The 72,089-nt window shown below is 39.2% G+C and overlaps 5 protein-coding genes across 5 annotated transcripts in view; all 5 read right to left on the bottom strand.

Annotated features, from left to right (window-relative positions):
- Positions 1-355, bottom strand: part of exoc3 (exocyst complex component 3) — a 6,922-nt gene extending 6,567 nt beyond the window's left edge. The window contains exon 1 of the mRNA XM_057334605.1: positions 220-355. The gene's annotated coding sequence lies outside the window, so the exon portion shown is untranslated. The remainder of the gene's footprint in view (positions 1-219) is intronic.
- Positions 356-598: 243 nt separating this feature from the next.
- ahrrb (aryl-hydrocarbon receptor repressor b) lies at positions 599-15,379 on the bottom strand (the record flags this gene model as incomplete). Its single annotated transcript, XM_057334696.1, has 7 exons — positions 599-1,936; positions 3,090-3,274; positions 4,094-4,227; positions 4,370-4,493; positions 7,235-7,324; positions 7,528-7,625; positions 15,193-15,379. Coding segments are annotated over 7 exons (1,740 nt in total), but the record flags the coding sequence as incomplete, so codon positions are not given.
- Positions 15,263-23,674, bottom strand: mcm6l (MCM6 minichromosome maintenance deficient 6, like). Its single transcript, XM_057334601.1, has 19 exons — positions 23,461-23,674; positions 23,160-23,306; positions 22,948-23,058; positions 22,583-22,832; positions 22,309-22,474; positions 22,026-22,171; positions 21,792-21,942; positions 21,287-21,428; positions 21,068-21,209; positions 20,839-20,946; positions 20,276-20,431; positions 20,059-20,187; positions 18,162-18,323; positions 17,962-18,070; positions 17,643-17,846; positions 17,077-17,216; positions 16,907-16,999; positions 15,644-15,742; positions 15,263-15,374 (listed from the first exon to the last, which is right to left on the bottom strand). The coding sequence occupies exons 1-18, from the start codon at positions 23,553-23,555 to the stop codon at positions 15,692-15,694; spliced, it is 2,502 nt and encodes an 833-aa protein (XP_057190584.1). The 5' UTR covers positions 23,556-23,674; the 3' UTR covers positions 15,263-15,374; positions 15,644-15,691.
- Positions 23,675-27,453: 3,779 nt separating this feature from the next.
- On the bottom strand, positions 27,454-35,770 carry cul1a (cullin 1a). Its single transcript, XM_057334604.1, has 22 exons — positions 35,561-35,770; positions 34,021-34,324; positions 33,737-33,914; positions 32,938-33,105; positions 32,812-32,862; positions 32,632-32,722; positions 32,381-32,544; positions 31,801-31,963; positions 31,592-31,722; positions 31,207-31,314; positions 31,008-31,114; positions 30,861-30,909; positions 30,643-30,774; positions 30,432-30,549; positions 30,277-30,353; positions 29,609-29,740; positions 29,065-29,157; positions 28,920-28,967; positions 28,654-28,736; positions 28,451-28,556; positions 28,226-28,339; positions 27,454-28,124 (listed from the first exon to the last, which is right to left on the bottom strand). Exons 2-22 carry the CDS (start codon positions 34,158-34,160, stop codon positions 28,044-28,046), a joined length of 2,334 nt encoding a protein of 777 aa, XP_057190587.1. The 5' UTR covers positions 34,161-34,324; positions 35,561-35,770; the 3' UTR covers positions 27,454-28,043.
- A 2,872-nt stretch (positions 35,771-38,642) lies between these two features.
- Positions 38,643-71,867, bottom strand: cntnap2b (contactin associated protein 2b). The gene is made up of 25 exons (XM_057334600.1): positions 71,477-71,867; positions 63,181-63,291; positions 62,532-62,725; positions 61,479-61,626; positions 57,872-58,075; positions 57,584-57,768; positions 56,167-56,310; positions 54,241-54,499; positions 54,007-54,156; positions 53,012-53,174; positions 51,396-51,502; positions 50,578-50,697; positions 50,297-50,415; positions 50,110-50,194; positions 49,738-49,894; positions 48,249-48,376; positions 47,702-47,872; positions 47,392-47,610; positions 47,028-47,264; positions 45,900-46,133; positions 45,598-45,731; positions 45,405-45,498; positions 42,612-42,842; positions 41,029-41,103; positions 38,643-40,104 (listed from the first exon to the last, which is right to left on the bottom strand). Exons 1-25 carry the CDS (start codon positions 71,553-71,555, stop codon positions 39,905-39,907), a joined length of 3,948 nt encoding a protein of 1,315 aa, XP_057190583.1. The 5' UTR covers positions 71,556-71,867; the 3' UTR covers positions 38,643-39,904.
- Between the last annotated feature and the right edge of the window lie 222 nt (positions 71,868-72,089).

Below are 72,089 nucleotides of genomic sequence, written 5' to 3'. Positions count from 1 at the left end.
ACATGCAGAACCAAGCCAACACAAACAGCTGATCAATCATAACACTTAAATTGCCTCGATCTAGCTGAACAATTCATGGACATATTGGAAACACATTGCGCTTAATATCTGTTTGTCTGCTGTAAGGCCCAAGTGACAGATGCTAGCCTGCTAGCGTTGGAAATTTGCTCTTTCAGCGAGTAAATCCTTAGAAGCTGGAAAATAAGTGAAGTTACTTACCCGGACGCAGTGTTTATTTAAAGAATTGTGCGCTCATAAAGTATTACAATAGCTGTTCTTCATTGATGTTTTCTTCTCAGACGAGCTAATTCTGTTGACTTACTGACATACCAGCTGCGTCTTCCTGGTACCGCCCACGCTCGATCAGATGACGATACCGCTTCTGCTCCGAGAACATCAACTGCGCGCCCTGCTTTGCGCATTGCGTAGGTTTTACGCATAGAAATTACCATTTTAAAAATGTCTTGTGTCTTGAAATCTTTGTGCTATACCATTAATAATTTATATTCGGTCAATATTGATAAATATAGACTCGCATTAAGCTATTTTAAGAATATTGTTATTTAGAAAACGCACAGAAACAGTGACTGAGGTCAACGGCTATTTTCTTTAATAAAAGATCAACTGAATCATTCAAACTAAAAATATATAAATGAAAAATACAACAGTAAATAGATTTTTTTTTAGAAAAATTAATGACCAAGCGATAAGAGTACAAATAAATTCTTGTTGGTGCAAAAAAAAACAAGACAACACCTGATCAAATCCAAAATCGTACACATTTTAACTGGATAAAGTTGCTTTGTTTCTCTGTATAACTTTTTTTTATTTTTGTGCCCTATCGGTCATCCCTGTGAAAAGTCATTTCAAAATAACCAAAAGTGTATACACAAGTCCCACATAGAAATGAACTCACAAGTCTGCAATGACATCATTAGTGCCCAAAATGGAAAATTATCCTTCGTCTCAAAGGAGCAGAACCCCTGAGCATTTGCATTCAATTTAACAGCCTTTTTACTGCATGTATACATATGGGTTTGCTTTGTGTAGTACAGCGTTCACTGCGCAGTTTGGGGTGATGTGTCTTTGCACGTGCCCTGGACTAAAATCACGACAATTGTCGGACCAAGGCGGAGAGTCGAGAGGTTCCCGTTTGATCGCGTGACTCCTGAACTCATAATTCATCCGGGCATCCTGCTGCATGTGGCTTTTATGATCCGCAAACACATATCCATCCTGACTGACACTCAAAGCGTCACAGTAGTTCAGACTTTTGTTCAGGACACACTTAAGAGGTTTGCCGACTCCTGCGCAGACATGCTTGTGTTGCCCGTTGAAGTGAGGGCTAATGACAGCTCTGCCTCTCTGACATGAGCTGTAGCCGTCATAACATTCAGCTTCGGTTTTTACCTGTGGATACTCGGAGAACGTCATACTTTGGCGCCAGTGTGTGCCGTATGCATTACACCCGTTTTCGGAGTCCGAATCTTGTTCGGTTTTAATTGCGGTTTCAGGGAGCATCATGTTGTTATAACATTCATTCTGCATATTATTTCTTCTCTCACCCTTCACATCAACACAATAACTCTCCACCCCATTGTGACCACTGAGCCTGTGTGCGTCTACACTGTAACCAGTCTGTAATTTTCCAGCATGGGCGTTTTTGTAGAAGGGGTGGTAGATTCTGCCGGGCCCTGTGCGCGAGGCGACGGGACAGTGGGTGTTCCAGGGAACGTCCAGAACCTGATGTCTAGAGCCGCCCAGAGCGGAAACACAGAAGTTGAGAGGCTGCTCTTGGGTTTTGCAGCCTTCTCCTCTGTATCTCCTATTGGCCAGGACTGACCTGGAACTGTCATGACAGAAAGTGCTTGACCAGTTAAAACGCAGCATCTCTTCGCTGTCAGATGAGCCACCGGACACACAGAGCCTCTTATCACTGCAAAGTCAAAGATTACAAGGATTAAAATGACAATATCCACAGTTTCCGTAGACCCTGAAATATAATTTAGGGTTAGGCTGGTTTGTGTACCCAGTACACAGCATTTAATTTCTTAAAGTCACAGTGCAACTAAAAATGATCGTATTAATTTTCTTACACAGCGGTGCATTATTTTTGTCAAATTCATTTGCAGTTGTAATCTTTAATCAAAAACAAAGATCCACTCCCCCTCTAAACAACAACTCTTCTCTTCGTGACGTAATGCCTGAAAAAGAGGTAGGACTGTAGCCTACTGACTGTCCAATGGGTACCGGTGGTGTATCAGGCCAACTTACAACGATCCAATCAATTAGGCGAGGGCGACATGAAGTTCCGCCCTACTTTTTTATTTATTTCAGAAGCCGTTTCACTTGGATGTACGTCACGATGCGGAAAAGAAGACACTCGCAACTGGTGACTTTAAACAGCATGTGAATATACAGTAAAAGGGATAGTCCACCTAAACGAAAGATTTATTCTGTCATGTAGTTCGAAACCTGTGGTAGTCAATGACGTCCCCGAAATGTCAGTTGCTAACATTCTTCCAAATTTCTTTGTGTTCATCAGTAGAACAAATTACACAGCAAATAAAGAACAAAAAGTTGAAATTTACACAATAGAGCTTGTTAATCGACATCACGCAGCGTTGAATGTTGCGCCATCTTGGGAGGATGGCTGCTAGTGCGTTCAATGCAGCGTTTTGTTTTTCTTGTTTGATCAGGAAATATAACTATGGTAGGTCAGACTTGCCGTGTTAAAAAACTGCAATAGCATTACGAGTCGTTCAGGAAAATCCCCTGGTTCTTTCACTTCCAATTTCTCCATATGTCAAACAAAAGAGTAACAGTACATATCAAAACAATAATAGCAGTGGAGTATGATCCTCCCAAGATGGTGGCGCCACTGCAACATAGGGCGTGACGTCAGCTTCACATTCTCTACTTACACAAAATGTATACAGGTTTGGAACAACTTCAGGGTGAGTAAATGATGACAGAATTTTTGGGTGGAGTATCCCTTTAAGAGCTCACAAAAAATAGCTGACAGACAAAAGGAGAGCGAGAGAGAGCGAGAGCGAGCGAGCGAGCGAGCGAGAGAGAGAGAGAGAGACCTGCTGGTAGAAGTTCTGTGTTTGCTTTTCATCATCATACTCTTGACTCCGAGATCAGTGACTGAGGGCAGGACTATAGGAACAGCCACACAGAACAGGGCTAGCTGGGGTGGCATCAGAGCTCCAGCGTCCGTCTTTCTCTTCTGACCCTGAAGGAACTTCAGTCTGCCGTGAAACTGCATGCTCTACAGGAGAAAAGAGTAAAACAGTCCTAAGCCAGATCAATGACACACAATCACAATGACATATTGCCCTAAGATGCTGAGGTTGTCATAATTTGTGCATGAAAGGGTATTTAAAGGGGTCCTATGACACGGCTAAAATGAATATTATGGTTTGTTTTAGATGTAATGCAATGTGTATACACGACTTAAGGTTCAAAAACGCTGTATTTTCCACATACGGTGCATGTTTGTATCTCCTCTTTGCCCCGCCTCACTGAAACACACAGATTTTTTACAAAGCTCATGGCTCTGAAAAGCGAGGTGTGCTATGATTGGCCAGTTCACCAGTGCGTAGTGATTGGTCGAATACTGCAAGCGTGTGACGGAAATGTAACGCCTCTTACCATATTTGGAACATCAGGTTCCTCTTCAATTGTACTGACAGGTACGCCCACCTTACTTGCGTATACATTTGGGCGGTCTCAGTCAAATCAGACCACCAAATGATGTAGATTTGTGGGGGTGTGGCTACACGAGGCGTTTCAGGCAGGTCTGGGTGAGCATTCGCTTTTAGATAGATTTTTGCAATTTTACGTGTCTAATACATGCATGGGCAACTTATAACACGGACACAGAAAAACAAGTGTTCACGCCATATGACCCCTTTAAAAGGTTATTTCAAGACCTGGGGAGGGTAACTGGCAATGGTCAACTACTACAGCTTTTTGTTAAGGTTGATTTGGTTCACCAAACCGTGATTATGCAGTTGTGTACATTAAATCAAAAAGATCAGATAATGACTTGGGTCTAATGCGTTGTTCGCATGATGTCACAACTGACCTGGAAGCCGGAGGTGCTGTCCAAAAGGCAGCGTACTCTTGCTACAAAGCACCGTGTGAGGAAGGGCGACAGGTCCGGAAGAACCCCATCAATCTCCTGAGGGCTGAACAGATGACCAATCGCAACATTCTCATCTGCAACATCACATGAGATGAAGACAAATGTTGTTATAGATCTTAGAGCACATTAAGGACAGAAACATCCAGGCAAGTAAACGGAATGTAATCAGGAACAGTGAATACTGTGTCACACAGGGTTAATGGTAATTATACACACCTGCGTCTCGGGCGGTTTGAGGGTCTGCCCGGCTGGGGTTCATGGCCCAGTGGAGTTGTCTCCAAAACTCCTGCCGCTCCTCCACATGGATATAATCAAAGACGTTCTGGTGCATCACGTCCGTCTGCCAAAGAGAGTCACGCACAACAACACAAAAGCAGAAAGTGTTTACTTCAGAAGCGCCTCGGCTCTCGCACCAATGTGTGCTTTCTGTTTGCCCGCTATAATGACACGCGCACACAGATGAATGAGCTTTGCTTCAAAATATCTGAACGTTACTTGATTAGATACAAGAACACCATATAAAAGTAGCTATTTTAATATTTATATATATTTTACGATAAAAGAATATAATTACAAAATATAGACAAGTGTCGAAAAGTTTTTGGTTTTCAAATGTCTATAGGCAATGTGATGAACTTACACCTGTGTGAACATTTGGGGGGGGGAATCACACATGACTTGAAAATGTCAAGTTAGTTCTATCATTTGCTTGCAGATATTTTATTTTATTTTAATATCAATTGAAAAACAACAATTGTGGCTTCAAATCTTCAGGTCATTGGAGGGGAAGAATTATAAATAAATAAAATGATTACATTTTGATGAAAGATGACAGACATTTTTTCTTTGGAATGAGCTGTGCAGATAAATCGTTCACAATAAGACCGGTAATGTTTATTTAAGTACACACAATCAACTGCAATTGACTCGAAAGCTTTTCATCTCTTTTACATGGTATAATTCAGTTTTATATTAAACCACATTTAAAACGTTACTTCAAATTTTCCCTCTGGAGACTTCTTGTTAAAAAATGACGTATTAATCATCTTTCTTGTGTATTTGCTGGAGTTACGGTTAATAAAGCGCTGGGAATGGTACAGCGGCCGCCTCATGAGCAGCATGTTTGTGTTGCGTGACACCACGGCTGCTTGCATGCGGACAGATGTGACTCTGATGCTGATGAAAAACAAAAGTCTGAAATGCCATCTGACGCCACCAAACCCACTGTTCATAAACCAACCGAAAACATTCAACCTTCCTTTTATTTTCCAGCTTGGGACATGCGAAGCTTTCCACCAGCCTTTCATGTCTCATGCAGAAGCGTGAGTATTCCATCACATTCTCTGCACACGGGAGGAATTTACACTCAATCTCACGCAACCTGCCGGGAACGTCCGGGTCCGAATTCACCCACCAATTAAAATAAGAATAAAAATGTTCATTGCCATGAAAATATCACAAAGCATATTTTAAACCAGTTATGCACATTCACTGCATATTTTGTACTGTAATCTATGCACACATTAATTATAATCTACTGCAAATGCAAAATGCAAAAAGCATAAAACAAAACTCAAAACGATGATTTGGGACGTGTAAAGGAGCGACACAATTATTTGGATTTGTAATGAAAATAATATCGCTATTAATAATTCGTAAAGGGAATGTTAGTAAACCAAAGAAATGAAAATTCATTTAATTATAAACCTGCATGATTTTCTTTCCTCTACGAAACCCCAAAACTATTTTGAAGAATGTTTGTAACCAAACAATAATGACCACCATTAACTTGTATTAACTGCATGAACACAAAACCACTGACACGTTTCTCAAAATATCTTCTTTTGTGTCACTCAAAATAAAAAGCCAACCCTTTAAGGTCTAAAACCGGGTTCATTGTCTCGGTTTTCTGCTCATCTGATCATAGGGTAAAATGTGATCTGGAAATGTTTTCGTGAGATTCACCATTTAACACTTGCCAAGGAAACATTTAAAGACTATAAAACCCTTCTAAAGACTACGTGAATGAAATGAACTATATTTAGATTTTGAGGTTGCACTCACATAGTGGAAATGGCCATTTCTTGTATAACCACACGATTTGCGTTTAAATTTCTCTGACAGTCCTGCGATTTAATTGTGGAAAAAAGGACGAAAAAAGTGAAGATAAACAAATGGATAAACCCAATTGTTGAGTAAAGTGAACCCAATTTTTTTTTTATATTTCACCCAACAATGAAACAACCCAGCATAGGTTAATGTAAAACACTACGGTTGGGTTTGTCCATTTTTGACCCAACGGTGGGTTGAAATAACCCAACATTACAACTTTACCTATTTTTATCTTTCTCTTGTCTTTGTTGAGTTCTTTTTAATATTACTTCAAAGGTATAATTCACAATGAAGCTCTTTTTCCTAAACATTTGCTGAACATCAATTGGTCCAACACAATCTTATTGCAATTTGTAAATATTTTACACGGTGGCTGTATGACTTCAAATGATCTCATTCGTATGTTTTTGTATGATCCAGTGACGTTTGGTTTAGGGGTGGCACCTCTTCATTGCTTCGTTCTAATCGTACGTTTTTTGTGTGATTCACATCATAGGAATTTATACGAATAAACAAGCTTGTAGAATAGTCCTGTGAACTACATTTAGTCTGCAATTCACTGCACTATGAAATGACAAAGCTGTGGAATGAAATATTGACCCAAATGTGAGAACAAGTTAACAAGCACTTATGTGTTTTTAAAGGAGTAGTTGACCTTCAAACTGAGAATTCAGTCATTATTCATGCACCCTCTTGTCATTTCAAACCTGTATGACTTTCTTCCGCAGAACACAAAAGAAGATATTTTGAAAAATGTTGGTAACAGAACAGCACAGCCCCCCATTCACTTCTATTGTAACCAATGCAAGTGAATGGGGGGGGGCTGTTAACAACAGTCTTCAAAATATATTTTTTTGTTCTGCAGAAGAAAGAAAGTCTTACAGGTTTGAAATGACAAGAAAGCGTGTAAATGATGACAGAATTTTCATTTTGAAACTTGAACTGCTCCTTTAAGTGGAAAAAGGATACCTGATGAAATCCAAGGTAATCGGCGATACTGGACGACGCGTAGAAAATAATCCCATCTGTACTGACGACCAGAGCGAATCCAGTCAGAGACTACAGGAGACATGAGGATGAATGAATACAGCTTGATGTGACGCATGCAAATATAAAGATGGAATGTTTGTGATGGCAAATGAAGTTCAGTTATCAAAAAAAGAGCTATAAGTTATAAATAGTTTATATAAACTATTTAGATGGCTTTAACTTTAAAAAAAAGGACAAAGGAACTAATTACAATCAGTGCCCATTGCAGTCACCTGTAGAAGAAGATCACTGTCTATCACATAAGACAGAAGCTCCTTGCTGTGATCCTGGTTTGACGCATGACTGCTGTGATTGTCTTTCTCTTGAACCGCTGTAAGAAAAAAAAACATGAGAAAGAAAGACAGAAGGTAGTGAGGTAGAGGTTTATCGTGCATATACACCAAACCTCAGGAATAAAGCCCTTCGATACGTATTCCTTCATTAATGCTTCCTAAAGAGAAAACGTTTTTGAAGATACTATCATTTCAACCGTTTCTATTCCTCATCTGCTCTTAGTCAAGCAGATCCATTTCAAATGTGTTTTTCAGTTTCACGACTGGTCGAGAATGACCACAGACTAACTTCAGGAATGTGCTCGGGTCTTTCTTGTGGCCCATCTTTCCAAAGGCGGTGAGATAAAATCATACAAAACTATTCCATGCCAGCTTTTTGAGACATCTTAAGTGAAAGACTTAGTCAAACATCAGCACATGATCAAAGTGAACATAACCACAAACAGACACTGTGATGTTTACACTACACAAATACATCATACATCAACCAAATCTGCTTCAGACCCAGATTATGATTTGTTTTCTTGAGCAGCCGTTATGAATTTACACAACGTTCTTTTTATCATTTCATTATAATTTCATTTTGCAAACGACATGTTTAATGGAGCAACGTGGAGATTTTAGCGGCGTCTAGTGGTGAGATTGCGAATTGCAACCAACGGTTCACTCCATCCCTCCCTCCTTTTCGAACTCGACAGGACAAAAATGCGTCACGTTTTCGCTTCTTTGCCGAAGGAGATAACGCATTTACGAAACGTGCTCTTTAGAGCAGTTTGTCCATTTACGGCTACTGTAGAAACAACATGGTGAATTCCATGTAAGGGGACTCTTGGTGTGTGTAGATAGAAATAGCTCGTTCTGAGGTAATAAAAACATAACGCTTCATTATGTAAGGTCTTTAAACATCTCTGAAGACATAGTTATGTATATTATATTCCATTTCTGTCAATAGATCCTCCAAAAAATTACACAGACCCGATCAGTTCACAGGAAAATTAAAATTCTCAATTTAGTCAACATCAAAACATCCCTCATCGTTTTCCTCAGATATACATAAACAATACATTTAATATTAAAATGTCTTCTAAAATAAGTCTTAAATGCTGAAGCTATTAATTATTAACAATAATATTTGTTTTAGCCGTGTCATATGACTCCTTTAAAATAACCCAAATGGTTATTTTATAATATATAATTATATAAATATATATTATATAAATAGCAAAACAATAAGTGCGTGAATCTGTTTAAAAGTCGACTGTCATAAATCCATTTAGTACTTTCATACAAAATATGCCATTAAATAATGCACTATAATGTAAAAAAACGGACTCAAAAAGACAGAACGCATCTCATACGTTCTTTAATAGCAGTGACGGTACAAGTATAGGCTACACACTTGTAAAATTGACTGGTGACGACGACCTGCCATCCTGATTTATATTCGACTCTCCATCAAACCCACATTTTATTCACACAGAAAACAGACCTGACTCAAATTCAGACATTCTGTCTCATCTCTAAGGGCTCATTCTCCATTCATTCACTTCACGTCTACTGCCAAAAAAGCCAACTCTGCAGGTGGATGGGCTACTTTTCACAAAATATCTTCCCACACTGCAGAAAATGATTTTAATAAGCAGCCCATTTCACCGCTGGGTTGTTTTGATGAGGGGATGGAAATAAAAACCAGATTTGCTCTTGACAACTGAGGTTAAATTTACGAGCAGATGTGCGTGTATGCGCTAGCTACATAACACAGCGCAGAATGGATTCTGTGGCTCTTTTCTGCCAGTTTCTTTTAAGTTTTAACATCGACTCAAAACACAAAACCCTCATCGAATACACAACAGTCCGCAGTCACAGACGACAGATATCACATAATAGTTTCTAACAGCTACCTGTTTGAAAGCATGAGAATTTACAGGGAAAAGGTGGGAATTCAATAATGATCCAGTGAAATTAAAATGGCAGTTTTGCAATCTTATCTTTTATTATTTGGGTATAGACTGTTTCAAAGCAACAACATAAACAAACGTTACTGCGGGCGCGTTCGTGGACTGCCCTTAATTTCCAGTGCACATTCACAAACTGTAGATTATTTCTGATAACAAAAAATCAGAAAATCGAAAAGAAGCGTTACTTGGCTAAACTTGCCTCTCCAATATTTTTTATTTGGACTGCGATACCAAGCTCAACCGCTAGATGTCAATGTACCATACGGTTTGTTTAAATGCGACCAAACTGCAGTGTAAAATGAACATACAACAAAATTAAACAAATCGTTTATTTAACTAAATTTTTACACAACAAAATAAAATTAACATAAATTAAATATAATATAAATAGTTATATTATTAGACTATAGCCAGACCGATAAACAAACACAGGCCGGAAGTTAATTTTAGGTGAATATCTACATACAGGTTTTATGAGTGCAAAATCACTTTCAACGCCTGTCCTTCAAATACTAAAACACCTTTTATAATGTTTTCCTATGACATTCCTTATCAATGAGTACACAACTACAGGACCCATTCAACAAATTGTTTATTTAATCAAATTAAAATACACATTGTTATACAATAAAATTAAATAATTTAATATGAACGTGAATTAAATATCATATAAATAGTTATATTATTAGACACTAGCCAGACCGATAAACAAACACAGACAAACATAATCAATTTATTTCATAAGCCTTGGAGGTTTTATGAGTTCTATTGACATTTCTTATCAATGAGCACAACTTCTCAACTATACTTCACAAAAAAGCCTTTAATCTATGTGTGCTTTTCGGAAACATAATGGATTCTGTTAAAAGCACTTAACCATGAAAACTTTCAAGTGATTTTTTCCCAAAATACTATTCAGAGAACAGAGAATGTTGAATAAAGGCATTGTGTCATGACTCGCGAGAAAGAGGATGTATGACAGTAGACTCATTTGTGCATTTCTAGACATGTGACGGACTGATCATTTTCACTAGTGTCTCTGAGGTCAGGGTCTGGTGTTCTACAGTCACGCAAATCCACTTTAACTGCACGCTCTTAAAGGGCCAGCGCTCTATTTAAACGCTGCTAAAGGACTGTGCAACCTGTGTCATTCTGTGGTCATCTCTTAACTGTGTATAACTTTCAAATTGCCATTTCATTCCTTATTGACCGACAGTTGTTCTTTAAGCTGCGTTGCAAACGGAAAACACATAGTTAAAGGACAGAAAAGGTTATATGAATGAGAACAGAAAATAAAGGGTTTGCCAAAAAACATCAGAAGTTATTTTACAGTTGTCACGCAACAGAACGGAGTTTAACGACAGACTCCTTTATGACGTATCTGGGTCATTGACCAGTTCTTTGCATGACATCGCGTGTGACGAACCGTCTTTAGTTTGCCAACAAATACGGACCCCATAAATGTTCTTACTGTGGGGGTTTGACGTTAACAATAAATATTTCAGCTGCTCAGAAACAGATTTTTGCTGTTGCTCCTAGCCTTCGTGTCAACAAAAACGCGTTAAATGGCTGGGTGACAATACGCAATGCAGTTTTCTAAATGGATCATGTGTGCACAACGTAAATAAAGATCAAAGATGGATTTGTCCAGGGGATAAATATGAGCAGGAATTCTCAAACAAGTGAGGGAGGAAAATTCTCGGCCTCATGCTAAAACAGATGTGAGGAAACACACACACACACACACACACGCGCGCGCACGCACGCACACACACACACACACACACACACACACACACACACACACACACACAATGCTGGGATCATCCATCAGTTTTCAGCACACATGATGAAAATAAACAGAAGAATGTTTCCAGCACAGAAGACATGATGGAATTTCCCCGATCCGCACGCAAGCAGCCGAGGGTCTGCGGAGAGAAAACTAAACGTGATACTGGAAGCTCAAGGGCGACAGACTTTAAACCAGAGCCAACATGATTTCCTAATGGAGACCAATCCTTTCTTCAGCCGTCAGCGCTGTGTTCTGATACTGACCAATATATCAATTCAACTCATTATTATGGATAAAAAAGGATATGAAAAACGTCGGTTGTTTCTCACATAGAAACCTTCTAATAGTAAACTATCTGAGCTATCCTATAAAAAATACTATATTTTTACTATATAAAGTTTTTGCACTTGTTATTACTAAAACCTGACTAGAGATGCACTGATTCTGAAGTTTAAATTAATATTTGTTAACTTTCTGAATGTTATTAATTCCTATAATGACTATTAAAGGGACCCTCCGCCGAATAATGAAAATTGTGTCATGAATTACTCGCACTCAACTAGGGCTGTCACGATTATTAAATAATCGTCTCGTCGCGATTGTTTGGCCTCGCGATGGTTTCAGATCATCGCAATTATTGCACATCTCTATAGAAGACACTAGGGGGAGCTGTAGTGCATCTGCATATTACATATTTTATTGTATATATTGTTACTAAAGCATGGTGATACTTGTAAAATGTACCACTACAACACAATCACTTAAAAAAAACTAAAGCATATACCATAAAAATAACCTGCAGTACAATTTAATATTATTTCAGTGTGAAAACCAGTCTACCGAAATCTCATTAACATAGAAGTAAACTTTTATTGTAGTCTTGCAAGTGAGAAAAAAACAGACTTGATGTTTTTCTATGACTGATAGTATTTTAATGGTGGCTTCAATTCACTCCTGATCAATTTACAAGTATTTGGCGGTTGTATTATTGACAGGTAAAAGCCTAAACCTTAAATATATGATGACCCAATTTTTTCCGATGTATTTCCAAGAAAAAGAACATAGTCTTTATATTCAGAACAATATGGTCGTTTCAAAGCTGAATAAAAAATGTATGAGAATTAAAAGTCAAAGCTCTAAAACAGACAATTAATCATCATAATCGCAATGATTTATCAGACAATTAATCGTCAGCCAAATTTCATAATCGTGACAGCCCTACCCTGAAGTCATTCGTCAACCCTTAGGACCGTTTATCTTCAGAACTTAAGTTTATAAGTTTGGTTGCGTTGCAGTGTCCAGGGGAGTCAGAAAGATCCCGGACCTCTTCAAAACCATCTTAATCTTAAACGGTCCTAGGGTTGATGAACGACTTGAGGGTGAATAATTCATGACACATTTTTCGGTGGAGGGTCCCTTTTATACTGAACATCAAACTGGTGATGTTTCTTAACATTTTCTATATACAATTTATTGCATTTTCCTGTCCTCTTTTGATTGACAGGATATTTTGGCCTGATCATCGGCTTATTTTTAACTATCTGCCGATATTGTGAAAGTTACTTTTAGCGACCGACACCGATTATTGGCCAGTATATTGGTGCATCTTTCATTTTTACCATTGTTAAAGGAATGGTTCACCCAAACAAAATGTCCCCATTGACTTTCCATAGTAGGAAGAAAAATTACTATGGTTAAGTCAATGGGGACCATTTTTGGGTGAACTGTTCCTTTAAGTAGCTGTAGCTTATAAAAAAGTTGAAATTGTATTTTATTATAACTGTGGAATTGGATGGATGACTGTTTTTAAAATCGACCACGATAGTTTACCCTAAAATAAAAACGGACACTATAGATAAATAAACTAATGCAGATAATCGCCTAAAATCAGCCTGCCCGATATATTTTATTACAAGAAAGTGTAGGTGAAAAATGAAACATTACGTTTGGCAAATGCGGCCATCCAAAGTGAATTGTGAATGATATAAACAGAAGCGTCAAGTTTGCTCAGCATCTCTCTTTTACGGTTTTCTCATAGAATGCAGACCGGGGTGTTTGCCAAGCTGCTGTCACGCAAACTTTCCCCAGGAGTCAGTGGGGCATCCATTACCCATAACCCCCTTCTCTCCTCATCTGCCTCTGGATCTCAATTACTCCCTCATGTGTGCTTGCAAAAAACTACTCAACAAAATGTTGTCATGGAGTAAATACAGCTTGAATTTTTACAATCTATAAAAATTGCGCAAATCAGCTTGAGTGTTTCTTTCCTTTCTGTGCATTTCATGCGACTGAGAAAAACAAGAGACACAAATGTGAATGCAACAATGACGGACAAACATAACTGATAAAAACAGTAAAGCGCTTCAGTGCCACAACACAAAACACCAATTCTTCAAATTCTTCAAATGTTGCTCCCTCAACAACTTTACCTCAGATATTGGCAGCAATCTTTCAACTTTAAATTTAAAAAAGATTTTTCTACTCATGTTGCTCTTTCGTTTCTCAGTTAAATATTACATAATCAAATATTGTGTTTCGTAAAATTTGCTTCAGATCTTTCTCCAAATAAATTCTTAGCATAGATAAAAACAGAAACAAATGAGACAGTTGTTAATGTACATTATTACACGGCTCGTTGGAATGCTTGATTCTGATTGGCCAGTCGTGACATTTGCAGGTTCGTTATTCCCAGATAACAACCTCTCAAAACTAATAACAGACTCTAACCTGGATGCAGCAAATCATTTTAACAGGTTTTCTTGACAAATTAAATATAAATATCTTTTAATAACATATATGACATTATATTTAGAAATGATTAAACCAAATTGTTCATGACATTTGAACGTCGTTTCTTACCCTAAAACCGAAAGTAAACAGCTTTTCCTTGCGGAAGGTCTGCATTCGGCAAAAATGAGCTAATATTTCAAATTCAAATTTTATGTCCAGTTTTTTTCTCATGTGGCAAGTAGCCGTGTAATAAGCGGGATAATGTACAAGCAGCCGGCTGTTATCGCGAAATAAGCCCCTTCAGTGAGATACAAGACCCTTCTGGTCACACTGTCGGGGCTTATTTCTGCGATAACAACCGGCTGCTGTACATGATTATCCTTACGTAAAGAGTAATAAAGCACAACATCATCACTTGGTTATGATGAGTTCATAATATGCATATTTCGGTATTGTAGCAAATGTAAGCACAAAGTCTGTAACATCTTGTTACATTGTGCTGGACTAAGTTTTACGTCTTCAGTGAAGGTCACAGAAAATGATGGAAACAAACACAAGTGGCCTTGAAGACAAATGTTACAATAAAACATACAGTACACACCAATCTCACGTTAACGGAAAGATTCCAAAGGGTGAAAACAAAAAAAAATGTCTGGGGTTAAATATCATGTACTGTATGTATTTAGAGTTATCTAAACCAAATACTGGTCATCAGAAAGAGTCGGTGAAATCTAACCAAAGACACCCATACAGACTATGACTCCTGTACAGTGTACTCAAACACAAAACGGCACAGAAATGCACATCATACTTATCAAGAACTAACATTCTGGGTACGCATAACAGTTTTAAATGGTCCACATTACTCAGATTTGACAAGAGATGCTCAACAGGCCTCCTGCCTGCCAAACACTGCCAAGCAACCCAGGCCAGAACTGATCCAGTATGACACTTACACCACTGTCCCAACAAACAGCATATGCTTATACACACAATGCTGACATATTCTAATAAAGCCCCACACGAAGATGCTTTCTGTGCATTCAAAATATTACTGACCAGCTGAAATGCATTTGGTTCTCTCAGTATATAGGAATATTTTGAGGAATCTACAGTGAGATCTACCTTGAAAGAAGCTCTTCACTCGCAGGTAACTCACACCGAGTCTCAGCACGGACAGTTTGTCCAGTTTGGAGATGACATCAGCACTGAAGGGAAGAAGGTTGGCCAGCCGGTCCAGTTCTGCGTTCAGACGGTCACGGTGTCTCTTAGACGGGTTCGATTTCTGCCCGGCTTTCTCTGGTTTGCTGCATGCACAAAGTATTTATTTCAACTCGCACATCAAAGCTAGCCTAATGTAGCCGTTAACTCGACATTATCTAACATTTATGCTTGGATGCCTTGATCTAAAGTGACTTGCAGAGCATTTGATTTGTTCACTTATAATAATAATAATAATAATAAAGAAATCCATGATGCTAGAAACGTTGGCTTTAAAATCCTTTTAAAAAGGCTTTAAATGGCCTTTTTCAAAAAGTTAATCCAATAAGGCACTTTAAAAATGTAAATACTCAGCTGTTTCTGAATAGGTTTTCTGCGTTTTCTTCCAGCATACATGCAGTCTCTAGGTGAGATCATCTTCCACCTGTCTCAAGATCTTAACACAGCTGTTTACCTGAGAAACGATATAGGGAACAAAACAAGGATGACACAAAATTGCATGAAGCAAAAAACGATACAGTCAAGAAGAAAACACTCACCAAAACCCACATAAGCTTCTGCAGACCTTCTTTAGCCCAAGACAACGTTTGATCCGATTATTTGGGTCAAAACATCCAGAATGGGCAGAGGAAAGAGTCAACTGTTCACACGCGCGCGCTGTTGCTTTATATGCGCATCTTCTCGTGCGCATCCAGCAAGTGGCGCGCAGAGACAAATCTACATCACTCCAAACACGCAAGGCGCATTCGTGCGCGCGCTTCTGCCGCCCAGAAAACACGAAATCTCGAGTCGGGCTTCTAAAAATGACATTAACTTCATTCACTCAACTTTAATCTTAGCCACAGCATACTTCTGACACCCGAGTGTAATGCCCAACATTTAAAACAGAAAATCATTTGTATTGATTGAGATGACAGAGAACATACAGACAAAACACATCAACTCAATCACAGCCTTAAATACAGATACGAAATACCAAATCTGAAATAATAATAAAGTACGCAAATGCAACGTACTTTGGTTTTAATTCAATTTTCAATTAGCCTATATAACAGGCCTACGTGGTTTTGTCAATAGGGATCACTTCAACGTCAGTTTTCCTTTTTACTCGATTTGATTTTAAATTGCGAACTAACAGCCATGTGTGAAAGCTTTGCAAAGATTGTGATCATTACTACAGTATTTTAAATGCGTTTTTAAAAGTTATGAAGACCTGACCGCTGAAATTGCCATCAAACAATGTATATTTGACTACAATTAAACAATGCAACAGTAAGATGAAAAGGTCTAGAAATGCTAAAGGGTCAATAAAACGACTACTCGTTCAATATCAATAAAACACTGCATATTTTGTGTTTGCATTTTGTATAGTTTTGTGTACTTTGCCAAGCGTATGATGAGACACCCGAACTGCGCCATCTAGTGTTCAACAAACATATGCACATAAATGTCAAATATAAACCATTTATTTTCATTTCTTCTTTTCAATATTCACTTCAAAACGGTCACGTATTTAGTTTGTCATAATTTAGGATTAATGCATGAAACAGTAGGTAAAAAAATCTCAATGTCGGTGAAGCCAGTACAACTAGTCTTCCAGTATATAATTGGGATTCACCACTAAAAATGGATCTTCCTCCACAACAGGTTCGTCTCCGTCCTGACTGATCTTCTTCAGCCCTGTTTTAGTCAGCTCGATGATGATATGGTCCTGCAATGGAAAAAGGGGCATTTTATAGCCGCAGCAATTCAGATCAAGCAAACAATAAATACTACATGACAACTGACATAATGAACAAGTCTGTGCAGAACCCTCTCGATGAGATTCTTCTTAGCGATGAGGTCAGATTCAGACTCGATTTCACTCTCAATTTCCTTCAGGTACCAGTTGATCAGTTCACTCTTCTTAAGCGATGCCTCCTCATCCACTAAAACAAAACTCAACAGATTTAATAAGAAAGTTAACCCAAATAAATTGGTTCTTCATCTACTCACTATCTTGTCACTCAAATCTGAATTTTGAAAGAAAAAAAAAAATCACAACGGCCAAGACAGAAGCTCTATCTGTATATAAATAGGGTGTGTACATAGGAAAATAATATTTGTTTAATTAAAAACAATAGATGGGTTAACACCTTACTTAAATTTTGCTGTATCACCAAGAAATGTCTGGAGCATTAAAAAAAAATGTTATTTTAGGACCATATATTTTGCACATTTTTCCAAATATTTAGACCTAAAAGGACCTAAACTGTCACGGGTTAATTGTCACAAATGTCAAATCTCAATACAACGATTTTATTTCACACTAAAACCAAAAGAAAAACAGCTGTGTGAACGTCGCCGGGACTCACATTGTTCCATCTTCTGCATGTGAAGCACCAGCAGGTTAGAGAGTCTCTTATAGTCAGAAAATGACATTCTCAGTGCTGGTTTGGCTGCAGCCGCTTTCTCCGGCTTTCCTGCTGCATCATGTGTGTCCATAGGTTCCTCTGGAGGACCGTTCTCATGAACTCCATTCGGCACCTCTGTCTCTTTCCCAAACAGCTCATTCTGATCTGTCAAGGCATAAGAGAACTTCATTTGATCTCTCCTGACCTCTGACGCATTTCAGTCTCGTTGAAATTAAATACAGTAAACACATGTTGGTCATTCTATGAGAATCAGACTCACCGTTTACATCATTTTCCTGCTCTTGGTCGAAATTGATGTCGGGAGAGTCCACCCGAATGATGGATTTATTCAGAAGTCTGAACGCCTCTTTCACGTGTTTGGGCTTAACCTTTGCAATCAAGAACACCTTATTACAACCATTAAATACTGTGCATACAGGAAATTGTTTACTATCAAGTTGTAGAAGCCAGACATCAGACCTCATCTGAGCAGTAAAGTCTGGCCATGGCCTCAGACAGGCGTAACATGCTCTCCAGCTGCCGGACTGTGATTCGCCAGGCTGACTTTGTAGTCCCGCCTCCATCTCTCTGTCTCAGACGTTTGTACTGATCTACCACGAACTCCTGAGCCTCTGGAGTTATCTAGAAACACAGAAAATCACATTAAACAATCTTGACTACAATGTGTTTTTCCACTATACTGTATGCTTTTGGATTTTTTGTTTGTTTATTTTTGTCCGGTATACATTATATTCTTAACCAAAAGAAAACACTTGTGACAGGTTCAAACAAATCACACAAAAAAAGAAAAAAGTTAAGACTACTTAAGTTTTCAACTTCTTGTAAGAACCTATATTAACATTTTTATTTTAACACCACATCAGCAACAAAGGCTATTTCCATTTTCAGCACTTCAACAACTTTAAACACAATTAAAACTGCATAAATAAAATTATTATATTCAATTATTTAACATTTTATCATAAAAATAAAACATCCGTTAAATAACATAATAAATACTTCGAGATGCAACTGTGTGAAATTCTCACATCATGAATAGAGTGAACAAAATGATCGTGATTATCAGTATTATCACGGTTTTGTTCAAATGTGCTGGAAATGTCCAAAAAGTACTGATACCAAGTTTTATATTGATGTGACTTGTTAAAAGCACCTTTTGTTGTCATAAATCAAATAAATGACATTAATATTAGTCCTAGCACAATGGGGCTGTAAAAGTTTCTCGTGTTCAGGTTGAAAACAACCTTAAGTAAATCAGACATTCATTTCAACACAACGCAAATCAGAAAATCATCATCATCTGTGTACTTTAGGACCCAGGAGACACCTGCAGTCATAAAAGCGATCGCCAAAGAAACAGACGGAGTTGGACGGAGCTTTAAAATCAGAAATGTCTAAAGAAATATGAAGTAATAGTGTTTCAGTATATATTTCCCACAATATGCACATTTTTGGACTAAAAGCCGTGATCACAAATAAACAGGAGCAGACAAGAATGAATATGTATGTCTCATATCAATAACATACTATTTTGCTTGTTTATTTTGTACAGTGACCTGGAGGGGACATGCTCGTTTCGCTTAGTTTTGTCTTGGCCACGAGATATCACATCGTGGGAACATGATAATATGTTGTGGCCACGAGATATTAATTCGTGGGAACGTCATAACATCATGAGGCCACGACATATTAACTTGAGGGAACGTGACATGCTGTGGCCACGAGATCACCTTGTTGAGGTAACGACATCCTTATGTTGTGGCCACGCGATGTGAAGTCGTTCCCTCAAGATCCTAAGGTGACTTAAATGCATTAACAGCCTGGTGTCTATTAGCGCCTGGAATTATCAGAAATAGATGGGACTATAATAATATTTATTTTTAATTAAGATATAGGCCGGAATTAATAAATTATTGTATTGATATATTGCCTGTTATATTGAATTGCGTGTGATGGTGCCTATATACAGTAATAATAATAATTATAATAATATACAAATATTAAATAAAAATATACGATTAGTGAATGGATGGAAAAAAAACTGTGTGGTGCGATAGAAAAAATGTGTTTTATTTATTGGCAGCATGTCCCCTCCCGGTCACCGTAATTTTGCACTCCTGACATAAATGAATGTTTCATAATGCGTCTGTTATGCTGTTGCTTGGTACAGTTGGTACAGTTGAATGATAACTAAAATATGACATCACATTGCTAACCGTTGGACGTTTTTATCACCAGAAGGCATGCAGTAATAAAATGACTGGGGAAAATTATTAAAAAAAGGATATCATATTAAAAATCTACAAATTTTAGACATTACTTTGCGACACACGGCAAAATAAAGACGCTGTCTTACCTTGGGCTGGAACTGGCGGGCGAACAGTATGTATCTCTGGACTTCATCCGTACTGTAAACTCTTTCGACTGACTCCACGTTCCTGGCGTGAAGATCTACAATCCTGCGGGCGATGGCGTAGTCGGTCACCTGGTGAGAAAGAAAAACACACCATTGTAGTACATTGGCAAAACATGTTCTACAATACTAGACTATGAAAATTGATTTCACGCGTGACCTCATTGCATTCATCCACCAGTATAAAGAAAAGGTCAAATCTGGACATGATGGGTGCCGACATGTTGACGTTTTGCTTCAGAGATTTGGCACGGTTGTATCTGCCATCGATGGGGTTGGCAGCAGCCAGGATGGATGTGCGGGCGTTCAGAGTGGCCTACAGCATAAAAACACAACATCTACATTTACTCATTTAGCAGACGCTTTTATCCAAAGCGACCTACAAATGAGGTAAACAATAGAAGACAACAAAAAGCATAAGTGCAATGAAAGTGGTCTCATATAGCCTACCACAGTACTGTATACAAAGCAAAGTTATTTTTTTTAAGGATAGAAAGAGTAGAAAAGAAATAGAAGTCAGTACTAATCGGTCAGGTGTTGACGGAAGAGATGTGTTTTCAGCCGATTCTTAAAAGATGGCCACAGAATCTGCTGATCTTATAGCAGTGGGCAGATCATTCCATAAATGAGGAGCCGATCCAGAGAAGGTACAACGTGTTGACTGTTGTACACTACTGATGAAATAGAAAATATTTTGATACGTTTTATCAGGAGGACACACACCTTTACACCAGCCTTTGTGATGGAGATGGTTTGCTGTTCCATGGCTTCATGTATGGCCACCTGATCTTTGAGGTCCATCTTATCAAACTCATCGATACAACAAACCCCCTATAAAAACACAATTTTACATCTGAAGAAAGTTGATGCTATTTTGTTATGGTTTTCTAAATAGTTTACGCAATTGTAGAAAGTGGTTGAAGGAATGAAAAACTCAAATGTGCAAACGTACGTTGTCAGCCAACATGAGAGCTCCTGCTTCAATGACAAACTCGTGCGATTCCTCGTCTTTGACCACAGCGGCGGTCAGACCCGCGGCACTGCTGGCTTTCCCGCTGGTGTAGACCGCCCTGGGTGCGAAATCCTCCACGTGTCTGAGCGAAACATATCAAACGTTTCAATTCAAACATCAAATTATTATTCAAGTTTCAATGTGTTAAGTCTCATTTACTTGAGAAACTGGCTCTTGGAGGTACTCGGGTCTCCAACGATGCAAACGTTGATGTCCCCTCGCAGAGACGTCCCCTCCATGGTGGTCTTGGCAACACCACCAAATAACATAAGCAGAATTCCACGTTTAATTTCATCGTTGCCTGAAAAACATGGGCGTTTGCTTAGGGTGTGGAGCGTTTAAAAGGACGGTTCACCCAAAAATGAAATTTCGTTCATCATTTACTCGCCCTCATGGCATTCCAAACCTGTATGACTTACTTTCTTCGGCAGAAGACGAAATTAGACATTTTGAAGAACGTTAGTAATCAAACACGAGTGGTCCCCATTGAACTGACAACATTTCTCAAAATATCTTCGTTTGTGTTCCACAGAAGATGGAGACTTTTTTTTGTTTTGTACGACATGAGGGTGAACAAACGAAAACATTTTTTGGGGGGTTGAACTATCCGCTTTAAGAAATAGAAATGTGGATGCTATGAGCAAAAGAAAGTAGTGGCGAGTACCATGGATGGTGGGGAACAGGCTGGTGCAGAGGTTGTGATAGAGGTTCTTGTCTTGGCTCATCTCAAACACTTTCTCCCATTCTTGCACGGTCATCTGATTCTTCACACTCTCTGCCGTCTGATCTTCTGGACGAAGCTCCTTCCCTCCAAACTAAACACAAAAGAAAAACAACACCACTTAAATATCTTCCTTTAAGATTATGTCACACTTTGTGACGTGATCAAGGCTCTCACCCGTGGGTTAGTTGGAGCGACGTAGTTAGCGAGGAAGGCTAATCTGTACGACAGTTCCCGGACCCCCAAAGCTTTGAGCCCCTGAATACCATCAGCATCAAATCCCTCTTTCCCCGTCACCCTGCTGCTGGTTTCTGCCCGCGTGCCTTTTAATTAAATGCAACACAGGTCAGATAACGGATATCTACTCACAATGAACACAGGGGTAGCATTTGTTGTACAGAAAATGTATTCTATTTGAATCTAAATATTGCATAAGATCTGCTGCTGGATAGGTGTGTACCTGCAAGGGCCAGAGCTGACACATCAGGTACAACAATCAGTGTGCCGGTGAAGTCACAACGATCTCCTGCTTGTGCCGTTTCCACAGCCTCAGCCCTCAGGATCACCTCCAGGCTGCGTGGGATGCAGCCTCTCGGCAGCTCCGCCTGCGTCTCTTGGATGCGCGCCTGCCATTACGCACGAGTAGTTTGGATACATCACACAACGCGGATAATTCACAGCGGTTTGCGCACAGATTTAGGCTAAGAAGTACTAGGTGTTCTTTGCTTTCTTACTTTCTGGAAGTCAACAAAGCGCGACTTGTTGGTGTCCAGCATGAACCTGCGTCGGTTGGCGCACACGGGGTTCTTGCAGATGGTCGGCTGCGTGTATTTAAACTGTTGCTCCACATCTTTGATGACAGACTGACAGTCCAGGCAGAGGAAAGTACCGCTGACCAGCTCCGGGTGTACGGGGTGAGTGCGCACCACCTGCCCGCTGATGCGTAACAGAGTGCCGATGCGCGCGGTAGAGAGCTCACGGATCCTGGACGGCACATAACGTGCATTTCATTAAGGTCATTTCAATGTAAAGACAAAACTGGTCGGACAAAAATAGTGATGTGAAATGAAGCTGTGGGAACGGAGAGGTGAACGCTTACTTTTGTCTAGATGGAAAGTCTGAAAAGGCCACATAAAACTCTTTGGATGGAGGAATGTTTCCCTGATCTCTGGCGAAGTGTCGAACTGCTCGACAGAGATACGGATAAACCCTTAAAAACACAAGCTCGGAGTTTATGGAGGACACCATATAGCCTCACTCATAAAAAACACACGACAGAAATTGCAAGTTAATGGACTTCTTTTTCCTCACCTGTAATATTCCTCTTGAATGGTGGTGGCCAGCTGCTGGTTGTAGTGCTCGATGTTACAGAAGCCGACAGTGAGAGTGTTTCTCTCCGGTCTGATCAACTCTTGCGCATCAGCCAGATATAAAACATCACCGTTTTTATCCTGAAACCTAAGCATTTGATCAGATATTATGCGTTACGAGGCGCTGCGCAGACCGATATACATCTGACGTTATACGCCTATCGGTCTGCGCAGCGCCCTGTTAAGTCGCACACGTCTACAATTAGTGAAATGGTGTACATATAGCACCCGCCTGCACTTACTCTTCCAAAAACTCTAGAAATAACTTCTGACATTTCTCGGAGAGCTCGTCGCGCGATTGTACGCCCGCGGGCGCAGCTTCAGACCCGGGATCCATCAGACAAAAAACACACCTGACACCCACCTCGGCAGGTAACGAGCCCGCCAATCACACAGGTCGACTTTATGAACACGTGATTTTTCCAATCGTGCGGTCACGTGTTAATGAGACGCAAACCTGGCATCGTTGCAATTATCCTTATGTATTTACAAAAATTATATGATATTTTTGATGTTTTATATTTTATATGCTTTGGAAAAGTAAACACATACTATATGGTATTTGCATCTTGAATCTAATCTCAGGATGTATATATGAAGAGTTTGGTTCCAAAATGAGATATTGTGTTAGTTAACTGTATTTATTGAGTTATTATGGCTTAAAGGGGTCGTATGGTGCGAACACGTGTTTTTCTGTGTCTTTGGTGCGTTATAAGTTGCTCATGCATGTATTAGACACGTAACATTGCACAAATGAAAGTGTGGGAACAAAAGATGCATTCTATCTAAAAGCGAATGCTCACCCAGACCTGCAGCCTGAAACACCTCGTGTAACCACACCCCCACAAATCTACGTCAGTTCATCGTATGAGTTGACTAAGACCGCCCAAATGTATACGCAAGTAAGGTGGGCGTACCTGTCAGTACAATTGAAGAGGAACCTGATGTTACAAATATGGTAAGAGGCGTTACATTTCCGTCTCACGCTTGCAGTATTCGACCAATCACTACGCACTGGTGAATCAGAATCAGAAGAGCTTTATTGCCAAGTGTGCTTGCACACACAAGGAATTTTCTTTGGTGTTGGAAGCTTCTAGTACAGACATTCAACACAATGACAATACAATATAATACGATTTACAGTCTAAAAGATTCTAAATTGTGCATATATAAAATAAAGACTATTTTACAGAAAATGGGGGATAATAACATATAAGAGACATTGTACAGGGTAGTATATAGTAGAATAAACATATTAACAGATTGTATGTACACTTGTGCAAATGGATAATTTAGTAAGTAGAGGTAGTGTTATATACATGTATACATAAGATGTAGATATAATAAGGCACTATAGTGCACACTATAGGAGTAGTGGAAGTGGAATATTGCTCTTAAGGAGCAGTTATCTGTTTAGGAGGGAGATTGCCTGGGGGAAGAAGCTGCTTCTGTGTCTGGAAGTCCTGGTGTTTGGTGCTCTAAAGCGCCGGCCAGAGGGCAGCAGATCAAAGAGTTTGTGTGCTGGGTGTGTGGAGTCAATGATGATTTTTCTTGCCCTGTTTTTCACTCTGGAATCGTACAGGTCCTGAAGTGTGGGCAGAGGAGCACCAATAATTTTCTCAGCACTACGAACTGTCCGTTGTAGTCTTCGTAGGTCTGATTTGGTGGCCGAGCCATACCAAACAGTAATTGAAGTGCACAGAACAGATTCGATGACCACTGAGTAGAACTGGGTCAGTAGCTCCTGTGGTAGGTTGAACTTCCTCAATTGACGGAGGAAGTATAACCTCTGCTGGGCCTTCTTTACAATGGAGTCTATGTGGGACTCCCACTTCAGGTCCTGAGAGATGGTGGAGCCCAGGAACCTGAATGACTCCACAGTATCCACAGTGCTGTCCAGGATGGTGAGGGGAGGAAGTGATGGAGGGTTCCTTCTGAAATCCACTATCATCTCCACTGTCTTGAATGCATTCAGCTCTAGGTTGTTTTGACTACACCAGGCAGCCAGCTGAGCAACCTCCTTTCTGTAGGCAGATTCATCACCGTCTTGAATAAGGCCAATGACTGTGGTGTCATCTGCAAACTTCAGGAGTTTGACAGAAGGGTCTGTAGAGGTGCATTCGTTTGTGTAGAGTGAATATAGCAGTGGAGAAAGAACACATCCTTGAGGAGCTCCGGTGCTGATGGTACATGTGCTGGATTTAAATTTTCCCAACCTCACTAGCTGCTGCCTGTTCGACAGGAAGTTAATAATCCACTGACAGGTAGAGGTTGGCACAGAGAGCTGGGTAAGCTTGGGCAGGAGGAGGTCTGGGATTATGGTGTTGAAGGCCGAGCTGAAGTCTACAAACAGGATCCTGACGTAAGTCCCTGGTCTGTCTAGGTGTTGTAGGATGTAATGCAGTCCCATGTTTACTGCATCGTCCACAGACCTGTTTGCTCGGTAAGCAAACTGGAGGGGATCAAGAAGTGGTCTGGTGATGTCCTTCAGGTGGGCCAGTACAAGTCTCTCAAATGACTTCATGACCACAGATGTTAAAGCAACAGGCCTGTAGTCATTAAGTCCAGATATTTTGGGTTTCTTCTGTACAGGGATGATGGTGGAGCGTTTGAAGCATGAAGGGACTTCACACTGCTCCAAAGATCTGTTAAAAATATTAGTGAAGATGGGCGACAGCTGCTCCGCACAGACTTTCAGGCAGGAGGGTGAGACATTGTCTGGGCCTGGTGCTTTTCTGATCTTTTGTTTGCGGAAAAGCTGGCAAACATCCTCTTCGCAGATCTTAAGTGCAGGTTGAATGTCAAGAGGAGGTGTTAATGGTATAGCAGAGATAGGGTCAGGGCGGGTGTGAAGGGTGAGACTCTGCATTTCAAAACGACAATAGAAGTCGTTCAGGTCGTCAGCCAGTCGTTGATTACCCATAGACTGAGGGGATGATGGCTTGTAGTTGGTAATGTCTTTCAGGCCTTTCCACACCGATGCAGGGTCGTTGGCTGAAAACTGGTTCTTCAGCTTTTCAGAGTAGCTTCTCTTAGCTGCTCTTATCTCCTTTGTCAGTGTGTTTTTGGCCTGATTATACAAGACTTTGTCCCCACTTCTGTAAGCATCTTCTTTGGCCTGACGAAGCTGTCTCAGTTTCATTGTAAACCATGGTTTGTCATTGTTGTATGTTAAGCGAGTCCTGGTGGGAATACACATGTCCTCACAGAAGCTGATGTAGGATGTCACTGTGTCAGTTAACTCATCCAGATCAGTGGCTGCAGCTTCAAAGACACTCCAATCCGTGCAGTCGAAACAGGCTTGTAAGGCCCGCTCTGTTTCGCTGCTCCAGAACTGGCCAATCATAGCACACCTCACTTTTCAGAGCCATGAGCTTTGTTAAACATCTGCGCGTTTCAGAGAGGCGGGGCAAAGAGGAGATACAAACATGCACGGTGTGTGGAAAATACAGCGTTTTTGAACCTTAAATCGTGTATACACATGCAAATAAAATCAAACCAACTGCAGTTTGATTGATATTAATTGGAATGCACAATAAAAAAACATGATTTTTGAACAATTTTAATCATCTTATTTTGGAACCAAACTCTTCATATATAGACCATATTGTACACCGTTTGGGCATCAAAACAGTGTTTTGTTCTTCGATATAGAAATGTATATTTTTCACAGTTGTATTTATTAAATTCAATCTTCTTCTGGAGAAAACAAAAAGAAGACATTTTTTAAGAATGTGGTTAACCAGACAATATTAAACCCCATTGACTTATACTGTATGAATATTTTTCAAAATATCTTTTTATTTGGAGGTGAACTGTCCCTTTAGGTAGGCAAGCTTGCAATTTTGAGTTTTGGGCCATACGAAGCAAAAACCAAGAAAAGGACAACAGAATATAAAAACCACCAACATTTCGTACAGTAAATGCCCGGTTTCACAAACGCAGCTTAGCTTTAGCCAGGACTATGCCTTAGTTAAATGAAGATATTTGTCTCTTTTATAAAAATGCCTTAGAAGAATACAGTACTGGTGTGCATCTCAAGACAAAACAATGGCACTGATATATTTTAAGATATTTTTGGGCAAGTTATATTGCGTTAAGACAGGTCACACATTCATTTTAGTCTGGACCTCGCCTTAAGCCTTGTCTGTGAAAGTGTTTCTAAAAATGAAAACCAGCTTTTATGGTCACCATGGTTTTGTGTGTCATAAACTTTACAGCACCAGAGATACGGAAACGTTTAATTCTTTTATTTAACATACAATTAAAAAAGTGAACCACACTATACAAATGGTTTTCTGATAGCAGGAAACAATTCCGAGTACACATCTACAAACAGGACCAACTCCTTTCCTCCTGGGATGTACACCTCAAATTGCACCTTTTTCCTATATTTTCAGCGTCATTTCCTAAAACATTATCCAGGCATCTCTCTAGAATTTCAATTCATCCTTGTTCATCTTTTATTCATTTAAATGCTGATAGGCAATAGCATGCTTAACGGGAAGGGTTTATTTCTGATTGGGCTTTTAAAACCTGTTATGTTTTATTTTGCGAGATTAAAGCTGTAGGTCTCCGTTTGTAATTATGTACATTTCAAAACACAGTCTTGTCCATCCAGGGCGGGACGCTCCAACGTAACAGTCACGTCCAGCTCTCACACACGCGCTTTTCTTCCGTTCAACCTCTTTAAACACCTTCCTTCTCATACTCCCATCAAAACAGGCCGAACATCAAGAGGAATGATACTTATTACCCAAGAAACAACTTAAAAAAGTGAGCGTGAGAGAGAGAGACAGAAGACTGTAGAGGAGCAAATAAACGTTTAGGCCAAGTAACTGTAGGTGTCCTTCTCTCCATCCACTCTCTCCAGATACTCTTTCTCTATGAGGATGTCGATGCATTTCTGCAAAAGACGAAACAGATGAGCAAACGGCATAAGGAGACTGTTCGTTCTGTGATGCTAAACCACAATCCCTATTGTAAACAAAGTCAGCAATAACCGACCTTAATGACCGGGACTCTGGGTTTGAACCGGGACGAGAGCTGATTCAGAACTTCTGCCAGAAGCTGCTGGTGCTTCAGAACCTTCCTCATCTTCATGATTCTCACAATGGCCGCCTGTAGGAGGACAGACGTGTATTTAGCAACGTGTATTTTAGCTAAACACTTGCTGTGATGGATCAGAATCGAGCATAAAAAAGCAAATATGCATCAGGTGGATGTGAATACCTGAATAAGGAGTTTTCGGTCCTCCTCAATATTTTTGTGGGTTGTTTCCTGTTCTTGCTTCTGCTCCGTCTTCATTGGCACATTAATGTTCACTCGCAGCTTTTTACTGGAAAGAAAGATCATCAGCCATCAATACTCGCAGCACAACACGAGAAAAGTGAGTTCGTGTTAGTTATCAAAGGAGATCCATTGAGAGGACCCACTTTTTATAGCCCAAGAAGAGTTTTATAAGGGTTTCGGGTTTGAACTCCGCTTCATCCACATTTGCGTTCTCATCTTCAAGAACCTGCACAATCACGAAATGTAAAAAAGTTATTATCATTACCTTTATTTTAATAACTTTAAATAGCCGAAAATCACTGCATTATCTTTTTGGAATGTAAGCTGAAGCAAAGCTTTAAGAAGAATTTAAGGACACTTGAGGCAACTAATTGGTGAGGTGAATCAAGAAAAGAAAAAATGAACTTACCAGCAACTTGGATTTCAATAATATTTGGAGAACTTGTACCAGTATATCCTGAAAGTAAAAGAAAAAAAAAGGATTTTCTACTCTGAACAGGTTTCTCACAGGTTTACAGTATTCGTATGATACACAAATGCAGTCATTTACGCACGATTTTGATCTGCGTGCTGTCTGTCAGCTGTTGCACTGTATAAACATCTTCTGTGTTAAACTGCAGTAGAATGGCCATCTGGAAGGTGGACGCCTGCAGACATGAATATTCATACATTTATGGTTATTTAAAGGAACAGTTCACCCAAAAAATGAAAATTCTGTCCTCATTTACTCACCCTCAGGTTGTTTCAAACCTGTGTAAATTCATTGTTCTGCTAAACACAAAGGAAGATATTTGGAATAATGTCAGTGACCAAACCGATCTCATCACCCATTTACTGCCATAGTAGGGAAAAGAAATACTATGGGAGTTGATGGGGGATGAGATCGGTTTGGTTACTGACATTCTTCCAAATATCTTCCTTTGTGTTTAGCAAAACAAAGACATGTACAGAAATTTGGAACAATCTGAGGGTGAGTAAATGATGATAGAATTTTCATTTTTGGGTGAGCTATCCCTTTACATTCAATTGATTTACTAAAGCCAATTCAATGGATTTTAAATCTAAAGGTGCATGTCTAGAATAATTGTTCTTATAAACCTGTAAGGTGTAGCGGTTTTTGAAGCAGTTGGTGACCAGTTCTCCTTTGGACAGGTGGTAAAGCCAGGTGAGCTTACGGCCGCTGTGTCTGCTGGCGTAGAAGGCTGTAAACCTTTGGTAGCTCCTCTCCAACTGTGTCAGGAAAAAAACAAAAACAGACAATGCAAGTGGATTTATAAAAATATTTTTTAATGAAGAAATCATTTTTATAACATCACACTTCTGTTCCAAACCTGAGTGGGCCGTCAACATTTCTCTTGTCTACAGATGACCAAGAAGGCAACAAAGTTTGGAACAGAAAGATACTTTCTTAAAGCAATAGTTCACCTTCATCAGAATCAAAATTCTGTCAATATTTACAGGCACTCTTCACATGTTTTACTTCTGCAGAACACAAAAAAGATGTTTTGAAAAATGTTGGTAACAGAAACCCGTTGGTCCTCATTGACTTGCATTGGTTTTGCGTCCATACAATAGAAGTCAATGGCGACCAACGGTTTTTGGTTACCAACATTTTAAAAAATCTTCTTTTGTGCTTTACAGGAGATGTAAAATCACAAGTTTAAAACGACAACATAGTGAGTAAATAATGACAGAATTTTCATTTTGAAGGTAAACTATTCCTTTAAGATGAAATGTGCTGAAGGATCAGATGTGGTTTGTATCACCTCTGACGGCAGAGCAAACGTGCAGGATTGCTGGAAAGGCCAAGAACCTGAGCTCAGCACCTGGATGCAGAAGTCCACTAGAAAACAGCAGAACGTTTCAAAATAACATCAGAACATCGAAGACGCATTGAGGCTGGAAGGAGTTGAACTCTTACGGTCTAAAGGCTCAGAGTTTGAGAGGTGCTTCTTGAATTGTTCGTTGAGGTCTTTGCTCACTCCGATGTCCTGGAACATGCGCTGCAGTTTTGACGTGTATTCAAAGCCGCACGCTTGCTGAAAACGACATGCCAACCATCAGTTGATCAGACAGTAACACTCAAAACTATGTTAAAAGGATCTGATCTTTACGGATCAAGGATGCCGCACCTTCAGTTTGGAGATCATGCTGGCCTCAGCGTCGTCACTAGCACTGTTCTGATGGACCAGACGTTTGGCCAGCATCTTTGCATAAAACTTCTGGAACACGTCTTTGTCCTCGATGTATTTGAACACCACCATCTATAAATGAGAGAAAGGGGGAAATCAATACAGATACGACAGAGCAGAAATGCAATTGTGCATTAATCCGATAACGTAAAGCGCACCACTTGATTGAGTGTGTCTTCAAGTTCTGCCTCCTCTGGGTTTTTGGAGCTGAAAACAGGACAGAGTTTGGTTTACATCCTGCAAAAGCGTTCAACACACGCAACACATACATGACCCAGAACACACGTTGCAATCGCTATAAAGACCTTTTCTTGAGCAACGAGTCGCAGTATCTGGCCAGTAGTTCAGGAGATTTGCTTGAGGACTGCACCATCTTGGTAACAGCATTGTTATTAATGAAGCGTCCGCAAGCCTAAAGAGAAATAAAGTATATCCTTGAACACTTCAAATACACCAAAATCTATTCACACATCTATTCCACGAACTCATCAATTACTTAAATACCTTGTCCAAAGCAGCCACGAAACCAGCATCATTGTTGAACGCTGACATGACCAGGGCATTGTACTTCTTGTGGACGTCCAAAATGGTCTGGACGTACATTTTGGGGTCCTACGAGAACACAAACACAGACGTTCTAAGCTGATCCAAAATCAAATGAAGCATGATCCTTATTCTAACCTCATCTGGCAGGAGCACAGATCATCTGACAATCTGATTGGCTGGCTTCATAAAATACTCTTATATCCTTGCATTACAAGTGGTTATTTCACTTTGATTTGAGTTCTGTGCGAATGCCAAACCTCTTAACTTTGCAATTTTTCATGTCAATCATTTAATCTCTTCCTGTCTGAAAAACCTGATCTTGACCATCTCCATACAGACTCACATTGAGAGCAGACTCCCCACACTTCTCTATAGCAGCCAGGCCCTGATTATAAATGTGCGTCTCCAAAAGTTTCTTTAGCTCTCCCAAGCCGTCTGTGATCCGCGACACGAGATTGTACATACGACCTAGATCTACACAGAGGCAAATTATGGTTAGTGAAACTGAAGGACAACGATAAATAAACGTGTAGTTTACGGTATGATTCACACCTTCGTTCTTGTCTGCGTCTAGAAGGTTCTGGAACTCTGTGTGGAAGATCTCCAGGTGTTTCTCGATGAGGACCTGCTCGCATTTCCTGGCCAGCTCGTCCTGTGTGCTCTCGTGGAGATACACCTGTACTCGTCTCTGCTCCTCCAGGAGACGAGACTCCGCCTGCAGAAAACACAACTCAACACGTCATCCTCATAGTAGGGCACTGAATATTGATTTATCAACCTTTTGATAATATTTGATATGAATCCAACATGTTTCAGAGTCTCATTACAAGGAAAGATCATTTTGATCTATTTCAGGATTTAAAAATGTAAGGTTTCAATGACCCCTTCTGCATATAAACGAACAAAAACTGAATAGGCCTGTCACTCAAAAAAAAAACGCTCAACTCTAGGAGGGAACGTCTTAAAGACAAAATAAAAAAGAAACAATTTATATATAAAAAAAGAATAAAACCGCCATACACAACAAAGCAGAGCACTTTTTGTTTTGCTATATTTAGTGTCGCAATATATCGCTACATCCTACAAAGAACATATGTAAACATTCTCTTTTGTATTTCTCTTCCACGCTCACCTTCTTCATGTATTCAGTAACGGGATTCTGTTGCAGGAACTCTGTGCTTTCCCTCGTGTAAAACCGTTCCGTGTCGACCAGGAACTGGCTCTCAAAGTACTCCTTGTAGACGGATAGAGTCGGGCCTTTAGCAAAGGCGTCGTCCTCGTTGAGACCCAACTCCACTGCAATCGACAGAGTATGACATCAAGAAACGCAGAACTTAACAAAAAACCTGGAAACGAACAAAATGATGGCATGATGTCACACACCATAGGACTGCACCACTCCACTGATGAGTCTGGTATTGATGGTTTCTCCGTTCCTCTCCTTCTCGATCAGCTTCAATACTGCATTTGTGACCTGCCGCCAGTAGAAGACAACGGCATGAAGCGTTTCTAAAAAAAGCCACCAACCAGATGCAACGTCATCTCACTGGGGTCAGATCTTACCTGCTTATTCAGCGGCCGAAACAAACATTCCCTCCACGTCACCAGGGCCAGCTGGAAAATGATGAATAGCGTTCATAATATGTAGAATGTCAAATAAAAAGTTAGCCTGGTAAAAGGAGCTCTTACGGAGTAGATTTCATAGATGCCCTTGCGACCCTCGTCACACTCTCTGCGGACCCAGTGACGGTTGAGGTAAGCACAAATCCCATTGAGAACCTTACTGGAGAACCTGTAATCCTCCCACTGCTGCGTGTAGAACTTCAGGACACTCTCGTCCATCAGATCCTCTCCATCCTGGAAATGACAACAATCTGCAGTTTAAAATCGGTATCATTAAAACAAATCGTTATGACGACCGTTTGTGAAAAAGTTCTTTTAATAACATCCATGATAAAACAAATTGACCTTTGCCTTTTTTCTTTGAGCACAAAGATATTTGGAAGAATGTTAGCAACAGAGATTTCTGGGGCACCATTTCCTGCCATAGTAGAAAAATGTATTGTATTTTTCTTGTGCTGTTGAACCCAAAATGAGATATTTTGAAGAATTGAAGAAAACAAACAGCTCTGGGGCACCGTTGACTACCATTTACATTTTTCCTAGTATGGTAGTCAGTGGTGCCCCAGAAATGTCAGTTGCTAACATTCTTCCAAATATCTTTCTTCGTGTTTTAACAGAACAAAGATATGTATACATGTCTGGATCAACTTTGGGGGGGGGGTAATTCATGACAGAACTAACACTTAATCTTCTCAGAATCATTATTGCATTACTATGTCTGCATGGGACCTTTCACGTGTAGGTGCTTTAAACAACCTATCATAACGACCATAAAACATAAAAAAAAGAAGTAAAACTGAAGAAAAGGAACATGGGTCTCGCAGTGCTTTTTTCCATCCTCAAAAAGTGTCTCTCTCAAACGTACCTTTAATAAATTTGTAAGATAATTCTTCAGAAATTCCTTTAATCTCTTATAGAGTTCCAGCCCCACAAACTGAGCACCTCCGGGTGTCGGGGTCTTCTTTGAAGGTTTGGCCGGGGGGGCGCCTGCACCGCGGGCCTGATTTGACTGATGCACACTAGTGCAATAATTATACACGTGACTTTAAAATAATACATTAAGGACACAACATAATACTGGACATGTTTTTTTTTTATTCAACATCTAAAAACTGTGCGTTTGTCCTTTATTTGTCAACGGAAGGATACGTGTAGAGCTCCATGTAGCGTGACTTGGCCATGCTCTGCCGGGTGTACACCTGCTGTATGCCTGCCCGCAGGTCATCCCAGATCTGGTCCAGCCCAATCTGCTTCAGACCGTGAGGGGTCTGAGTCCGGTTAGACGACATCCTCTCTTCCTCTCGGCCCTGCCGCTGTGAGTCTGATGCCCTTTCTTGACGTGCGATTGGTTCTCGTACCTGTCACTCAAGAGCTACTCCTCCATAGGGTCCGGCGGCGAGAGAGGACGATGAGGGTCGGACCCTCAGGGAACAGCAACAGTGAGGAAAGCGACCTGCGAAGAACACGAGAACGTTACAATAACGAGGACGTTATGAGCATATGACTTGATTTTACGTTTTAGCAACCGCATCCATAAATGAAAGCAATTTATGAACATTAGCTTCATGACAACCACGACTCCAGTGATATATCACAGGCAAGAAACACTAGCAGTTTTTCCTGGGCTAAACATTCCTTGTATAGAAACTACAGTTCATTATATCCTGGGGTTCCTTTCTTGTATCCATGGCAACAACTCAAGGAACAGAAAATACTCAGGGAGGAGCTTTGAGACCCAATGGCGCTGTAACCAAGCAAACTAACCGCTCTGCCATGAGATCATGATGATAAAACAGTGATAGACTTTAAGGACAGCAAAACATTTAGGTTTAAAACCATTGCTCTCAAAAACGTCAATTATTACAAAACAAGGCCAGGGCTGGAAAATGTACATATCACAGCTGTGAAAAATGAACACAAAACATAGATGTTCCTGGTGCAGACCACAGGTACTTAGTTAGGCTATTATTCGACAAATTAAATCAATTACAAACATCTCCAATGACAGACCACCGGAGCCCAAAACCTCATATCTGATCTCTTCAAACGCGCTTCACCCCTTCCGTTTCCCAGTCTCTGCTGACTTCTCATTTTGGCCTGGTGGTTTCTGACATGTTTCTCTTTACTTTTATAACTTCTCAGTTTCTCTCACAATCGTCTTTCCTGATCTACTCTCACCGGGCCAATGGCCTTATTTCCTGATCTTTGATGAACTCTCACAACTCCTGATCTGTTCTATTTGAACGCGTTGCGTAAAACGCAAGCTGAAAGACTAAACTAAAAACTTGGTTTTTTATAAAAAGGGCGATGTAGATTTGTCGCGTTGCTCCCGGCAAAATCACATCAGTGGAGTTAGTGAGGGTGAATGCGTTTTAAATGATCGACCTGCTCTTCTTGTTATTGATGCTTTCGACCCGACAGTCACTCTTCTTCCCAGCCGTAACATTAAAATGCGTTCAAATATGTGCGTTTGCGTGCCTTTACATGTAAACAGTCTGACCGACGAGGCCTCGTCAGCAAACGCTCAACAGACCCTACATAAAACACGCCCAGCTCAATGCAGCTCGAATAACACTTACAGACATTACAGTAATAATATGGATCCTAAAACATTTAAACCGCTACAGATGTGTGTTTGTGTTCGGGGCAAAGTTAACGTTACAGCTAACGGCTAATCTCGCGCTCTTACCATCATGCAGAAATAAAGACGAGCATCAATATAACTCTCTGCCACCACTCCGGCTCCTGATAAACAAGATTCCCCTTAAAAATGAAACACGTAACCTGTAACTTAAATTTTTAGTGGAAAAATAAAAATAGGTAGGCCGAAACAACGAAGAGAGAAAACTCCGTCAGCGAGTGCTCACGGAAACACGGTCCCCCCGGAAACAGAAGCAAACTCCGGCGGAAACAGCGTCCGTGAACGAATGTTCCGACTTCGCACTAAATATTAAATAAATATTAGACATTTAGTTTTGGATTTGGGAAACTTAATATTTAAAAGTTACAAATTTTGTGGAACGAATTAATCTGAAGTGTTCTTAAATCGAGAAATGTGTGAAATAATCGAATCTTGCAACAAGAATTTGTGCATTATGACAGTAATGGCGTTTATTAACGCAGTATAAATAAATAGATAGATAGATAGATGCACGCAAATAAAATAAATGAATAAAAAATAATACACATTACAAAATGGTATGTCAGTAGGTTCATAATCACACAATAGAACAATATTAATAAAAGTCAGATTTTGTTTCTGATAGTTTAAGTAATACATTTTACACATTAAACTTCAAAACAAATGGTTATTGACAGTGTTTAATTGGTAAACTTACATTGACTGACGGCACTGGTTTAAAGTTTGTTAAAGGGGTCAAATCATATAAACGAAATTTTCCTTTATTGTTTAATGAGCAGAAAAGCACCAAAAGTACCACCTTTCTTTCTGGTAGGGCTGGGCGATATGGCAAAAAAGTAAACTTGATAGTTTTTTTCTATATTGATCGATAACGATATTTATTTCGATATATATTTAATTAAAAACTGTATTTAAAATAATCTATTTTAAATACAGTTTATTAACAAAAGTTAACCTTTAACCAGTTAAAATTCAATTAAATTAATGCACTGCTGCAACACAGAGGATATTAGGCCATAAACAACATGTACCAGTTCATTCAGTCTCATTTTGGCTCAATTGACTCGTTAAGTAAAGGGAGTGTTCATTCAGTACATTCAACCAATGAAAGGGCTCCGTTACTGTGTACATTCGAACGCTATTGGCTCAGCACCTGCGCACATACATCACGCTGCAATAATGTCTTGCTGGAGTAGTGGGTTTTATTCAATGCATTCAGTGAACCTTAGTCTTTCAAAAAGACATCTCACATAAATTGTAGTACATTTCTTTAATCATGTAAGCATCTTACATACAAGGTTCAATATTTTAATGTGCACACAAACTCACTTCATTACATCTCTAATCTGTACAGGGCAGCGCCGGTTTGTTTCATAAGCACCAGCTCATGTAAGCAGATATGTTAACGATGGATATAAAAACGTTTGTGCTTGAGTTTCGAAGTAACTCGCTTGCAATTGCGCCTCAAGTTAGTTTTGTTTAAACGGCGATTGCGAAAAAAAATAAGACACTTGATGACAACTCGAGGTTAGTTTCACCTTTGTTTCCGCTTCCAGTCATGTTTTCCTCCTCATGTCGAGTTTTCTTTGCCAAGTGCAGTATGAAATGGACTTTGTACATTGACGCGCATGATAAAAGCTGCACGCTGACTGACTGTTGTTGCGTTTATTTCTGCGTTTTGTTAGACTGTAAGATTAATCCATATCGAGTCAAAATGCCAATAGCTTATCATCGTTTTTGAAATACATTCTATCGCGATTCGATATGATATCGTTTATCGGCACAGCCCTACTTTCTGGACATAGCTTTCATGATACCTCTTAGGAACCTTTTTGTTGGTAAGATTGTAAAGATATTTACATAAATAACAGTAGCAAACACAACCATTTAAAGTCGGCATGAAATTAAAACTGTCAATTCAAATGGATTTACACAGTGTTGCAGTATTCATTACAAATGATTTATCTGTGCACACCATTATTTTTTATTAATTCGTTTGCACTTGTAATCTTTAATGAAAAACGTTAACCTCCTCCCCCTCTTGAAACGACCTCTCTTCACTTCTGGTCACGAGGGCGGAACCGCAATGACTGACAGATTGCAAACTGGATTACAAATCTGACTCAGTTTTGTTGGAAACACCCAATTTTTAACGATCCAATCAGTACCCGCCCTACATTTTTTTCTCATTTCAGAAGTCGTTTCACTCGGATATACGTCACGATACGGAAGAAAAAACAATCGCTACTTCCGATTCATGCCAACATTAAAGGATCAGATAATGAAAAATTAAAAAATGTATTCCTGTAAATAAGGAAGAAACATGTATGGCGTGACCATTTGAAGATGAACTGCAAATTAAATATATTGTGAATGTTGTATTGTAGAGTCATAAATAATAATAGTATTATACTACACATCTGTCACTCATTTCCAGATAAATTATTGCCTGCTTACAAAAAACAATCCAGCGGTTTATTGATTTTTTGCAATGTGCTCATTATTGAACACGTCTTGGTTACGGATGTAACCTCAGTTCCCTGATGGAGGGATCGAGATGTTCGAGGGAACGAGTCGAGATGTTCCCATTGTGGAGATGTTCCCTCCACAAGGGCTGCCCCAGCATACTGGAAGCAGACCTCGTGTCCATCCCCCTCCTCGATGAGTGTGTTGCACCCACGAGAACAGCGGGACATGCCACGCTGGAGAAATTTGCTCTTTTAGAAAAAAAAAACTCGAACACTTCTGGAACCGCCCAGGGGAAGTCGCCGCAGGAAGGACAGTCCGCTGCACCACGTCGTAGAATCGGCAGTCTTGTAGTTGCTATCTTGTAGCGATGTCTGTCGATCATGAGCGAAGGCTCCGAAGAACAAAAGGTGAATGAATGAGGCATGCCGTCTCCCTTTTATACCCGGATATCCGGGGGCGGAGTCTGGCATGCAAATTTCATTCGCCAATTTCATTGGCCTTTTCTAAGAAGTCGGAAGCGATTGGTTCTCAAGGACGAACCCCATCTGTCGGCTCGACACAACGTCGAGAGACCGACAGAAAGGGAACTCAGTATTTGTACAACCCTTTTAAATAATCACATACGTGAACAATTCTGGAAATGAATAAGAACGTCTTAGGTTATAACAAACAGAAGTTTAATCATCTTGAAAAGCCACAATATTGTGGTGCATTAATATAAATCAGTAATGAATCTGGATGAAATAATACTGCTGTTAATGATTCCATGTGAGCCGAGAGGAAAAACTTCCGGTGTTAAAAATACATTAAAACACACCAGTGCTCTTTTGAGCATCTACACAATGAAGACAATAATACAGCTGGTTATACATAAAAATGGGTTATTTGATGCCGTTAAGACCAACCTCAAATTAACTTTGCATTAAACTGCAAACACACAAAGAGAAACAATAATATCCTACATGGCCATCAAATGAATCATGAAATCCATGCTCAGTCATAAATGTCAATTAACCCTTGAGGCAGATTAAAAGAAACTGGACCAATTATATTTCAATTTACTACCGATCACACGTCAACAAAACTGCTAAAACTCTACTAGTTTATTTTCAAGAGCATTCATGTTAAGACAGAAAAATCCTAATCAAAGTCAAAGACGGGGTATCTAAAATGCCTTATGGTTTCCATAAAGTTTGAACAAGCACTTACACCGTGTATACACCGGACGCGACAGGCTCGACGCCACACGACAAAAGACATTAGAAACGCATTAGAACCCATTATAATTTCAAATATTGTCCACACTGAATGCGGCGCGGCGAGACGCGACAAACCCATTAAGAACAAGCAGGTTGTCAGCTGTCGCGTCCGGTGTAGACACGGTGTTATGGAGAACAGATAAATAACACTGAATTCATGAGATAGAAAAGTGCTGCATTAACATCGATGAATGATTCAGAGACACCATTGGCCGATTACCATGCTACAATATATTATTGTCCTGATGATGCTTATGACAACATAACATTTCAATACAATCAAAAGTCATTATCGGAAACATAACTATGCATTCTGTACATATTCCGTTTTTGTGCTATTGGAGTTTTTGCTGCATTCACGCTTGCTTAATGCACATTTCTGCCATTCCCTGTTTTATTTGTTACCAGACAGTAACGTTGCAACGCATCGATTGCGTTCTACCGTCGTCGCTGAATAGGACTGCGAAAGTGTGCATGGAATGAATTTGATCTTAGAGAAGTCCTTGTGCTGTCTTAACTTACTGTACATACAAAATAATTACTGAACAGACATGCCAGCCAGTGCACAGACGTGGTCCAAAACTGCCGAGTGTTCATTTCACATACCCAAATAATGGGTTTCTTTCCCCTAGGTGTCCTTTAATACATCAACATGAGGGCGTGGCTAAATGAACCACTCCTTCTTGCTCTCGTCAATGGTCTCTGTGAAGGCTGGGTCATTCACAATGATGGCCGCATCAGCGCAGTCGGCAGACTCCGCCCCTTTGGCTTCATTGGTGTGGTAGGAGCCCTTGTGACGGAACAAATGACGGACCAGGAACACCAGCGTGCAGAGGATGGTAAAAATTACAACTGCGATGATACCTGTTCGAGGTCAGAAAATGAAGAATGTTTTCAAATTCACAGTACGTTTGAAATTATCGCTGCTGTCCTTCTGAATCTCCATATTTCGTCAACTTGAGCTTTTTGTCATAAATATTATCATTATTATAAATCATATGTTATCATTATTATGTCACCCTTTATGTTTGTCAAGGGGTTTCACAAATATCTGACCAATAAAAAGTTTTTAAAAGTGCTTGTCAACTTTGACAACACAGTATTTAGTTATTTAAAAAGTGCAGTGGTCTTCCATTTCCTAAAAAACAGAGAATTTGGACAAACGAGGTTTCGAAGGGACATCAAGGATATGAAGGAGATTTGGATAAGGGAATAGAAGATAGCCGTCATAAATCAGTCATTAAAGCTGCGATGCAAGGAATTGTTTTGTTAATAGTAAAATTAATATAATTAATACAATTACTATTCATTTTATATAAAAAATATAATAATTTTAGCTGTCAGGTATGATATTGTGGTAAATGTCAGTTTGACGTCATTTGCTTTCAACCCACGTAAAAAAAGTACATAAAATAACCTGCAATTTTATGTTTGAGACAGAGATGACGATAGAGAGCCAAAGGATGGTAGCAAAAAAATACACGAAAATAAGAAAGAAAAAAATGACCTCCAATGATTTTTTGTGTTTTAATACAATAAATAAAACATTAAAATGATCTAAAAAATGTTACAAGATTCTGTTGCAACAAAACATGCCTGTAATGAGAGAAAATGTAACGATGTTAAACATATTTAAATGTGTTGAAGTGTTTGTTAAAGTAGCTTGGATGCAATAAGTGCTTTTTTCAATCGGTTTGGCACAAGTAATGGTGAATAAAACCCCTTAATTGATTCTCGACATGAAAAACCTGTCAAGAAAAATTTGTTACAAAGAACAATATACTTTACCTCCAATTATTGCAGAATCTCTGTTGACTCCGTCACGGCCTATTCGCTCCTCGCTGAATGGGAACTGGCCACCAGCTTGACACAAAGACACAGAATGATTAGATTGTTTTTTCACAGGAATCCTTGTCTTCTCACTTGAGAAACTCTTCACAGATACTGTACAATATAGAGATTGAGATAGCATTTTAATTCAACTTTCTGAAGCACAGAAGGTCAGTAGAACATGGTGACTGTTTTATTTAGGGCAGCAGATGAGCGAATCTTTGTCTAATCTCGAGTGTTTTTTCTCAGTGGGAATCGGAGAACTGACGTTGGCAGCAGAGCGGATCTGAGATGAACCTTCTGCTCCTTTCATCTGCCATCTCCGCAGGTTTCAAACTCCAAATATTCAGCACACAATGACACAAACATGAAATCTGTTCTGTTCAGAATCCTTTTTAAATGAATGATCCCTCCTGCCCTTTTGTAATCAAGTACAATTTTGTGTGTTTTATTGACATAAAGCATTTGCATTGGTGTGCATTGAGCAATAATGCATATCTAAATTAAATATATAAATAATAAATACTGAAAAAAGTATAGTGTGAATGCATTCAAGATCAATGTGTGAATTCAAGATTGAGAAAACTCTTCATCTGCTCAAAGGAAAAACATGATGTGGAGTTTGACTCTGATAATAACTTCTAGCAAATATTTTAGAGTCTCTCTCAGCTCATGTCTGAAATATCTCATGGTAGGTTACCCCATCGATTTCTGCTACCTTCCCGAATGCCACAAGAAATCAAAAAATAATACAAATACTCCCAACAACACATCCTGCTGGAGGCTGGGAGTTACAGATCAATCTGAGGCTGTGGACCTGGATCAATAACGCAACACTTTTGAACGTGCGTGCTCAGATCCCGGCCCCCAGGGCAAAACTGAGCTCCACCAGATCTTGATGAGGCAAATCACACCCTGAAGAGATTACGTGCATAGAGAGGTCTTAAAGGAACAGCAGACCCAAAAATGAAAAGATGAAATGAAAATGCCTTTCGTTGATATCACATTTGGGACAATCCGCTTTAGTAAGTGTAGATGGCTTATATACAGAAACAGATATCTAGACCTAGGAAGAAAAAAAAGATCCATGATCCATTTCATTTTTGCTATAATGAACAAGAGAACTCTCTCGGTATTCTGCAAAAAAGATCCTTTTATGTTGAACAAAAGAAGAAAAAACATACGAATTCTACATGATGGCCGAAAGGTCTTTTTGGAGTAAGCTGTACAAAACTGGCCTAGAATACAAACCTGGCTCTTAGCAACTGAAATAAGTTGAGGCACTAAAATTATTAACTGCAAATAAATCAAAACTAAACTAAAACTGAAATAAAAATGAATGAAACCTACATACCAATGTTAAAAAAAAAACAGAAGTAATAAAATGACAAAAGCAATATAACAAACAAACCACACTAAGATTAACACAAAAACAAAACCAAAAATAAAATAAAAGCCAATTCGAAATATTAAATGACAACAGTGATGCTTTGCTTCACATGCACCACTAATAAAACTGAAAGAATATTTCGGTTTCTCACCTGAATTTGGGTGCCAGGGGTCAAAGGCCGCAGACATGGGTGGAACTGTGTGGGGAGACGCTCCGCAGTTTGACTCCACCAGGACTCCCTGTACAGAGGCCGTGGAGGGAACGCCCGTCCTCAGGGCGGCCTTCAGCGGGGCGATGCGATTAAACTGCACTCTGGAGAGACAGCCCACGAAGCCTGGGGTGTTATAGCGCTCGATCAAAACTGGATCAATCTGACCCGTTTCTGAAACACAAAACCAACAGCAGAAGTGAGAGAACTTTACTGAAAATACAAAATACACTACTGTAGTCGCAAACACACAACACCGAGAAACATTACAAAGCGTACCTTGTATAGTCATGTTTGTAGTATGTATTTTGTCATTTGTAAATGTTATATAGAAATCCATTTGAATAATGCATCTGTCTTTTTCAGAAAAGCAAGCCATAATTGAATCTTATGAAATTCAATGTTACCTGCCACAGAGCCAAGATTCACAGTCGCATTGATCTCGTCTGAAACTACCAGTTGTCAGTGGTTGTGCTATATAATATAATAGCAATCTTACCTTTCCTGTCGTGTCCGTCTCTTCTTTCCTAGACTGTCTGCCTGTGGGTTTACTAATTCTAACTTTCCTTCGGCAAATAGATTCTGAATCACACTTAGTTGTATCTACATCACTCTCTCTATTTCTGTGGCTAATGCAGCTCAGGGCGTTCCTGTTTGTGGATGCAGGAAAACCTGGAGACTGGGTTCACATCGGGATTGGAGCTTTTATAGGATGATGTCAGGATTTACGCAGCTACATCAGAGTTCAGTGAAAGTCAAGGCAGGAATATGCAGCCGCAGAAAAGTATTTTCAATTTTTCTGAATTTACTATATATGTACAGGTATGAGTTTAGGTAAAATGATCATTTTTGTTTCATTGTGTGAACTACTAACAATATTTCTCCCAAATTTCAACTAAAAATATTGTTTCTATTTGCATTTATATGCAGAACATGAAGAAAGAAACAGGTCAAACATTTTTCAAACATTTTTTCAGACCTCAAATACTGCAAATATTCATATTTCGACAAAACATATTTTTTCATGTGTCTTGTCATGATGTAAGTCTTTCACATTGCTGCTGTATGACTTTCTATCACTCCTGAGGTTTGATTTTGTTTAAATTCATTCATTTTTTCAGCGGCTATATATTTATGGTTTCTATTAATTATGAAATCAAATGTTTCATGATGTCAATGAGAAGTGTTACAAGATTTCAGACATTCTGTCTGGGAATAATCCTATATACCAAAAACACTGATACAAGTGTGTAAACAACATCCTGCCTGTAAACAATGTTTGTTTACAGCTTTAGATCCTGTGTTTATTGTTAGCTCTTATAGCGAAATGTTAAATGCCTTGTCATTTCTAAATCGCTTTGGATTAAAGCATCTGCTAGATGAATAAACGTAAATGTAGGAATCATATTGAAATTTCAATTAATCAAAGATTATAATGGATTATAATTATAAATGTTCTTATGGGATAAACAAAAAACAAAACAAAGAACACAATCCATAGATCTCAAAACTCAACTCAGACATTTGAATATTTAATAGCACAAAACGCCTAAAAAACGGAAACAGGTAGCTAGGTTAGTGGATGTAACAAGACCAAGACCTGTTTACCGGTTTAGTCACGTGACATTCGACATCAACCCTATTAAAGCGACAATGAGCAACTTTTTGACCTTAAAATAATGTCTCTAAAATTATTTTAGTGGTAGGTCAACTTTTAACTGGACGAATTTTACTGCCGTTGCTACCTGAGCAGCCTCCTATCGGCTGAAATTGCACTTGTGTACCTTTGGTGTTCGGGCCGGTACAAGCCCCGCCTATCCCCTGCTTTACGGCATACGTCACGTTTTACTCGTAGCCTGGGAGAAGTTAGCGAACAGCAGAGCTAACAGTAAGACGAAACGAACCAAAAGATCACCATGGCAGAGCCAGCCAAAAAAACAAAGAGGGTTTTGTCGGAGGAAGCAAAGAAAAGAAAGCGAGAGAGTGATCGGACACGAGGCCGGTCACGAATCAATATCGGACGGGCTTACACTCGGTGGCGCGAGCAGCAAGAGGCAACGGGTTGCAAAACGGATGCAGACCTAGCGGTCCTGCTCCTGGATTTGTAAGTGTTATTTGTACCTTTTTTGTTACTGTCCTGTACTTTTGAACGTATTTGTTATTAGTCTGTGTCATTGGCGCACCACCGGTTCACACTTTATAAGCGTAAGGTAGCTGAGAGATAATATATGGTTGCCGGTGTCGATAGCTAGCATGTTGTCGTGTCTCGTCACGAATGTGTGTAGTGCTTGTAAATGAAGACTAAAAAACCACAATAAATGTGTTGTGGTAAAAAGTAGCAGATTCTTTAGTTCAGACCAGTAAACCGCGTAAATGTTGAACAGTTCAGTCGATGAGTAGGCTAATGCTGTCGTTATATACATATACAGTATATACATGCTATGCGTTGTTTTCATAGCGTATCTGGGTCCGCCGGGTCCGTCGGCTTTGTAAACAAACTCACGTGTATTGAGCTGCCAGCGGGAAATCTTTGCGACAGTTTTTACGACACTGCATACAGACAATTCCGCTTATCAACCACGTGGGGCAACAGTGAGCAAAAGTTGCTCGTTGTCGCTTTAAAATCATAATAATCCATATTTAATAAGAAAGAAAAAACAGTGATCTTAATTTACATTTGTATTTATCTATATGCACCAATTGTTATTTTCCATAAATATGCAAGTAAATGCTTACCAAAAACCTTTCCTAAGAAAATGGTCTTGACGAGGTTAAACTCTGTGCCCGAGGCTTCAGGAAGGGAGTATCTTACTGTGGGATAGTGATCCAACTGTAACACAAAATGAGATACATATGACAGAAACATTTAAATAACGCACCCGTCTCTTTCAAAACGACAGGAAAGCCTTTTAGAGAACTTCAGATGTACCTGCAGCAGAATGAGTCTGTCGTGTCGTGTGATGTTGACATTATGGGGTTGTCCGTTAGCCATGTTGCGATTATTCAGGTTGATCGTGAACGGCTCCCTCAATCCACCCAGATTATAGCGAATCTGTAGTGTACCTGAGATAAAACACAACGGCTTGTATACGATTAAATGCTTAAACTGTGAATTCCTGTACAACAACTGTATACAGTCTACAGTTACTCTCATGCAATATATTGATGAAAAATGTTTATTGTAATTACTATTGAATGCAGTTGGTATTAAACAGGGCTGACGCGTCTCACCGTTATGCCGCAGAACCACGGCCATGTAATCCTGTGTCTTGGAGCTGATGTAGATGAGGACAGAGGGCGTGTGAGATGTACTGAAACTAAAGAACAGCTCCTCACGGGTGAGATTACCAACAGCGCTCAGAACTTCAGAAGCTTCTCTCACATCCTTAACGGCAAGAGAAGAACTGCTGTCTGACATGAGGTCATATCGCACCAGAGTCCCGCTTTCAAAGTAGCCACCAACATCTGGAACAGAGGCAGAAGATGAGAATGGGATGTGTATCTGATGTTCTTTAGCATGAGGATTGGCTTGTTAATGAATTGTGTGTATGAATGATGTGCAGTCAGCAAGTCATCATTACGAAATAAACAAGTGATTTTATTTTTGACAGAAATGCAATATAGGCTAATATGCATAACTATGCGTTCAGACAGAGGTGTATAAAGATGTTACACAATGAAGCGTTATGTTTTTATTGTCTTAAAATGAGCTATTTCTATACGCCGCGGGTCCTCATGCTGTTCGCTCTACAGCAGCAAACAGCAAAGAAGCGAAAATGTGACAACATTTTAATCCTGTGCAGCCACCATAGTGCTTTAAAGGGAGGGGTGAGGGGTGAGTGAGCCATTTGTTGCAATTCGCAACCTCACCACTAGATGCCGCTACATTTTTTTGGTGTATTTAAGATATTACTTTATAACATCATTTCACTCTTAAAAACAACAAAAATAAAAAAACATGTATGATTTTTTCCTGAACCTTATACAACAATATAAGGTAAAAAGCTGATTTATATCATCAGTTAAATATAATATATCAGTAAGTAATACAATTCAATGTAAGCGGCACTGGATAAAAGCGTCTAAAAATGCAATAAAAACAATTGTCAAATATAAAAAAAATTGCTGTGATGGATAAAACTTTAACCCTTTTTTTTTGTAGTTTTCAATGTTTTACACTTTAAAGTTCAGTATTCTAGCAAAACAACAGATTTCTTTGCGGTGTATGCTGCAGTATACTATTTTTTGTCGTCTGTGCTGTATGATACTATACAATTTACATGCGTTTTTTACAGTGTATATATAATAATATATACAGCATATGCCGTAATTATGTGGGACATTTATTGATTACATTACCATCATTGCAGAAAGGTCCGTCAAAGGCAGTCAGACTGCAGTCGCAGGTGTAGCCGTTATATTTCTCCAGACATTTTCCTCCATTCTTACAGTGCATCCCATAGCTGGTGCAATGACCCGAGCAGCCCGGCTTCACCCCGGGAGTGACCTTTGCCCTCACCTCAAGGTCAAACGTCACGCCGTTGATCTTCAGAGAACGAATGCAGCCCAGAAAACCTCTCTGTCCCCCTGAAGCCCCTAAAGAGAAACACCAAACAAAACCGGACAACCTGTAATATTACAAATATTTGCTAAGATTTTGTTTCTCAGTGACTTTACTCAGGTGTTGCTAAAATTTTTTGTAAGTGAGATATCTAGATCTTACCCACAAACAGCTGACTGAAGAGCTCCAGGCGGGTGTGGCCCTGAGGCGGGGCCGACCGCGCCTCCCTGTACGTCTTATCCAATCGCAAAACAGCCTCCTTAATATTCCGCTCCGCCTCCACCCTGTGCCACTGGTCATCATTGAGAGGTGTGGGGGAGCGAACGGTCAACTCTACCGGTCCGTTGCCCACATCAAAGGAGAACGACACCGTGGTAACAGCTGTAGGGAAACAAATTAGGGTCACTTTCTCAGTCTGACCAAACAGGCAGTTTAAGCTCTGTACTCAAGATCCACACTGCCAACATCTCACATTTTAGTTCTAAATGAACGAAGTCGGGATTGCCCAGGTTTTCCAGAAAGACACCGTGTGAGGAAGACGTCTTGAAGTAGAAGGAGATGTCGATGCTGGTCTCGCCTTGGATGGATGGAAAATGCAGATAGGATGCAGGTGTATTGAAGGACGCTGCGTTCCAGTAGTGACCTAGAAATGAAACACGGTGACAGATTAGGAGATGCTTATGAATACTGTTAAAATGCAAAGCCTTGACGTAGCACATCAATCATGCACATCCATTAATAAAAGTTATAGCAGGCAGTGTAAACAACTGCTGTAAATGTAACCTTTTTTTCAATCGAAATATTTATTAAAATCTAAATGCAGTCTTTTGCTGTGAATTTTAGGAGAATAAAATCATTTTGAAAATCATAATATATAAATAAATTATAGTCATGATAAATTTTGCAACGTATTTTACAACGTACAGCAGAATACCAGTAGAATATCTTGTAGATATTGTATTTTTATACAATATACCCATTTTAGGCTGAATCAGGTTGGATATTATGATGGCACTTACGGTCTCCTTGGCATCGAAGTGGTCCGACAGTGAGTTTGGCTTCTGATCCCGAGCGATGTGTATCTCCAACAACCACTTGATTGACAGGCAGATGATCCTTATACATTAACTGACCTGCATCCTCTTTCCTGGAGAAACACCATTTGGCAGAAACATTATTACCACGAGGGGGAAACAAATGTATAAAAAAATATATATATCAACAAAAACTAATATAAAAATATAAACATTATGCAAAACTGTATGCAGTATGCAAAGATAAAAAGTAAAAAGTGTAGTAATATTGTTAAAATAAATTAAGATTTTCGTTTTCTTTCATCCAATTCATCACACTGTTGCGCAGCATTGTCGGATACACCATCTTATACGAAATTCGCCCTGCGCCCCAATTCGCCTACTATCCATCCTAAATAGTATTCGAAAATTCTATTGGTATGTCCCAAAACTGTTTTTGGAAAAAATTCTTAGTGTAGATCAATGCACACTCAAATGGCTCCGCGAGAGGGCGGAGCTTAGTTGCACTACACAGAATGAATAAATGAAGTACATGATGCGTAAGTCCAACTGAATCAATAAATTACACCATACAGTAAACATTACATGACAAATAGTAAATAAAGAAATGTTTAAATGCAAGAAGGAGTTGTTTTTTGATGTCTGAGTTTGAGGATCACAGGCAAAAATCGTCACTTCCGTCACTTGATAGTATGCATACTATTTTGCTATGCACTCAAAAGTGCCTACTATTCCAATACAAAACAGTACTTACTATTAGGGCATAGAATAAGTAGGTGAATTTGGACGCAGGGATACTATGGAAAATGTGCATACTGCAAAAATAGTACTAAAGCTGCATACTACTCCAAACAAACCCAGGATTTAAACTGTCAGATTATCATCAGAATGTTTTAGATGGTTGTCTTGTCTCGTTTCACTGTCTTGTTTCAAAATGCCATTTAACATGCACGTTGTTAAAGGGGTCATATGACACGGCTAAAACGAATATTATGGTTTGTTTTAGATGTAACTCAATGTGTATACACCATTTAAGGTTCAAAAACGCAGTATTTTCCACATACCGTGCATGTTTGTATCTCCTCTTTGCCCCGCCTCTCTGAAACACGCAGATTTTTAACAAAGCTCATGGCTCTGAAAAGTGAGGTGTGCTATGATTGGCCAGTTCACCAGTGCGTAGTGATTGGTCGAATACTGCAAGGGTGTGACGGAAATGTAATCTTAGTCAAATCATACCACGAACTGACGTAGATTTGTGGGGGTGTGGCTACACGAGGCGTTTCAGGCAGGTCTGGGTGAGCATTCGCTTTTAGATAGAACGCATCTTTTGTTCCCACACTTTCATTTGTGCAATTTTACGTGTCTAATACATGCTTATAACACACCAAAGACACAGAAAAACACGTATTCGCGCCATATGACCCCTTTAAGTCTTACTTGTTTCCTGTAATAACATGTGAAGGATATATCTCACCATTGTCTCAGATCCGCATCACAGTTACAGTAGTATTTGGGGTCTGTGCAGTTGCGTTCGATCCCACACGCACATTTCTGCACGCCCGGTCCCGAGCCGCCCCAATAAAAGTGCTTCTCGTTTCCCTGGCCGACCCACCACGTGGATGAAGAACCATCTAGAAAACCAGCATTGTCTGATGAATGACAACCTGTATTTTGATTCAACTTTCAAAATGAATTCTGACCAATCGAAAGAAAGGAATCAGTATATGCAAAATGACAAAGACGTCTCCAAGATTTTTCTCTCGTTTCCGCGAGACGCCTAACATCCACTTTTCATGATTGGCTAAATCAAGCCCCGCCCTTTATTTCAGCCATGACATTAGTTTACCTGGCAAGTTGAGCAGCCGTGATTTGTAGCACGTGTACGCCACATGCTGCTCACAGAGCTCAGAGATGCCGGTGACGGCGTTCACCTGTGCCGCAAAAACAACAACAACAGCAGGTCACCGCATGCAGCGTGTGGTTCACGCGTAACATTCACAGTTCTTTAAATTCCCACGGTTTATAAATGTCACCTGCTCAGCGGTCATGCTGTAATTAAGATTTATTACAGTCTTCTCTTCGGGACCGGAGGTGGCGCTCACCAGACTCTGAGGCGGCAAATCATTCACAATCATTGTCCAGACCTTGTCTCCTGAAACACACAAAACATACAAATGATGCCCAGTTACACTTTTTGCTTTTTGAGTATACAAGTTGTTCTTTTTTGATATATTTTTCTTCTTAGACACAGACGAAACCAGCAGTCATGCCACCCACTACATCAGTGAAATGTCACGTCTTTGATGGTTCTGACCTGTCATATCGCAGGTGACTCTGAAGGGCTCGATGGGTCCGCTGCCGTCCGGATCGATCCAGTACGTGTCTGACGGCCGGCCCATATGTTTGTACTCCTCACAGGACTGTTCATACACAGCTGCAGAAACACACACGATCTCAGCACCAAAAGAAACATCTACATCCTTTCATTTTTGTACGATCAAACCAAACATCTGTTTCATATCAAGACCCAATATATCTGCATAGGCTGCTGGAGAATCAAACGTGGTCACACTTTATTTCAAGGTCCAGTTCTCGGTTTCAGTAAACTATTAACTACGACTTCTGCTTAGTTAACTCTTAATTTGTTGTTTATTAATAGTTAGTAAGGTAGTTGTTAGGTTTAGGTATTGGGTAGGATTAGGGATGTAGAATATGGTCATGCAGAATATGTGCTTTATAAGCAACTAGTTAATAATGAGAATTGGTCCTTATACTAAAGTGTTACTTAAAACGTTTTTGATGTTTCACAAGAACTTTAAGTTTATTGTTTTCTCGATAAACACACGTTGAACAGTTTTTTGCGGAGCTTAAAATGTTCTGCTATGACATGGTCTGCGTTTGGTAATAATATAACAATTTCTTTTAGATTTAATTGATATGAATCTTTTATTGTATATTAAGTGTATTAAATTCAATTAAAACTACTCGACAGTTTATGGATTCTTTGCGGAGGTCTACCGGAAGTTAAGTTTGTGCCACATAACGTTTGTTTATGTTGCTGCCGCTGAAAGCGTCTGTAAGTGTATGAAACACACAGGACAGATGTTTGGATGAATGGATCGGATGACTCACAGTTGTGGCAGGTGGCACCAGTGTATCCAGTTCCATCACAGGCACATTTAAACGTGTTTCCAGTCTGAGAGCATTTGCCTCCGTGTTCACAGCGGTTTGGCTCACACCTGGAGAAACACAACACAATGAAGTGGGGCTGAATAAAAACTTTACAGCTTCATGGGAAAAAAAAGACGTTAGAACATTACAGTGTCCATCTCATGAAAAGTACAAAATACTTCGGGTTATTTTTGACCCCCTTCCAAAAAAAGGTTCTTGTCAACGTTGAATGACATCAAAAAGCATTTCCCACAAAATCTTATTATAAGCAAGGTAGGGTAAATATCACTGTTTTTTGCAAACTTGCTCAATGACTTATTTTGATTGTTCAACAAAAAGAAGTTATAAACGATTTCAGCGGAAACGACATAAACAAATGTTATGTGGCCCAAACTTAACTTCCGTTAATCTCCGCAAAGAATCATTAACTGTTGAGTAGTTTTAATTTGATTTAATAGAATTAATATACAATAAAATAAATTAATATATAAATGAATACTAATAATAATTAAATATAAAATAAACTGTTATATTATAACCAAACACAGACAGGAAGTTAGTTTCGGCCAGGCGTGTGCGTTCGATGAAACCGTCTATAGATTAAAAAAAGTCTAATATCAGGAACGATTTTCACTTTATTTCGTGACAATTAAGCATAAATTCCACCTCATTTATCATTACTGCAAACATATTTTTTACAAGAAATATCAGATTATGTTGCAATTTATGCATATTTAAAAAAACATTTTAGTAAATGTGTTGGAAAGACAATTTACTTAATTGTGATGAAATTAATGCCAGAATGCAAAAAAATCATAATGGTCCTAAAAGAGGCTTTCTTCTTTTATTATTTTTTCAGGGTGTGAAAGATGTCTGAATCGTTTAGAAATGTTTGACTCATTCTACCGTGCTTTAGATGTAATGATAAACTATAGAAGCAAAGAGTTAAAGGGAAGGTTCACCAAAAATAAAAAAAATCAGCCATCAATTATTTATCCTCATGTGGTTCAAAACCTCTATATGACACTTTCTTCTGTGGAACACAAAAGATATTTTGAGAAATGTTTTGGCGGTTTGTGTTCAAACAATGGAAGTCAATGGGCCCAATGTTGATTGGTTACGAACATTCTTGAAAATATCTTCTAATGTGTTCTGCAGAAGTAAGAAAGTCAAGCAGGTTTGGAATGACATGAGGGTAAATAAATGATGAAAGAATTTTCATTTTTGAGCGTACTGTCTCTTTAAATAGTTAATAACACACACTCGAGTGCAACACTTCCTTCACTATCCTCTGACACGGGTCTGGTGTGATAATCTCTGTCTGCAGAAGCATCAGACCTCCGATGAGGTTTCCCTTGATCCTGCAGGTTAACACAATCGGTCTCATCAAAAGAAGGCGGGCGTGCAACACTCAGATGTAGGCTACATAAGCAGCTTCACAGCTTTCGTTACGCAATAAGTGTCACAACTCACTCCAGGAACATGTTATCACTGCCTTTCTATGAACAAAAAATGCTTTGAACGGTAAGCCGTCTCTTCTTCAATAGTTAAATTGCAGTTACTGATGATTGCATTACCTGTCAATAAGAGCACACATGTCCAGACTGACGTTCTCAAAACTACCCAGCATGCCTTGCTCCACAGAGCGAAGGTCGACCAGCTGGTCGTCCACATGTATGAGCTGCATGCACCCTTGGAAGGAACGCTGTGACGGAGAGAGAGCCGTCCACGGGAAATATCCTGCACAAGATGAATAGAATATTAAAATCCTTTTTATGTTTTCTTAAAAAAATGATCAAAATTAAAATTCAGGCACAAGATGTTGACCTTCCAGTTGGCATCGATAGTTATTTTAATTTTTATAAAACATTTTTTATGATGGTTAATGTAAAATATGTAATTTTCACATAAAAAAAAGAATTTATTTCTGGATAGAGATCAATATAACTTCATAACAATAAATAACAATAAATTGACAAAATATTCATATGATTTTATTCAAAGTGAATTTAAGGTACAGTTTATCAGCATGTGTGTATGAATGACAATACAATAATACTGTTTATATGTTTCCTGTTTTTATATTACTGGTGTTTTTTCTATGTCTTTACAGCTAAAGCATATTTTCTGTAACGCTGCTTTGTAACAATGCAAAACTTGCAAAAAAATTGAATTGAATTGTTTGTTTTCTACAAATCAAACCACTAACTATTTTACCAATTGAACTAACGGAACACTATCTTAAAACTAGGGCTGTCAAACAATGAATTGCGATTAATCGCATCCAGAATAAAAGTTATATAACATACTGTACATATTTAGGAAATATTTACATGCATTTATTTATATTGATCAATAATTGAAATGATATATAAATGTTTATTGTTTTTAAACCTTTTTCTTGTGTGTTTATAAATACAAAATGAATATGCACAGTACACAGACATATATTTTGTAACGCAAACTTTTATTCTGGATGCGATTGATTGCGATTAATCGTTCAACAGCCCTGCTTAAAGCAAAACACGTGACACAATACATTTGGCACAAAAAGATGCAATTTTATGATCACCTCCGAAAAAATAATCTCCACCCGTCCTGATTTGTATGGGGAGGGCGGCTCTCACAGTAGACATCTCATCACCGTTGATGGTCAACATGGCGATGCTCTCCAGCGCCAGAAAGTGAACGCTGTGCCACTGACCGTCATTAAGACCAGAACCTGCACACAGAAAAGCTTACTAGTAAACTTAAAAGTTACTCAGTAAAATAAAACCATTAAAGAGCTTGAACGATCTAACGTTACCTGAGGAGATGTCCACCCGCGTGTTCTTCTCCAGCGCGATGTAGATGTGGACGGTGACTTTACCCTCCACCAGACTGACCTCCACGCCACCGGGCATGAGTGGGGTAAAGAAGAGAAGACCGCTGGGGTTCCACGTGCGGAACCGCAGCCTGACCGACACCGTGTCTGAGTCAGTCCGACCTGGAAGCTGCAAGGTGCTGGTGGAGTTAAAGAACGCCGGGAACGTGTGTGATTCTGCGCAGGAGAACGTCAAGTTATGCTGGAATGAAAACAGCAGAGTGAAAACTAAGCATACTTTTAATTTTTTATTCAAATTTTTTTTATGATTTTATTCAGGAGAACGGGTTAAGTCACATCAGGACCCTGCTGGAAAATCCAGCGAACCAGTTTAAGGTGCATGCTGGTTTTATATGCTTTCGGGTTGATTTTTTTGATTCAAGCTTTTCTTGGTCAAACTAGTTAAGGTTGTTAGACCACTACAGGTCACAATTCTCCAAAACCAGCTTGACTTTACCACCTCAAACTGATGGTTTTCCAGCAAGGTACAGGAGTGTGATTTTCGGTGGTCATAATCACAGGACACATTGACAGATCTTCGCACTTTTTGTCTGCCCACACACAAACAGAGAGCATTGTGGGAAAGAGGAGGAAAGTTCAGTTTATGGCTCGGTTTAGTGCAAGGAGAGAGGAACGTCACATAACTACTGAATACTCAGTATGAGATATAAAAGACGCAAACCTTAGTGAGCTGCGATTACTGTGAATAATACAAAGAATCAAATTAAGACAATGTTTGAAAACAACACTAAACATCCCACAGATATAAAGTCATAAGACACAACAAATATTCGTTTATTTTTTCGATGTCTACTTAATCATACACATGACTTTGCGTTGAAACTTTCCTTGGCGATTCTGCTCTGTTTTAGCGTCCAGTCGACAAATTGAAGTTTAAGTCACTTTCTGGTTGGCTTCACGAGAGAGAGAGATCTTGATAAAGACACACCTGTTCTCTGCAGAGCTTCTTTATTGGACTTTGTTTTCATAATTTCATAATTTAATGTTAGTATGTAGGTACCTACAAAATTGCGTGAGGTGTTAAAGACTTAAAGGGGTAGTTCACCCCACAATACAAATTCTGTCATCATTTACTCACCCTCGTGTAGTTTCAAACCTGACTTTCTTTCTTCCGCAGAACACAAAAGAAGATATTTTGAAGAATGTAGTTAACCAGCACACCTACACTTGCATTGGTTTTGCGTCCATACAGTAGAATGGGTGCCGACATTTTTCTAAATATCTTCTTTTGTGTTCTGTGCAAGAAAGTCATACAGCTTTGGGTGAGTAAACGATGACAACCTTTTCATTTTCTTTTCAATCTTTTCAAGTTTAAAGATGGTATGTAGACCCACCTTAACCAAAGCATGTTTTCCGTGAACGAGTTTCCTATTGCTATTGCTCTCTCTCTCTCTAACTTTTGAAGCCTTCTTATTTTTTGTAAGGGTTATCCCACTGAAGAAATCCAAGCCCACAGATACACCAACACAATCTCTAGTGGTTGACATTATTCTTGCTTGATTATTTCTGATGTTTTTGGTAAAGAAAAACAAAGCAAATGCTACACAAATGTGAAGTGGCTAGTAGGAGAGTGATGTCATTCTGTTCTCCCCACATTTGGCGGGTGGGCGGGTGATAATGTCAACACTCAATCGTGTTAATGTACTGTACAATGATGCGACAATGTGCAATTTTTTTGTGTGTATTCCAGGACAATATTATATTTCCACATCTACAACAGATTTTTACCATAAGTACTGTTTGTTTCTTTAACTCGATCATATAGTTTACAGAAATGTCTCCACTTGATGCCCTACAATTTTGGGGAGCTCTATCTAATAAAGACAGTTATGTAAATTGAGCACTTACAAAGCTGGAGGTGTCCACTTTCCTCCTGCGAGCGAGGTTGGTGATGTTGTCACCGCTGTAATGAATGGCCCCCATGCAGCCAAAGTAGTTTTCTCTCCCTCCTGAGCTGGGCTTGGCAGACATCGGCATCCCTCCAAACGTTATCTGAGAAGTGATGGAAACATTTAGCATCCTCAGAACAGCCAACCAAACATCTCATCTCTGAGCTTACTTCTTACTTTCCCATCTTTGTTTTTCTCAGTGTTTATTTGAATGCAATAAAATCACCAAATGAAATTATGTGCACTTTACGCTTAAGATGATGCAAAATAAAGCAAATGAAATGAGAGAAAAAGTGAGAGAGGACCACGGTATTATTGACTATTATTATAGATCAAGTTTAAAGACGAGCCGTGTGATTTTTCTGTAACTTTACAATAAGGCTCTGCATTTGTTGACATTCATTATCTACATATAGTTAAAGTCCCCATGAACCGGAAGTTGCGATCGGTTTTACTTTCGAATTTTGACCCATTTCCGAGTGAAACGGAATTTCGAATGAGAAAAATAGTGGCCATGGCTTGCGTTTTTTTACTGCGAATTGATGTATAAAAACAGCTGATGCATTTCGAAACGAAACTGGCAGCAGACTGACAGTTGAAAGGGAGGAGTTAACAGATGCTCCGCCCAAGCTGTCTAACGGATGTCATTTGAGATGCATAATAACTAGAGGGCGGAAGTGCATTTTTAGATTTGAACTGAAGATTATGAGAGCACATGAATTTTAAAAAGAGAATGACCCATACTGATAAACTATTGACAATAAACGCTGCAATATTTCATGAACAAATAGGAATTGTCCATTTTTTATTTCACTGGGACTTTAACACAAACCAACAATGAACACACATTTAAAGCATAAAACATTGTATCTGTTAACATTAGTTAATGCACAAACAACATGGATGTGCAAAATAATAAACAAACAAACACTGTAAACAATATGTTGTTTAGAGTTAGTTCATGTTAACTAATGCATTAATTACTATAAATGAAACCTTACTGTAAAGTGTTACCCATTATGATATCAAACGAATAGTTCACCCCAAAAGTGACTGTTTTTTTTGCAAAACGATTTCACGTGGCTTTAAAAACAGTCAAATAAAGCAGTCATGTTTGAATTAAATAAATAATATTTTTTTCTTAACCGTAGGAGTTTGGCAGTGTAAAATTCTCCTTTAGCCTTTAATGAAAAAGAAAATAATATTGGATTGGAAGGACATGAAGATGAATAAATAAAACAAGCTTTGTGGGTAAACTATTCCTTTAAGAATCTGAATTCACAATCACTTCATAAAAGACCTCTCATCACAGTTTCCGACCCACATGAACAGTGAAAAACCCAATAGACTTGACACATGACTTTATTTTGATTTACTTCATAGTCGAGGTCCAGGTGGTCGAACTCTCCGTTGGTGCGGAAGCTCTGCGTGTGATGATCGAGGGTGAAGTTGACGCTGCGTCTGTAGCGTTCGATCAGTACCGAGTGCCAGTGATCATCATCCAGCAGACTTCCAGTAGACACCGATGTGTGACCCCGAATAGAGCCGTACTGATTACTGCCTGAAATAGACACACGGACCAGAAACAGTTAGAGAAAGAGGTCAGTCGGGTCACATCACACGAGAAGCCCATCATCACATGTGGTTCTCTTGAGTCACATTACCCAGGTTGACGTGCAGCTGTAGTTTGGCTCTGTGCAGCTCTAGAGTAATATAATCTCCCTGCTGTCCTTCTCCGTGCAGCAGAATGCCGTCTCCTTTAGTGGTCTTAAACTTCAGTGAGATCACATCCTTCAAAGTTTTCATCTTCTTCTGTCGGAATCGATATGAAATCACTCCCTCCCCGTCAAAGTTGATCACATCCGCCCCTGAACGCAGGAATATCAGGAACACAGTGAGCCACAAACACACATACACGAACTCAAATGTTTAGTGTCACTTGCACTCTCTTTTTTGTATTTTTTCCCCATTTTAGAATAAGAGTAAACCCATCAAAACTATGATATTACTATGGGAATTATCGAAAGTTACAAAAAATCTAAATGAATAAAAAACATAGGATCTTCAGTGTAGTCACCCTTTAGTTTACTAATCTAGATTTTGCAGAAATGTTTTCTTGAGGTCTCAGCCTGAGCTGTTCTGCTTGTCCGTGTTTAAATACTTTTCTTTCATTACATTTTTACTTTCTAATGAACAAAATTAATAAGTTGACACAATTATGTTCAGAGCCGATCCTTCCTATACGCAGACACCTATTGCGTAGGGCCCCTGCACCATTAGGGGGCCCCCTTGAGCACCGAATCAAAAACACATTGTAAACAAGACGCTGTTTTTATAACTTGCGGATTCAACTTTAGAGGAATCATTTGGAAATTTATAGAGAATCACATATAGAGAATTCTTGATGTGTTTTCGTATGGTTAGCTTTCTTAAGTAAACTGTATTTATCATGCTTCATTTTTGTTAGGAAATCACTCATTTGGTTAGTAAAAACACACATTGTTTAGTTTTTTACAGGTAGATGGTTCCAGAGGCATGCGTTACTTTAGGTAAAGAATTATTTCCATGTCAATCTAATTCTAATTCCAATCTAATCTTTTTACTGTCAGTTTAAAGAGTACATAACATGAGATTGTCACGACCCAGGTCAGGTCGGGGTAATTGTCTGCACGGGAACGGTCTTGTTTTGTCGAGCACGTGGAAGCTGTCTACTGATGGCTGATCACGTGCTCGGAGTCTGCATCACTGTCCCCACCCTCGTGTCTCCGTTAGGGTTTTCCTTGCACTGGTGTTTTTCCACTCAAACTCTCACACCCCTGTTCTCACTTCCTTCATTAAACCCGCTTGTTCCCGCAATTGTCCCACACCTGTTAACTATTCCAGCCCATCTAGGTTTCCTTTATAATCCTTTGGTGTTTCTTGTCCTGTGTCTGACTGTTGTGTGTTTTCCACTTCAGACTGACCTAGGTGCTGCTGCGGCTCACCTATAGCATCTTTATATCCTCTTGGATTCCTTAGCCTTAGCCTTAGCCTTGCCACAGTCCTAGTCATAGCCTTAGTCCTAGCTCCTCTAGTCATTTGGCCTTCACGAACATGCTTCACTTGACTCTGTTTTCCTTAGCTTTTCCAGTGTGTTCTCTCCTCTCTCCCATCATGTCCCAGGTCTACTCTCTGTCTACGCAGTATCCGTTGGCGTCCCGGCCGGCGGCCTCGCTCTACACCCGACCTAACAACAGTCGCATCAGGTGCGCGATCTTCGCCACGAGCTACCACTTCTCTCTCCTCCTGAGAGTTGGTCCGAGGAAGACCCTCGAATCCCAACTACTGACCCCTTACCCCGGCGGGGAACTCTCGACGCTCTTCAGAGTACTCTCCCGTTCCGGTGGAGTATCTCTCTGCTTCCCGCGGCTATGCATTCCTTGGCTGTTTGGATTATTGACTGTTGCCATTCACTAATAAAGCGTTTTCCCGCATTTGGGTCTCTCTCAGCTTTGTCAACCATGACAGAAATCATGGAAATAACATTTCATGCAGTGTGTAATGTTGGTGTGTCTGAAAGTAAGCAGTCTGCCAAGTTGTAAATCCGAAGGTGAATGAATAACAAAGTTATTGGCTTGGAAAAAAGGGAGTCGACTCTGAATCACGCAAACGAGTCGTCCTTAGTCCGATTCGCGAACCACCGCGGATGTACGTTGTAATAAAGCTCAATAAAAGGGAAGGAAGGAGGCGGGAACCGGCGAACATTTAACAAACTTTAATAAAATAAATAAACAATAACACGGAAGTAAAACAAGCCGGCAGCCCCTCGCGGACGACTGCCGGCAACACAAACATATACAAAACTTAAATGTCCGGGCCCGGTCCTCTCTCGCCGTATTCTCCTGCCGTTCATCCTTTTATGCTTCCGATCTCCTCCGTGAGAGATACGAGGCGGGAATGACGCCCAGCTGACACTCATTATCAATCGCGTCCCGGCCTCGCTTCCTCCTCCCACGGCTCTCGTCACACCTCCCTCGTCACATAAGTCACTACATATAGTCCCCGCCTAAGTTTTGCTAGGACTGCCCGCGAAAACTTCACTCTTCTCCCCCAAACACTGTAGCTCGTGAGCCTCATTCGCGGTAGACCAATCACAGCAGACTAGACCATCTGACCAATCAGACTAGGCCAGCAGAAAGGAGGGGATTAGACAGATGAATCGCGGAACAAATCATGTGAGAGTCAGTCAAGAAGTAATGTAAGAATAACTACCTATTATTATGAAATAATCGTGTTTTTACACCTTCTGTGTACATAAACGTGTTGTTGGACACTCCATAAACCAAAATAGGAATTTGAAAATCCCTAGTTATGTACTCTTTAATGTTTTTTCTTCTTTCAGTCTTCATTCGTTTAAGTGTGTTAATTATGTTTATATCTAATTTTAACTATTAGTACACCACCACAAGTTTGCTCAGGGCCCCCAGACATCTAGAATCGGCACTGATTATGTGTTTCTCCACATAACTGATTTAAGATATTCAGACATATATCTTCAGATCAAGACCTAAACTTTTAAACGTTAGAATAAATCAAAACAAAAAAACTTAATGTAGCAAGAGTAGCGTTACTAAAGGAGCTCATGTCATGAATTATTTTTGCATTTTTCTTGACTTTTGGACTCTTCTATGTACAATACAAAACTAGAAGAACTCAGTCCCAAGTTCAAAAAGTCCAAACGTTACACACCAAAGAGACAAACAGAATGTCCTGGAGCTTTGTTAATCCTTTTACATGCAAAAGAAAATCCAATGATATGAAAGAGTGTTCAAAAACTGTTTCAGACCTAAGAGTTAGTTCAAAGGTCATGATAAACTAACTTTTAACAATTGGCTTAAAACTTAAAAAAAAGATATAATCTAATGAAATAAATGTATGATAGATTAAGCATCATTCCAGCAGCGAGACTTTAAAGGGACAGTTCACCCAGAAATAAACATTCTGTCATCATTTACTCACCTTCGAGTTGTTCCAAATCTGTATCAATGTCTTTGTTCTGATGAACACAGAGAAAGATATTTGGAAGAATGCTTGTAACCAGACAGTTCTTGGCGACCATTGACTCCCATAGTAGAAAAATGACAATGGTACTCAAAAGTGCTCCAGAACAGTTTGCTTTCCTACATTCTTCAAAATATCTCATGTGTTCAACAGAACAAAGAACGAATTCAGAATTTTCATTTTTTTGCTGAACTGTTCCTTTAACAACACAAACCCACTACAGAAACTTACAGTACGAGCAACCATAGAGCTCCACTCTCAGCCCAATTCTGCCCTCCTCACTCCAGTCCAGTGGGAGGAAGCGCACGTATCGAGCCACCAACGGATGCTGAAGTTCATGGCGCACGGCTCGCTCCGAGTTCCAGTTACCTGAAAACGTCTGAGGCGGAAAAAATGGAAAAACACTTCATAAAGGCAACGGAAATCCCTCCTGCTGAAAGTGAGACACTCCATTACCGCCCGTTCTGAGTACACAGATCAATACCACAGAGTCCTGGCACGTATTTCCAAGAGAAATGGCTTTGCATTTAAATTTAGGCCTTCGTCAGTTCACTGTTATTCAACATAATGATGGAGGAGTTATGAGCGTAATGTTCAACACCGCCATAAGAAATCAATATAAACCGTAATTATTAGCATTTAAAACTAAGGAATATAACAAGATATAAAGCAAACACCCGAAAATTCCTTCATCGTTTACTCGCCCTCGTGTCATTCCAGACATGTATGACTTTCCTATTTCTGCAGAACACAAAAGAAGATATTTTGAAGAATGTTGACAACCAAACCCCATTGACTTCCACTGCATGGACACAAAACCGCACTGAGAAATTTCACAAAATGTCTTCTTTTGTGTTCCACAGAAGAAAGAGTCATAAACACAGGTTTTGACTGAAATGAGGGTGAATAAACAATGACTGAATTTTGGGTGAAATACGGGTTAAAAATAATCACACAAAGGTTTTTTTTAACAGAAGCCACAGAAATACTTTTGCTTATGTCTTCTCAGATGAATCACTTCAGACCAAAATGTCTCAGTGATCTCACATCTGTTCTTAACCTTGAACCTACAGGTATTCATTAATTCATAGGTATTAACAAATTAATTCGAAATAAAAACGGCATTTCATGCTACAAGTTTAAAGGCTTGCTGACATTTCTAGGAAAAGTTTCATGTTCGGCTAAACTTATCTGGGTCACGTCAGAATCTGCTACTCTAAACTTAGCCTCCGAAAAAAACAACATCTAATCCCCGAGCAATAAATCACCCAGCGTGCAACTCACCCATATGTTGCCATCCTGCTGATAAGGCTTCCAATTACTTCCTGTGTCACTGTAAAGCAACCTGTAATGTTTCGTCCAATCAGAGCTGCTGTATCTGCCCTGCGTTGCCACGGCAGTGATCTGTTTCCTGGCCTTGAGATCCACCTGCAGCCACTGATGCTTGTCAGCGTCGAGCGGTGACCAGCCTCCATTGCCTTTAAAAGAAAAAGTTCAGGTCAAATATGAAGTGACAAAACAGCACATGATGCTGCCAAGCTAAAATGACGATGCTTTTAGTCTACAGATGCTCCAAAACGCTGCATTAGCAGCACTACATTTCCCTGACAGTAGCCAAAATGTGCATTTAAACTCATTATGACCTATAGAGACTTGAGTGTGCAATGTAAGCAAATCCTGACCTGCGCTTTTGGACATTCTGTCAGTGATGTGCACCGTAGATCTTTGTCTAAATGTCAACTAAATAGGCAGCAAAACACAGTCAACATGACAGCACTGGTTCGGAATATTACGATTCTGAATATTTCCTTAGTTTGTTGAATGCTGTGTGCAGTTATGACATTTTGGAGATCACGTGAGTCACGTGACAAGACATCATTTATTCATTTTATGATGTGCACTGTGCAATCCCAAACATGAAGTCCACGCTCACCTAATCTCCTGTTGAGTTTGGCATAGCCTGCGCCAAAGTCAGCCGCCAACACAGAGGAGCTGGTGAAGGCGCTGTAGGGAAGAGGTGAGGCCAAGACCTCCTCGCACCTCTCTGGAGGAAAAAATGAGACACAAATTAAGTCCAACAAACACATCAGACAACATTTGAAACAGATTCGAGAGCACTTTTAAAAATCCTTTTTCACATCGTTCCTATTCATAAGATCCGACGCAGCATAAAAACACTGCATTTGATGTTCTGCTCTACTTATTTCCAGATGAGAACAGTAGAATCAATTTAATCCAATAAAATGAGACGGTTAGTGTCTACAAGTAAAAAAAGCTTTCAGAAGCGAAGCTTTCAGTGAATGTCCCTCGTATCTCTGACGGGTCAGGCTCCTCATAACCTAATTTATCCTGCTAAATAATGCGATATTCCATATGCGATACGATATTTCTTTTTCTATCTGCATCAACCTAAAACTTATAGACTATAGACCACTTCGCAAGATGTAAACACTGGTCCAGAAGCACTTCCGGTTTCAGTTTTATTATTTATTTTTTCACAAACTCACATTTGTTTATCAGCACTGAAATGTTGTGATCAATAAGTCATGTCCTATGCTTTTAAATTTAGAAACATTTTGCAATACATAACTGAGAATTCCATTATGTCTGGCTTTGAAAGGTCAATGACCGACCAATAACAGGAGATTTTAGATGAACTACATCTGCCACATTCTGTCCTGTGACCTGAGCCACTTCTCATCCAGACTAATTCTCCAGTCACCCAGACACCCCCTAAAACAAAAGCCAGCAGTTTATTCCACGGCTCTGAGATCTGTCCTGATTCTACCTCTCGCCTCATTACACACACCTTCAAATGAACAGGTTTAAATTGACTCGGAGCCTGCTGAGTAAAGGTTATGTCAAAAATAGCCCTTGTGTCCTCTAAAAAAAGACGACTGTATTATTAGTCTCCTATTCTAGGCAGAAGCGATGCCGATACGCCCTCATGTTCACCCGAGTTGTATGAACGGCTGTAAGACTCCCACATAGTGTTTTCTTGGGGAGGAGGGGATCGTGACAATGCTATACGGTTAGCATCACAAGAGCTCTGTTTCACAGCTAGTGACTCTGTCTACAGACAAGACCATAGGTGTACTCCTGTAAGATTCGAGCCATACCTTGCAGTCTTTCAAGTTTTTACATTTTTTAAACTTAAATATTTAAAAAAGTAACACAACCCAAAATCTTGAAATGACTTTTTGAAACATTTTTCACTCATTCTCTTCTCCGGCCTGAGAAGAGAATGAGAGAGATTACCAGATACTACAAAAGTATGTAACATTTAGACATCATGCAAAGTTATCTCTACAAGATCTTGTAAAGAGACAAACTCTAACCCCTGACACAAAGTCTGGCCCACTTTGCAATTTATTCTGGACAGGAAACCAAAAGACAAGGACAGGGCTTCAAAGACTGACATTTAAATGACTAATGCATTTTTTTAAGTGCGGTTTAGGGGCTATTCAGGTCATAAATCAATGATGCTACAATAAGAGCACGTACAGCAAGAAACAAAGTGGCTTGCAATGAAGGTTAAACATGCAACACCAGGGACATTTATTCAAATACGTTTTGACTTTTTTGTGTGACAACATTTTTGGCAGTTTAAAAGTATGGATTATTTCACAAACACATCTGCAAACAGGTGAAATATCCAGTTCTTATGATTTTCTTTATTTTGATGATAGGCCAGTTGCATAAACATAGTCACAGTCTTAACAACGAGTCTCACTGACTAGCAGTTAGTCAGGACTAATCAGTCTTACTTTTTAGATTTCAATTAGACCAATCTACCTTTATATGTAACTGACTGAAGAAGTTATGTCCATTGTTGATGAAAAAAATGAGATGACTAACTTGTAAGACTAGTCTGAACAGTTTATGCAAAGGTGTTTGACTTCCATGCGGCGATGTGCAGAAAGATGAGAACGAGCGGCGTATTTGCAGCAAAGTATCGCGAGAGCGGTTCGAAAGCTCACGGAGCAGCCTGCTCTCGCGGTAAATGATGTCATAAGCCGATCGGTCTGTCTGCGCAAAGCAGCGCCGCATAAAGTCCTACGCATCTGCAGAAATGAATCCACTCGCTGTCTTCTCTCCTCCGTTTCGAAAGTGTTGTGCTTTACTCTCAGCTTTTTAATGAAAAAAAAACAAAAATGTTATTTTGATGTCGGTCAACGTCACTCGCTGACCAAATAATTCCGTGTCGATAATGGTAAAACGTTCCGGTAGTGATGGTGAAATGAGGCTTTTCGAGGCATTGAGGCTTTCCCCCCAAGTGTATCATAAAATGCTTCGTTCCTCGAAGCTTTTTAAAACTGTCCACACTAGCGCCATCTTGTGGTCAAAGGGTGGAAAAACAGTTTTTTGTTGTTTCACGTAATACGTCACTTCCAGTGTTGGGCAAGTTACTCTGAAAAAGTAATTAATTACTAGTTACTAATGACATATTTAACAGTGTAATTAGATAACTGTACAAATTACTCTCTCCAAAAAGTATTTAATTACTTATTATTACTAATTACTTTCTATATCCTGTATCAACCTTGATTAGTTAAGTGATTCAAGGATAGACACGAAACGGCCCTTTTCATTCATTCAAAAAAATACCATAAAACTACATTAAGTAGTATTAGTATTAGTAGTATTATTACAAATTTGAAAATTACACATTAAAGCAAGGATTTTAAAGATTGGCTTTGAACTTTGATGTCAATTCCACTATTGCACACATATATTACACAAAGTAATTAGTTAAATTACATCAGAAGTAACTGTAATTAAATTACAGGAAAGATTAGAGTAATCCCTTACTTTACTTTTTCAAGGGAAAAGTAATTAAATTACAGTAACTAATTACTTAGTAACTAGTTACACCCAACACTGGTCACTTCACATCAATAAATGTTTTATGTGTTAGTGTTAATGTAGCACTTAGGCCTAGGCTGTACATACTGTATGAATAACTGATATGACAAAGTTTAAAAAAGAATCAATAAATGGAACAAAACAATTTTTTTATGAACGTGCTTCGATCAGCATATGCAGTTATTCACAAGTCCTGTAAGTTCATAAGCGAGGCTCATGTAGACATACATGACAAAATAAAATACAACTGTTGTATTACTGTGACGTGATTGTGAACTGGGGACTTGACATTTTATTTTTTGGGTAATAGAAAAATCTAAAGATGTCTATTAAGGAACGGGACGTGTTCAACAGTGCGAGGCTATTTCTTTATTATTTCCTACTTTTGCTGCCTTTGGGATATTGTTTTACACGTGTCAGTTGGAGTGCAAGATAATGGTGTCTCGAGGCTATCAATTTTTACCCTTATAGACAAAGATGTGTTTTTTTACGTTTTAAACCTTATTCTGTGAAATATCGTGTACAGTACATATTCCATATAGCAAACTTATAACCAAATTTAAGTTTATAGAGAAGAATAAAATAAATGAAAATTTGCTAGTGGGAATGAGGGATATTATGGCCCAATCCCAATTCTACCCCTTACCCCTACACTGTCCCCTACCCCTCCGTTTGGCGCGTTCACGTGAAGGGGTGTCTCAATTCTCTTTTGGTTGGAGGGGTAGGGGTAAGGGGAAGGGCCAGATAGCACTTCAAACGAAGATTTTTCGGGACCTCACTTCAAACGAAGGGCTAAGAGAAATTTCCAACATGGCCGCTCACTCGAGCAAGTAATTTTTGCCATTAATAAGGATTTTTATGACAATTTTTCCTTTTATGTATGTTACATTTAATCTTGTGTTTGTATTTACGGTGATGTTCTTTTAACGTTTGCAAAAACGTTGTACATGTCCTCTGACGTGACGAGCTAGCAACAACGTATATGATGACGTATGACAGTGTAGTAGTGGTGTCCCATTTCTTAGCGGAAAATTTGTAGCCCTTCCCCTTGCCACTTTGTTTCAAGAGGCAAGGGGACGGGGCGAGGGGTAGGCGAAGGGGTAGAAAATAGAATTGGGATTGGGCCTATTAAAGATCCATGCCTAGAATCAGAGAATCTCACCCTTAAAACACATCATTGGTTTCTTAAGCACTAGCATGGGTTCTTACCTTAGAATTTACATGTATGCATAAGAAATTTAGCCATAAAAATTAATCAAATACGTTTTAATTTGTTTGTCCTTTGGCAAACTGCTTTCAGTTATATAAGGGTGATGACTTCGTTTTTCTGTCTCAGTGGATAGAGTCAATGGAACCTTGCGAACCCATGACCATCCTAAATCATGCAATAATGCTTTTATCCTTTATTATTAATCAATATGGAATTTCATTCTCTTATTGCCTTATTTAATCTACTGAGTAGAGCATTTGGTTTTCGTTCTGTTTTATAAATTAAATTGTCTGTCCTTTAAATGCAAAACATGTATTCTGGCAAATAAAGGCAATGCTTGTCAATCTTGGTGACTGTAGTGTAATGCTGCAGTGAGGCTTTACCTAAAATGTCCATGCCTTTTAAACTTTATAAATTGTGAATTAAGACTCTTAAGGGCTTTATCAACTGACTCATGGTTAAGTCCCGCTCATGTGAGCCAGCAGCTGGTCTCAGTCATCTTGTTGAAGTACCTTTGTGATGTTAGCTGTCAATTATGAACCTACAATCCACAGCCACATCTTGAATTAATGAGTTGACAGGTCATCGTAAATGGCCTTTGTTTGCCTCCTCTTGCTCCAGACCACATCTGTTCATGAGGGATTGTTCATGAATTGAGATTTGATTGAAAACATGAGCCCTTGAAGGCTACGTGTGGAGGAGGGCCTGATGTAAGGCGTTGTGTTGTATCCCGACTCCCTGGGTGTTAATGGAACTTTGATTCAGATTCATTGAGCATGTTGAGGCTCTAGGTGATACTTAGGTAACTATGGCCATAATAGCAGTGATTAAAAATAGGTCTGGGTCACATTTCCCTCAAAAAAAAAAAAATATATATATATATATACAGTATATATAAATAAATAAAAATAAAGACCATAAATACTTTTTGGGCTGTTGTGATATTTAATGATAGTTTATATATATATATATATATATATATATAAAATAATACATATTTTATGCATTTTTATCAATAATTATAATGAGTGGAAGAATAATTTTTAATGCAGAATCAAGTTTTTTAGCATGATGTAAATTGGGGGTACAGAGAATGCCAAAATGTTGACCAATAAAAATTTGATCCTAAAGAAATAAGCTTAATTTTGCTCAAATATAATTTTAGGTAAAATATAAATGTTCATAGATGTATAAATGTTTATATTTTATATCATATAAAAGATTAACATTTAGGGTGAAATGTGACTTGGAACATGCACTTGACAGGTTTTGGGACATTCACCAAATGACAGATTGTAGCTTTAACAACATGCTTTTTTTGTTGTTTGTGACATACAGCCCTAAAGCATAACTAAGCTTGCACCTTCATAAGCTAGATGAGTTAGAAAAGCATCCACAAACCCTACGTACCCCTGGCGGTGTGAAATTATAAACACTTGAGTAGGTGTACATGCTTTTTGAGCTTATTGCTTGAAGCAGGTGGAGGCTTTTGTTCAATTCTGTCCATTTCTGGCGGACAAAGGGAGGTGCCTGGTGAATGGGGGAGGGGTGATATAACGGGGGGAGGCGGCACGTACTTTGACAAATCAAGATGGCAGGTGTCCGAATCTAAATGAGCTTTCTCATTAGCATCACAAAACACAGCAACGCTGATCTAGAGGAGCTGCCACAGCCAATAAGAGAGCGCGACATCGTCTTATTAATATCTGTCTGTATTATTACACTGCAGAATTATGCTGTGGCATAAATGTTTTATTTCCACAGTCTCTCAACGGATACCAGCTTAGGCCAACCTATGAATTGATAGTGATAATTTGGTTTAAAGCAGATAGATGTGTTTTGTTCAGACTGCTGCCCATAAAGTAAGAGAAGGCGACATTATTATTTTGCAATGATTTACTCGTCTCAAACTGACTTTTTAATATATTTTTTAAATATGTTCTTAAGCTTTATATGCTATTGGTTTAAAAAAGAAATCATAACAGAATGTATTTTCTTGGCCAGTTAAAGTAAACGTAACACACAGTAAATGCAAGTATTGTAGATTACATTCAAAATAACTATAATTTTATCAACTCCATTAATGTGATAAAGGGCTCTGCACCTTGTGGCTTTCAAATAGTTTTTCATTGATTATTGTAGTTAACACATAGGACTATGTTAGATGGTGTTGTAATGAAAATGTTAAGATTTTATGACCCATAGATGCTGAATTGTAATGTGTAAAATGCGGAGCTGAGGGATGCACTGATAGCATTTTTTAAATGCAGAGTACGAGTACCGATATTTTATTCTGGTACTCGCCGCTATCGATGCCTGTACCGATACCTGTACCTTTTCAAAACACAGTGAGACTGATAAAAATAGAATAACTTAAACACTTTATGAAAAAATAAACAATTTGATGTGCTTTTCACAAACTTTCAAAGCAAATTTCACAACAAATTTCTATCTGTTCTGTCAGTTATGTCACATGAGGTATCGGTGCCTTACGAGTACGAGTACATAAGCTTAGTATCGGGCCCGATACCAGTATCATCCCTAAATAAAATGCTGGAATGAAAATTGAATTGGAGGTTTTCCATTTGCAACTGAATTTTATTTTAAACACCCACTTTCTTAAAAATAAAGAAGCCACCAAGTCTTAACAGCAATGCCTGAAAACAATTGATCAAACTGTTCTTAAACATTGTTTTTCTTATCTTTTAAAGTTTGCACAAACAAAGTTTTGTGCAACGTAAAGGAAGCAATAGTTGTTACATGTATTATATTGAACCTTCAACCCTGATAACGGCTTACTTACAAACTTTTAAAAACTTTTAAGAAGGATGTAGACTGACTTATTTGATAGATTTGGCAGATACATTTGGCAGATATCTGTGATACAGGTTTGCATTTCAACGTTCCTTCATATATAATCTTGTCCATTATTAAAGGTCACCAGCATGCCCTCATGTCTCTTGTAGGTATAATTTATTAATACGCCACCTCAAGCGCAAAGTGGGGCTACGTGTTATTACATCGGAACAATTTTTTAGACAGCACTGACCTGTATTCTGCCTCTGTTAGTGATGTGATACGTACCTTTGATTTATTACAGCTGAAGGAAAACTGACTACAACATCAATACTTCACTAATAGATATTGAAATGTGAAAAGCAAGCAATAAAGTAACCACTCTTTTCAAGAATGGCAGGTAGCCTAAAAGTGTGGCAATATCTAAATTAACTGGAAAAAATCGAACTTGAAAATAACACCAAGGAAAGTCATTTTATGGGCCAGGTACAGTAGATATAGCAGTGATCTTGATGTATTTGAGAACAGACTTATTATTATTTATTTTTTGTCAAAAAGTTTTTGAGCCACCACACGGGCACCTACTAGACCGACTGCGCACTAGGGACCATAAACATAAACAACGCTTATGAAACACCCATACAAAGGCAGACATGCACACTGATATTCCCATGATATGCCATGATACTCCCACTCAACCAGAAGAGCACTAAAGCATGAAATCTCACCATATGGATTTTTGAAATCTAGTTCCAACACCTTTTTTCTATATCTTTTGTGCAATGATCTATTTAATTTCCATTACATAGCATATAACAAAATGTTAAGAATGAAGTGGTGATGCTTAATAGTAGATGAAGAGTCATATGTGACCCTGGACAACAAAACCAGTCTTAAGTAGCACGGGAACATTTTTAGTAATCAGCAAAAATACATGGTATGGGTAAAAATTAACGATTTTTCTTTTTGCCAAAAATCATTAGGATATTAAGTAAAGATCATGTTCCTTGAAGATATTTTATAAATTTCCTACTGTATATGTATAAAAACTTTATTTTTGTGAGTGGATGGCCTGCTACAGTGCCTCAGATTAACAACTTCAAAGGCAATTTTCTCAATATTTTGATTTTTTGCACCCTCAGATTCCAGCTTTGTAAATAGTTGTTGTTCCGCCAGATAGTGTCCTATCCTAACAAACCATAGATCAATAGAAAGCTTATTTCTTCAGCTTTAAGATGATGTAAATATTTCAATTTCTAAAAATTGACCCTTAAGACTGGTTTTGTCGTCCAGGGTCACATATGCTGACGCATAATAAGACCACTGAACACACACATAAACACACACATGTACTTACGGGCTGCAGAACTGAGCTTCACATAAACATTAAAGATCCACAACATCAGAGGCACCTGCGGTCCCACAAGCCGTCGCATTCTCACTTATATTCCGGTGTAAACAAAGAAAATCGCGGCGTTCACTCTCACCCCTCCCTGTACGGAAGGACAGAAGCCCGTCTGCGCTATTTTTGCGAGATATTTGCGTAATACAGCCAGCGTCTTACATTACCCAGCAACAACAGGCCTCGGAAAACGCTGAAAGTCGCATTGTTTGTCAATGCATGTACCGGAAGAGAATCGTTTCACTGGACGCTCGTACCGTCGCTCGATTCGCATTGTTACAGAGAGACAAGAGGAGGGTTTCCGGGACGGTCGCTGTCCAGGTGCTGAACTTAATGAGCTCGCGAATTCACCCCCCTCTGCTTGATGAAGTGGTACAGCCCACCGGCGCGTATGAGCGACAGGAGCAGGTGAACGATATAAAGAAAGGGGTGGTTGGGTCATATTTAAAAAAAGAAATGAAATTGTTTCGCAAAAAGGAAAATTCTATCGTGGGTATATGCGATGTTACGCTCCCCTTGTAGTGCATTTCCTTTACATATATATTAGATTTTAGACAATGTAAACAAC

The sequence above is a fragment of the Triplophysa rosa genome, linkage group LG5 (genome assembly GCF_024868665.1).
Source record: "Triplophysa rosa linkage group LG5, Trosa_1v2, whole genome shotgun sequence".
Lineage (NCBI taxonomy): Eukaryota > Metazoa > Chordata > Actinopteri > Cypriniformes > Nemacheilidae > Triplophysa > Triplophysa rosa.
Note: the sequence above shows the minus strand (reverse complement) of the source record. Positions and strands in the feature narration are given on the sequence as shown.

What these genes read in the sequence shown, in the direction of transcription:
- mcm6l (XM_057334601.1), bottom strand. Translation starts at nt 23,555, where the DNA reads ATGGATCCCGGGTCTGAAGCTGCGCCCGCGGGCGTACAATCGCGCGAC. An exon ending in GCAGGAAAATGATGTAAACG is followed by an intron (nt 17,847 to 17,961) that starts GTGAGTCTGATT and finishes ATGCCTTGACAG; the next exon opens with ATCAGAATGAGCTGTTTGGG. An exon ending in AGGAAGATCCATTTTTAGTG is followed by an intron (nt 15,743 to 16,906) that starts GTGAATCCCAAT and finishes ATCGTTTCTCAG; the next exon opens with GTAAACAGCTGTGTTAAGAT.
- cul1a (XM_057334604.1), bottom strand. Translation starts at nt 34,160, where the DNA reads ATGTCGTCTAACCGGACTCAGACCCCTCACGGTCTGAAGCAGATTGGG. An exon ending in GACTCGTTGCTCAAGAAAAG is followed by an intron (nt 30,910 to 31,007) that starts GTCTTTATAGCG and finishes TCCTGTTTTCAG; the next exon opens with CTCCAAAAACCCAGAGGAGG. An exon ending in ACAGCACGCAGATCAAAATC is followed by an intron (nt 28,968 to 29,064) that starts GTGCGTAAATGA and finishes TTTTACTTTCAG; the next exon opens with GATATACTGGTACAAGTTCT.
- cntnap2b (XM_057334600.1), bottom strand. Translation starts at nt 71,555, where the DNA reads ATGCGACGGCTTGTGGGACCGCAGGTGCCTCTGATGTTGTGGATCTTT. An exon ending in ACAGCATGACCGCTGAGCAG is followed by an intron (nt 50,195 to 50,296) that starts GTGACATTTATA and finishes TTTGCGGCACAG; the next exon opens with GTGAACGCCGTCACCGGCAT. An exon ending in ACGGCTGCTCAACTTGCCAG is followed by an intron (nt 49,895 to 50,109) that starts GTAAACTAATGT and finishes CTGGTTTTCTAG; the next exon opens with ATGGTTCTTCATCCACGTGG.